The sequence below is a fragment of the Arvicanthis niloticus genome, chromosome 15, assembly GCF_011762505.2.
Source record: "Arvicanthis niloticus isolate mArvNil1 chromosome 15, mArvNil1.pat.X, whole genome shotgun sequence".
Taxonomy (NCBI): domain Eukaryota; kingdom Metazoa; phylum Chordata; class Mammalia; order Rodentia; family Muridae; genus Arvicanthis; species Arvicanthis niloticus.
Genome location: NC_047672.1, coordinates 37,023,204 through 37,095,292, shown reverse-complemented (window position 1 = coordinate 37,095,292; position 72,089 = coordinate 37,023,204). Strand labels below are relative to the sequence as shown.

The following is a 72,089-nucleotide window of genomic DNA, read 5'->3' as shown; positions in this document are numbered from 1 at the left end:
GACCAAGGGGGGAGGACCCATTGTGAGTGTTGCCATCCCTGGGCTGGTACTCTTCGGTTCTATAAAAAAGGAAGCTGAACAAGGCAGGGGAAACAAGCCAGTAAAAAAATCCCTCCATGGCCTCTGCATTAGCTCCTATATCCTGACCTGCTTGAGTTCCAGTCCTGACCACCTTTGGTGATGAACAACAATTTGGAAGTATAAGCTGAGTAAACCCTTTCCTCCCCAATTTGCTTCTTGGTCATGATGTTTCTTGCAGGAATAGAAACCTTGACTAAGACAATTCCTACATAAATTTAAATTTTGTATGTTTATTTTTTTTAACTGTAAGTAGCAAGATTACTTGCTTTTTAGTAAATACATTGCTGTGCTACACACTGTAGAGATGACAGTAATACATATTAAACCGTGAGACAGGTTGAGAAACCATTGTAATGATTCAGGTCTGTCATTATCCAGGTGACATTGACCAAAGTTACAGTAGTAGATGTGATATAAAATGACAAGCTTTAGATACAATGTTAAGGCAGATCCTTGTTGATTTAACAGTGAGGCCATTGATGTTCTTAGTAAGAGGACTGTTAGTGTATGAGAGGAGAAAAAGCCTATTCACATGGAGTTTAAGAGACTGGGGGAAATGGAATTAGATGCGAACTGTAGGCATCAAGGTCTCAAAAGTTTTGTTTTAAAGGGATAGTAAGTAGTTGGATACAGGCAAATTGAAGTCATTGCATTGGAATAACAATTTTTTACAATGATGAGAATGATAAAGCAGAGAATAAGTATCAATATATGAGTATTCATTAACTAACTTAAGTACGTGAGAAAAGAAGAGATTCAGTGCATTCTAGGAATAGTAAGTACCATGGGCAATATCTTAGGGTTTTACTGCTATGAACAGACATCATGACCAAGGCAACTCTTATAAGGGCAACATTTTATTGGAGCCGCCTTACAAGTTCAGAGGTTCAGTTCATTATCATCATGGCAGAAAGCATGGTAACATCTAGGCATTCATGGCATAGGAGGAGCTGAGTGTTCAAGATATTGTTCCAAAGACAAACAGGAGACAACTGTCTTCCAGGCAACCAGAACAAAGGTCTTAAAGCCCAGGCCCATAGTGATACATTTACTCCAACAAGGCCATACCTCCTAATAGTGCCACTCCCTGAGCCAAGCATGTTCAAACCACCAAAGGCAATGTGTTCCTCTAGTAAAAGGAGGAAGGGACAGAAGGGAGAATCTGTAGATAGAGGATCCTCTCTTTTCTTTTTTGAACTGTATTCCTATTTTATTATACTCAGTCATGAAATAAGAAGCAAGATTTTCAGTGGAGCATAAAAAAAGATAATAAAAAAGGGTCACCTTGTGAAGAAAAAGATGATTGTAGGACACAGATGATAAGCTGTTAGGAGAAGAGTGGGGATTAGAGAGAGTAAAAGAGAAGGAAACAGTGAACAGGAGAGGGAGAAGAGAAATTATTATTTAGATATAAATTCAGAGCCAATAACTAGAATGTATTAAGGGAATTATTTAAGGGAATGTATTAAGAAGTCAAGGAAAACACAGAATATTATATTCTTAAAAGTTGAAATCAGTGATCAAAAGTTATAATAAGAAAAATACTGCAGAGTCTGGAGAGAAGACTCAGCTATTGATGGAGGACTCTTCCAGGATTCAGAGGTTCTCTGTCAGCACGTACACCATGCAGTTCACAGCAACCTATAACTAAGCTCCCTCCTGGAAGTCAAGCACCATGTACTGGACTTCATGAACACAGCATTAATATGCAAAAATTCACATGAAGATAAGTGCACATAATTAAAAAAAATAAATTGTTGAAAATGAATAAATACCTAAATACTAAAAGAAAGCCATTTTGAAGAATATTGGAATTATAGAACTGGTAGCTAAAATTTTCAAGTTCCACTCAATCATTTTGTCTGAGTTTGACATTTTTTTTATTTAACATTTGATCAGATTTCAAAAATGTTTTGTTTTCTTTCACCTTCCTTTAACAAATTTAGAATCAAAATATCATTATCCTTTGGCTGATGTGTTATATAATAATTTTCAAGTTACAATAATTGTACCATACTCAATATAAGCCTGAAATAGTTACTAAATGAGTTGTGCCTACAAAAGAATAATTTACTTTAGTAGAAAGAAAAATATTCATTTCGTTTTACCATCAGTTCTAGAAAAAAATGTTTTGAAAATTATGCTTAGTAAATTCACATGAATTGAAAGGTAGCTTGTATTAATTTAATGACTTTAGCCAGTTATCATCAAGACAGCAAAGAATATTAAACAGAATAGTCAAGAAATGGTCTTAAGTAAAATCCATCACAACCCATCCCTTCATATGTGCCATTAATCATCAGCAAGATGCCAACTGTGAGTCACATGAATATTTGAGTGTAAAAGGGCATCATCAATAACACCCAGTGTTAATAGAAACCATCAGACCCAGGCTCAGTTGCCCACTACTGACAAGCATTGATCTGCTTGTATGGCAGGACAAAGACTTATGAGTTCTAGACATGATTTTACAGCAGGTCTACACAATGCCCTTTAAAATACCTTAAAGATATTAATCAAACTTCAGACATTTTTAGTTTGAGGTACTTCAATCTTTTCCACATAGTATTCTGGGAAAGATTAATGCAGGACCTAAGTTGGTACTGAATTGTTGAAAACCCATCAGTGCAACAAGAACCAAGTTCACATGAGCCTTTTCACAGGTTGCAAATGCAATTCCTAAAGTGAGAAACAAGAAGTCTAAGATAGTTATCATTTTAAACAGCTGAGGACCATAATAACAAACAGAGTTCAAATATTTTTCTCTGTTTTGGCTTCAGTTTAGCGCATAGGAATAGGAACCTGCATGTACCTTAAAATGTACAGAGTTGTGTTTACATAACACAATGACACTTGTAGGCATAAGCATTTGCTACTTCATTTAAGAAGAAGAAAATCTAATCTGTGAAAATGCCTGAAGGGTTTTTCAGGATAAGTATACACAAAAAATAAAACAAAATTATTTATTCAATTAAATAAAACTGTAAGGAATGTGGGGAGGAGCCAGATTGATAAAGGTATAAGTATACCTGATTGTGATGGGTGTGGCCTCGGGACATCACGAACACATAGGCCATCATCTCCATGAACAGCATAGGGAAACTGACAAAAATAAATCTGGTTCTCTAATACTCTTAATAAAATTGCTTTGCTAAAGGAACAAGAGCATTTATGAATGGTACACTTTCCCAGCTGAACATCAGGAGTTTGAATTTCTCTAAGTATATTAGGCCATATATTTGTGATGAAGTAACCATTGATTTGACAGAGGAATAGGGACAAAGATTCATTAAAATTAGAAAACATAGGCCAGAGTGAGAAGCTTGTCAATCAGAGAAGATAGAGCTAATATGGACATGTTGCCCAGTCACCAAGAGCTCTTGTTTTCTTCCAAAATAATTGACAGCTAATGGAAATAGCATAATGAGAGAATAAAGAAATATATGATGATTGTAAGTTCAGCTATCTAGCTGATATTTGCAAGCTATATTTTGCCTGTCTGTGTGTAATTTGAATGTCTGTTTTTCTACTTGATCTCTCTCTCTAGTGAAGCTCAGTACATAGTCTTCTCAAGATGCAACTGAGGAAGTTGAGGAAAGGGTACAGAAAACTCCAAGATGTCCTTTTGTCCATGTGCTCTTTACTGCTGCTTAAATTGCTTTACACTCTTTATTCTGGAATTTAGATATATTACAGTAAATGCATTTTCTATTCTCTTTGAGGTTAAGAATGGTCACGTGACATTCTTGAGAAAACAGAAGATGAGCAGAGGTCATTTTGTCACCTCTGAGTTTAGGCAGTGAACTCTAATCTTGAGATAGTTCAGAACTGTCTTCCCTTGCTGGTGTAATTGAGGAGATGGGCTCATATGGATACATTAGGCTGAGGCATTACTGAAAGGACCACAGACTCAATGCAATGTGCCTGAAGAAAGTCTAAATGGTTGTGTTTAGTTCTGTGGTATTTGGGTTATTACTATGCTACAATATGTGCTATTCAAACTAATATGATGCTCAGTATCTACAAAGACTAAGAATAAAAAAACATTCCGTAACTCTTTCATAGAAAATCTGGTTGGAAATTTTTATGTTAGAGGATTCATGTGCAATTTATCACCAACCATTTTATAAGACCACATTTTATTATTTTATAATAATAAAATAACACATACCATCCAATACAGCTATTTTAGTAAAACTACACATCAAATAAAATTAGGTTAAATTAAAGCAAAATAACAGAAAACACGATTGTAGTGACTTCAGGATTTTATATCCCCATTAGATCTCCCTACCAGACTTTCTTTAAATCAAAAGTTCTGAAAGAAATATTAACTTAGCTAAAAACACTAAAAATATTTATCCCTTCTTTGATTAGGATGTCAAATAGGTTTAGAAGTTTCAATTTTCTCTCTGTATTTACTTTATAAGACCCCATTCTCAATAATCTTTTGGGTCATGGAAATAAGGTCAGGAATAATGCTGACATGCCAATAAGCATTTTCAGCTTTGCGGGCTATACATAACTTGTAAGCTGTCACTGGAATGTGAAGGTTTTGTGGACACACATGCAAACAAAACAACATGTTCACTTATAAGCAGAAAGTTAGTGTGTGTCCACAGCCCATATTTTGCCAAATCTAACTTTGGATGTCTGTTCCAATTTACTCCTCTTCTTCACTATCTTATCTATAGCAAATTTTGGAAATACAATAACTAGATCACAGTTCCATCTATTTGACAACATGTGTTCTTCACAAGAATAAAATAAAATACATACTGTGTTCAGGGAACCCTAGCATATTCATTTTTTTAAAGTAATTTCTTGAAATACTAGTTTCAAAAAAGAGCTTTAATTTCTTAAATGAAAATACTAAAACATATTTTATACCATTGCAGGAAATGCTAAAACTCATATTCATTGGCATTATATTTTAAATGGGCCATTTATGGTATTGTATTTAGTTTCTGTTCCTTACACAAAACAAGAGATAAAACCTTAGACAGATTTTTTAAAAAAGCAAAGAGAGGACAGTATCCTAAGTGAAGCAGAGGTGAATCTTTCAAATTATTTTCAGAGAATGAAATGATGATTGATGTGACCTCGAGTCTCTCCATCAGGAAAACAAAATCCCATTTCAAATTGGTTCTGTGTCTATTGGTTCACAGTAAAATAGCTTGGAAACAGCTATATACACAGGATGTCATCAGTAATAACAGGAAAGCACAACCAAAAAGAAAAAATAAAAGTCAGATAGACTTGAATTTCCTAGGTGGGAAGGACCATAATTGTATTCTTTTTACCTTCAGCTTCACATGAGTTAATTTTAATGCACTATATTTTAAATTGATGAGACAAAGCAACTAACAAGGAAGCTAGCTGTGGCAGATGAGCTTAAGCACACAGCTATTTGAAGAGTTAAGGCTATTTTTGGTTTTTACTTCAAATATCATGTTTGTGTATAAAAAAGATATGTGTATCATACAGTAGTTTAGTGTCTCAACAAGTACATCTAGGATACAAATTAACACCAGAATCCATCCATAACTTATAAAATGTCCATATGAACTTTGTTTCTGAAGGTATCAGATTAGTTTCTATTCATTTGTTTTAATTTTATATGATGTGTCTTTCTTATTTTAATTTATTTATTTAGATCAATTAATGACTGATGAGTTAAAGAAATATCACTAAATAAATATGAATTGCCTTATAGAAGTTTTACCTGGTATATATACAGCACTCTTGCTGTAGTGGTTTTGAATGAGAATGGTTTCTTTAGTCTAATTTATTTTAAAACTTGGTCTGCAGCTGGTGGAACTATTTAAGATGGCTTAGCAGGTGTGGCCTTGTTAGAGGAGGTGTGACACCATGAATGAGCTATGAGGTTTTACAACTCTACACCATTCCCAGTGCATGTAGATAATAAATGCAAGCTCTCAGTTACTGCTTGAGTGTAATGCCTCTCTTTCTGCTGTCATGTTCCCACTGTGATGGTCATAGACGTATTCTCTGAACTGTAAGCCCCACATAAACTTTTCTCCTATAAGTTACCTTGGGCCTGGTGCTTCATCAAAGCAGTAGAAAAGTAACTAAGACAGTTGAGATCCAAAAACTGTCTTTATTGGCAATAGAGTATTTGGTAAGTATCCCAACACCATATTAGAACTGTTTTTTAATATTATCTTAGTACATATGTTCAGTACCTGCCTTACTCCATGTTAGCTTTCATTTGTAAAGTTTATTGGAAACTGGTCTGAAGTTTCCAGTAGGACTCTCACTTGGGAGCTCCATCTCCATAAATGTGAACACCAGGGTGTAGCCATGAACTTCATTATTAATCAATACGATGATCTTACATATACAGGGACCATAAAGAGATCAGTAGTGCCACTCTTGAATTCTATGAAGATGTTTACTTAAAAAGAATTAACAGCGGAGTACATGTTTTCATTTTGTTCTTTCAAAAACTCTGTTGTGCTAGTACAAAAACTTGAGGATTGGGGTAAATTATCCTTTCGTTTTTTAAAAACTGAATGAGACCAAGATGCATGTTGAGTGGTGCTATGGAGAGAGACTGAAAGCAAGAAAAGAGAAAATCGTCACTGTGTTTCTATGGCTATTGAGAACATACTCTGGGTAGTATAAGGAAATATAAAACAAAACCTAACTCAGAATTAATATTTGACAATTTTCTATATGGTCAATTGGTTCCCTGTGAAATTTGGAACATGCTGTGTGATCCCAATGCAGATTTACACAAGTTTCTCATAATGTTTTCTAGATTACTAAAACTTAGTACACTTTAGAGAAAAGTTTAAAATCAGTCTTCTGCCCTTCTCCTTTTTCATAGAAAGTGAATTCTGTGGGAGAGGCCAGCAACACGAGCAGATTCGATCATATATGGCAAGCTAGGGGATATTAAATATGCACTGCTCGCGCATGCTCTTCTGTTGCACAGGTCTCAAGTGTTCTCGCTAAATGTAACCTGAGATTTGATTAATGTCTGAAGCTGCCAGTCCATTTGGAAACTACACTGAGCTTGACAAAGTTTCTTTTTAAATTCTTCTCTCATATATTATATCCAGGCTAAGGTTTCCTCACCCTCCCCTCTCCCCAGTTTCTTCCCTGACCTCTCTTCTTCCTCAGACCTATCCCAGCTTCACTAAGAAAAGAGCTGGCATCCCAGGGACATCGAGCAAACACTGCATCAGAAACTTCAATAAGATCAGGCACATACTATCACATCAAGGCTGGAAAACACAACCCTACGGAAGGAAAGGGGTGGTACCAAAAGCAGACAAAAGAGACAGGAGATCCCCCCTGCTCCCACTGTTAATAATCCTAAAACCAAACCAAGCTACTTAACCATAACACATACCCAGAAGACCTAGGTTAGACTCTTAAAGACTCCTTTATTTCTTCAAGCACTTATAAGTTCTGGTCAGTTGATTCTGTGAGGCATGTTCTTGTGGTGTCTATGACCCCTCTAGTTCTTCTGATTCTTCCTCCCACTGCTCCACAGGGTTCTCTGAGCTCTGCCCAATGTTTAGCTGTGGGACTCTTTATCTTCTCCCATCAGTTTCTGGATAAAATCTCTCTGGTCTCATTGATGACAATTATGTTAGGCTTCTATCCCAGAACACTCTGAAGACAAGACAATCCACAGACTGAAGATTCTGTGTCTAAGTTGGTGTCCCAGTTGGTGTACTTGAGGCCTTGTCTAGTTACAGAAGATGAGACAGTTCAGGCCCTCTGTCCCCCAAATACTATGAGTCCTTGCTAGGGTTACTCTCACAGATTTCATGGAGTTTCCATTGCACTAGCTATCTACCTCACCCACAAAATGCCCCCCCCCATTCCAGTCAATTCTTCCAGTATTTTCTCTCTCCCCTCCCACCTGACCCCACCTGTTCCTACCTCTCTACCCCAGCCCACTAGCAAAATCTATTTTATTTTACTTTCCTATAGAGATCCTTCTGTCCCTCTTTAATCCCACCTTGTTACTTGACCTATCTGGCAGTGTGGATTGTAGCATGAGTATCTTTTACTTTACAGATAATATTTATTTACTTGTAAGTACATATCAGGTTTTTCTTGGTGTGGGTTACCTCCAGATGATTGTTTTGTAGTTCCATTCATTAGCCTGCAAATTTCATGATATCATTCTTTTCAACATTTGAATAATACTCTATTGTGTTAGTTTTCCACATTTTTAATCAGTTCTTCAGTTGAAGGGCATCTAGGTTGTTGGCTATTATTATAAATAAAGCTGCTATGAGTATAGTTGATCAAGTAGCCTTGTGATAGGATAAAGCATCTTTTGGGGATACTTTCAGGAGAAGTATAGTGAGATCTTGTCTAACTGGATGTTGGTATGGAGAAGGATGCAAATAGATTCATATTTGTACATAGTTCATACATGCCTGAACAAAATTCAAGTCCATGTATATCCAAGTAATCAACATGAAGCTAGATATACTAATAGAAGAGAAAGTAGAGAATAGCCTTGAGTGCATTGGCATAAGAGACAACTTCCTGAACAGAATACCAATAGCACAGGCACTAAGGTCAGCAATTAACATATGGGACCTTATGAAAATAAAAAGCTTCTGTAAGGCAAAGGACAATGTCAATTGGACAAAATGGAAGCCCACAGAGTGGGAAAATATTTTCACCATCCTCACATCTAGTAGTGTGCTAATATTCAAAATATATAAAGAACTTACGAAAATAAATGTAAACAAACCAAATAATCCAATTTTCATGACAAGATTTTGTTCTGTTTTGTTTTATTTTGTTTTGTTTTGTTTTGTTTTGTTTGTAGGGAGGTTGCAAAGGTAGAGGGCAGATATAAAGAGACAGAGAAATGAATGGTATTTTGGTGCATAATGTGAAATTCACAAAGAATAAATAAAAAGTTTAAAAATAGGGTACAGATCTAAACAGTTCTCAACAGAGGAATCTCAAATGGCTGAGAAACACTTAACACATGTTTAACGTCCTTAGTCATCAGGGAAATGCAAATCAAAACAACTTTGAGATTCTATCTTACACCTGTCAGAATGGCTAGGATCAAGAACACAAATGACAGCTCATGTTGGCAAAAATGCAGAATGAGGGGAACACTCCTCCAGTACTGGTGGAAGCACAAAATTCTACAACCACTTTGGAAATCAATATGACAATATCTCAGAAAATTGGAAATCTGTCTAGCTTGACCAAATTTTTCTTCAGCTAGTGTTCTAGCCATGTCACATCTCCTATTCAATTTCCTAAACAATCTTTACAGATAGCAAGCATATATATATATATATATATATATATATATATGCTGTGTTTAGCTACTTACATCCTGGCTGCATTCTCCTGTCAATAATATCCTTATTTCCTTCAAGAGAATCCACTACCACCTCTCATGTTCTATGATGGGAATCTTTGAAGAACTATCAATCATAGTTTTTTATTCCCATAAGGCACAGGATGGTCATTGAATTTGACACAGCTAAGTAAATTCTACAAGTATTTGAATTTGGGGGCAGAATGGAGCTAGTACAGAAGAAGAATTGGCTGGGTTTATCTCCACAATGCTGCACTGGGACCCTTAGATTAGGTCCTCATCTGGATCTCATAACTGCCATCATTCCTTTTTCAGATGTAAGCTAAATCCCACCATGTCAATATATTTATTTTGCTTTATAAATTAGTTAACATGAGCATCTATTTCTATGATCTACTGTGCTATTATGAGTTCTTCAACTGCAGAAATCAATTGTAATCTTTGGCAGGGCAAATCCATGGGAAAAGCTTGCGATATGCTAATCAGAACCCATGACAGGAGAATCAACAGGGGTACTTCCTTTGTCCCTGAATCAGTAACTTCATTTCCCTAAAGCTGCTTTGTTAAGTATAAAATGAGAATAATGGTACGATGATGCAGACCCTTGAAGGTTTTTGTGACAAATTATCCATAAAATTACAGTGTTAAAATGGCTATAATATTGATTACAATTGCTTTTATTTTTATTTTTTTATTACTCAAAACATTTATTCAAATAGGACAACATCTATCAAGCAATTCAAAAGATCTCAAATACCTTTATGCTATTTGAGACAAGCTATCACACAAATTTAGCTAATTTTGCCATATGTTCAAAAAATGCCTCCTGAATACTAATTATCACTCATTGTGTACCTTTCCACCTTGAATGACAGAAAACCATTTCTCTTAAATGTTCTCATTTTTATATTCACTGACATGGTAAGAGGATGCTTGCCGTCTTGCATTGATATGGGACTAAACCTGCAGCAATCTGAACTTAGAGAAAGATAAAGGATTTTTTTTTATTATAAAATGTAAGTGTTCTAAATTTTCTCTATGTTTGACATAAAGGACACTCAGAATAGGAAAATAATGCTTATTAAAACTTTGAACTTAGCAAAGTAGATATTGTGCACATTGATATTTTATAAAGTACACACCTAAAATATTGCACTTGATGCTTTCCTTTAAACTAAACTTTGTGACTTCTTTACTTCTTGTCTCTATAGTGCTGATTTACCAGAGGACAGAGATACCATACAAATTTTGATATATAAATAAAAGGATGAATATATGAATATAGGTTGGCTTCTGTAGCTAGTTTGGGAGATACATGCTACAGCAGTGGGTGCCTGATTCTAAAGGCTTCACCAGTATTTTAAACAGTGTTAGGGAAATTCAAAGAAGTGGTTATAGATCTGCTAATGCATGAATTAACAAAAGAGCTCTCTCTAAACTTTTACTAAGTGGCAAGATGTTTCTCTTCTCTGTAAGTTGATCCATCAGCTTATTGTGAAGCTCCAGCCATTTTAATTAAGAACTTAAATTTGAACTGCCTTGTTCTACCCAATTGGGATCTAAAGATATCTTATACATGCTGGGGAGAAATTGGCAAAAATCACAAAATTATATGTGAATGTCTGTAAAGTACTTAGAACAAAGAAAAGAAAAAAGCAAAGTATATAAAAGGAAATAAGGTGAAAGATACAGTACAAGACAAGGAGAAAATAATTTAAATATTAGTCATTTAAACATGAACATTCAGAGTAAGACGAAGGAAATATCACTTATCTATGAAGCCTATTTAAGAGTATAGTGTGGGTTCTTTTCTCAGTTCACTGGCCCCTGTTTCGTATTTGTAAATGTTGTATTGTTGTTTTTGTTTGTTGGTTGGTTTCTTAATAAACTGATTTTTTTTATCCAAAAGATAATAGTATAGTATTAGAAAATAAAGCTATAGCTACTTCAGACTACATCATTTAAAGTAAAATTCCTGATCAAGGAGGCATGCACTTTGACTCTTTTACTGTGGTTCTAGCTGAATGGTTTTGAATACTGTGTTTACCTTGAATCATTTAAGGACTGTTGATGTCTCACACCAAAATTTTCATCTTAAATAGAATGAGAAATAGTTTATTCTAGAGCCACTTTGAGTGACCTTAGCGAAGGACACAGATTTATGTTACCTCAAATTCCATGTCAAAACATAGAATCAGTTTTATAGGATTTTTTATAGTTTTACAGAACAAAGAAAGTCATAAATCAAAACAAGTTTAAAATACATTGGTGGGTACACTAGAGAGGCAGATAATATCAAAATGGGGGAAGCTTTTTTAACGGAACTAAGATGCTAACAGATGACAACGGTAGCTTTTGGGTTGGCAGATGCTAGTGTCCTGCTAAGTTAATTATTTCTAATAGGTTTTAATTATCACAAGTTGTTAGTTCAGATACACTGTGGGGCAAGGAATGGCTGTTCCAGAAGGCTAAATCTAGCCCAAGATAAAGTAATTAGCTTCTGAACCTATACCATTCTGGTCTCTCCACAGCACTCAATTTCCAATAGGATCCTCTGTTTCTGAAGACACAGAATTCCTCCCAGGAGTTATTTGTTCACAGACAGATGCATCTTCCTTTGAGAAATGTTTTATTCATGGACTTTGATGAATAAGAACATATCCATAGGGAGTTTTAAGAAAAGTGAGATACCTAAATGAGAACAAATTTTTGGAGACAGGATTTGAGTATTTAAAGAGCTCCCACTTAATATACAGGTCATACTATTTTACTTTGCCTAGATAATACAGCTCGAATAATGATTTAGTGATTGGATATACTCTATTCTAGGAAATAAAAAGTGGTATTTGCCAGAATAACCAACAAACCATTTTTCACTCACTATACTCCTCAAACCCTTGCCACTTACCTTCAGAAGTAGTCTATTCCTCTGATTCTTAGGAGATGTTACAAGCATGAATGTAAAATGTCTCCTATAGGTTTCTATAGTTGAACATTTGGCGCCCAGGTACTGCTATTTTGGAATCTTGTAGAACCTTTACAAACTGAGATTCATTAAGGCAGTGGGTTACTGGAGGATGGGGCTTGAAGGTTTAAAGCCCTGCTCCACTTTTTGTTCTCTTTCTATACCTGAATATAGATATAATGTGAGCAGCTAGCCTCCTGTTCATATCACCATGCCTTCTCTATCTGCTGGCATATCTTTCCCATGATGCTGGACCCATGTGGAACCATAAGCCAAAATAAATCCTTTCTCCTTTTGGGATGGTGTTTTTATCACAGTCACAGAATAGTAACTAAGTCAGGACTGCTTCAGCCAACTGGGTGAAAGCTACACCATGTGAGTTCAGAGATGAGGTCATAAAGAAGATACAGAATAAGACTTTCTTATTCTAACTTATAGACTGTCATCCTCCACTATGTGGGAAATACCAAATTACACGAAATTACTAATGAATTTCTAATTTTGTCTCTGCTTATACTCACTTTTAATCACAAGATGTGTGAGTAATATTTTGATTGATTTGAACACCCTGTAGTCTTTGACATCATCCAATGGAAACTCCAGAGTCCTGCAGCACTGACATATAAAAAAGAATACAGAGAAATGAATTTAACCATTGATACTGAAACTAACCCTTTCTAAGTATCCCATGGTTCCACTTCATCACATTTCTTAGTTTTTCTGACACAAATTTGAAGCAAACCTTCTCACTGGCTTTATTGTAGCAGACTATAGGAAGAGTTAGGGTGTGGAAGGGGAGCTTAGAAACTAGACACACAAGCTCTTTGCCTGTGGAAGCTCTACATGGAATTCAGAATGAATAGATCTTTATCTTACAGTTGTTACTTAAAGAACCAAGCAAAACTTTAGCATGCCTAGAAAAGTAAGAGTCTCCTGCATTGCCCACTGTATTTTACAGCAGTCTTGGTTTGAAACTAGAGTTTTCAAATCATGCAAGCCAGATAAAACTTTACATAGAGATTGCCCTTATATAGCTGTAACGTTTTAAAGGAATCTGTTACAACAGAATGAAAACATTTTTATTTCTTGGGGTGGTTAATAATGATCATCAACTTTAATAAAATCTGCAATCACCTGAGACATAATGCTCTGGGCATGCTTCTGACAAACAATCTTGATCAGATTAGCTTGAAAATTAAGTGCTGTCATGATTAGATTACGTGAGGTGTGAAGACTGCTCTAAAAGTGGGTAGTTTCCTGAGCTAACTCCATGAGTAATCTGAGAGCTAAAGTCACAGACTGAATAAAACAAGAAGAAGCTAGCTGAGAAGCAGCACTCATTTCTTTGTTTCCTCTCTAGCCTCCAATCTCACAAGCTCCTGGCACCTGGGCTTCTCTGCCCTGAGAGACTGTGAGCAAGATAAACTTTCTCTCCTTTACATTTCTGTGGTCAGAGTATTTTAGCACAACAAGAAAGATGATTCATATATCCCATTTGTGATCATAGGCTGTTCTCTACATATTTAATATTGAGTATATATTAAGGCTTATTTTATTACCAATAACTCATTTTCTCTAGTATTTAACCAACCACGACTGATATTTTTCTATAAGAACACTGCAACTGTACCTTTTTAGACAATAAATGTTTGACATTGCAATCCTAATTTTCATATATTAATTATAAATTATCCCATGTTTATGTTGCTTATTTTTTGTCATTTAAAAAATTGGATATTTTATTTACATTTCAGATGTGATACCCTTTCCCCATCCCTCCACCCAGGAACCCCCTATCTCATCCCCTCTCCTCCTGCTTCTATGAAGATATGCTCCCACCCGCGAATTCCCCCACACTGGGGCGTCCAGCCCTCACTGGACCAAGGACCTCCTCTTCCACCTATGCCCAACAAGGCCATCCTCCCCTACATACACAGCTGGAGCCATGGGTCCCTCCCTATGTGCTCCTAGGCTGGTATTTAGACCCTGGGACCTCTGGTTGGTTGGTATTGTTGCTCTCCCCATGGGGCTGCAAACCCTTTCAGCTCCTTCAGTCTTCTAACTCCTCCATTGGGAACCCCATGATCGGTTCGATGGTTAGCTGTGAGCATCCACCTCTGTATATGTCAGACTCTGGAAGACCTCTAAGGAGACAGCTATATCAGGCTCCTGTCAGCATGCACTTCCTGACATCCACATCAGTGTCTACCTTTGGTGACTGCACATGGGATGGATAAAGCAAATATGACAGAGCTCTAAAGAATTTGTTTGAATGAAATGGTGAAATTTCTTTTAGCAGAACTTTTAAAAATGTATTAATCTTTAGCTCACATAGAAAAATATTTCGTAAGCTATGACAATGTCTTAATGTGAAACAGAATTAGGGACAATAGAAAAAATTAAGAATTTTTAAATGAGAAAACATTAGACATACTAGCAGAAAACATTATAGAATCTGAGTAGGTTAGAGGCTAATATTTAACTAATGTGCTTATGAAGAAGCATGTTGAAGATAGTTTTGTACTTTTGTAATTAAAGACATTAAAATCCTGTTGCGCACACCTCTTTTGTGTCCCCTTCACCCGCGAAGAAGGACACAGAGGCAGTAATCGGGTATCACTACAGACGAGGCTTTACTTCTTGTAACAGCAAAAGCGGAAAAGACCCCAAGCCCGGGAATGGCACTGCTATATATACCCTAGAGTGGCGTGTTCACTTCTGATTGGCTGTTCACTCATCACCCCATATTACGCCCCGGGATGGGCAGTGACTTTGGCACGCCTTTTGCCTTTTGCACCTGCGCAGTCAGTTGTTTACAAGTGGGAGGACAGGATGTCCGTGCCATCTTGGCACTGCGGCTCCCAACATCTCCCCCTATCTATATATTTAAGATGGAACAGCCTATTGCCTATCAAGCTCGGCACCAACTCAGTGAGGGAAAGCAGAGGCCTGATCCCCTGTGCAAAATGAGATATTGTAATGGGTTTACTTCCCATACCCATCTCGATGCCTTTTGACGGGGAAAGGGAGCCTCCACCCTGGGGCGCCACCAGGGGAGGTTTCTTGGCATCAAACCTTTGTGCAATCAGGCATACTTTCGGGAAATCTATCCACACTCATGGAACATTCCCTGTCGAGTACCCACTCGCAAACACCTCTAACTGTTCAGGTACCAGTTATTCAGGCAAGGGCTGGCTGGACTTAGACCTCTCATCGACCCAGTGCAATGGGCTGAACCCTTGGGGTGCATCGACTGAGGGTCTCAGTCATCAGCTACTTTCTTGGGCTAGATAGCCAAATTTCAGGGGGAGATGCTTGCTCCAAGACTACTAGTGCTTGGGCGATAGCGACCTTGTCACGTTTTTGTTGGGCTCTGAGCTTACAGACCAACCATCATGAACACTAATCCACAACATAGGGTTGTATCAAAACAGGCCTATTCCCGCTCTTTAGAAAGAAAGAAAGAAAAGGCAGAAGAAATTTAAGAAGTAAAATCTCCACGGGAAACAGGTTCCACTCGTGTTCCAACAAGGCTCGAAATCCGGATCTGCAATTGGTGTTGTACCTGGTTCAACTTCCCATTCCACTTTCCTTTTAAATAAGCAGAAAGATTATGGCTTTGAGTAAATGCATCATTCACAAATCTCAGAGGTGTAATACCTGGATGTGGGGCTGCTGACACACAGCTTATTTGAACCACATCCGTGAGCTGCTTCACATGGGCTTGGAACCAATCAACTCTCTGAATGACCAAAGTCTCTTTTAAGTCTCCATAATGATGTACTGAGATGGGCACAAAGGTAGGCACATGCACAACCAAGGCTAGGTCTAGTGATCCATTCTAGCCTTGTGCTAAAAAGCATGTAACATTTTTACAATCCAAGATATAAGAATTATTCTGAAAGTTGGATAACATAAAGAAAAATGAAGGGTCTACACACACCAACATGGGTTGTGCAGATGCATTCCCAAACACCTTATTAATTTTAATGTTATTTAAATGGCTAGGGATATTAAATCTTGTAGCCGAAACATTTTGCACTTTATGAAACATATTTAACAAGACAAAGGCAGATACACCCTTTTTAACATTTAAAACAGTGGCTACAACACATAATTTAATTTTGTTGAAGCAGGTTAAACTCAAGAAAATACACATATGATTTAATTTAGGACTTGCATCCCTTTGAAAATATTAAACAGAGGTTTTAAATCCTCCTATGTTAAGCTTAAAATGAGGTTTTAGCCAAATAATATCTCTTAACAACTTTTAAAAATCACTAAGAGCAAATCAAGATTAAACGTAAACCATTTTCTTTTGCATGTACACTCACAAACCAGAAGATGGTGTTAGATCCCCACCACAAATGGTTGTGAGCTACCATGTGGTTGCTGGGAGTTCAGCCTTTATTTTTTAAAAATCTAGCCTTTAATGGCTGAGCCATTTCTCTAGCTCCAACTGATTAGAATATAATTGAGGTCTCAAATATTGAAAGACACTGTCTTTGAATCCTTTTTTGGAGTAACAAGTACTCTAAAATTTTTTTTTTTAAGGCTCATTATATTGAAGCAATGGCTTGCAGAAAAATTTTCTTTAGAGAAATCCACTAATAAAGTATCACACAATGAACAATACCTACTAAAAGATTTAACCTCTTAATTTTTGTATTAAAGCAACAACAATATTTGTATATATATAAAATGTAAAACATTTAACCATTTTTTGAAGCAATTATTTTTAACAAATATCGCTTTATGGGCTCTTAGGCATTATGAATAAATTTACTATCTGTAAACCTTTCTCCTTTACCAGAAATGTAAAGGGATGGTATAAAAACATTTTTATATCTATAAAATTCTATAAGCATTTATTAAAATGGCAGCTGGAATAGACAAGTTAGGCTGTATAAATCTTAAATTTGAACTTTATTTTGGATTAATTTAATAACCAATCTTTTTTGTCCCATGAGAATATCGGATAAAAGCCAATCTTATTCTCTAATAATTGTTATACACATTAAAGGAGTCCAAAGCATCTCATCCTCAACAATTCCAAATACAGAGGAATTAAAACAACCTGAGCCATATTCTATCAGCAGACACAGCTATACTCATGGAGGGAAGCAGGCATAATTAATTTAAATAAATTAATTTAATTAAATAAATAAATTATAAATTATAAATGCATAAATTAAATAATTTAATTTCTGCAGTACAATCATAACCTTTAGCCCACAGACTGTTGTAAAATCTTTGGGTCTTAGGTTTACCCCTCCTCTCACAAGAAACAATGAGAACAAAAGACAAATTCCCTTAAGCACATTTCTAGGGCCTGGTCTGAAGACCCAGAGCAAAAGGAGCTTTTAACACCTGAGCTTCTGCAGCTCAGTCCATATTGTCTTAATTCAAATGTAAATGTAACCTCCCTCAGGCCTGTTCTCTGAGGCTTGGCTAAGCCGAATTGTGCATTTTGGCTTTAGCTTTGAACCTTAAATTTAAACTGTAAACCTTAAAAGACACATATTGTATCTTTTCTCTATAAACATAGGCAAATCAAAAAACCAATCTTTAACGATGTAAGCAATCTATTTTCTCTCAAATCAACACCAAGTGGATTACCTTTATGTTATAAAGTTTGCTGCCACAAAACAAAGTGTAAAGTCTAATGGAAAACTTGTAGCATTTATGACCCAGGCTTTTGGCGGATGCGCCTGAGGCCAGGGCAACCAAGTAACTCTCAATAACTTTGAACTAGGCAGTACTTCAGCATTTGAATATACTGGCAAGAGAACAGTTTAAGATCTGACTATGGCCCACAGTGGTATACTTATCACCAACTCGAACCGCAGTGTCAGGAGACTCAGAACCGTAATCTTGCAACCTAGCTTCATTCTTCACAATCTGCACCAGCCGCGTAGGGACCCAAATTGAATTGTTTTCACCTGTGGAATAAGCACAAACAGCTTCCCTCCCTGGGCCGCAGCAAGCCCTTAGCCAATCCCGCAGCTTCCCGTTGGCTGCACGACCTTCAGCCGCGGCATCCTCAGAAATCATACGTTTCATCACTGGCCTTGCCTGCTCTAAGCCCGCGGGACACTTCCCGTGTGCCCGCCGCCCGCACCCTTGCTCTGGCTCTGCCTTGTTGCAAGCCTCTGCCGGTAGCAGAGCACAGACGCTTCTACAACCAGTCTGACCCAGGCCCCATCGCAGGGACTCTGTTCCCACAGCCCAAGGCAAGAAGCACGGCAGGGGACCCTCGAGCCAAAGCGAGCCGCTGGCGCAGGCCGAGGTCAGTGGGGCTGGGCTGAGTGACTTAAGATCTTTCTTAGTCTTATCTCAGAACGGCTATCCTTTGCACAAGCGGCTACTTCCTCCTCTATGCTCTCTTCCTCGGAGCTGCCCAGTTCTATGTATTCAGGCTCCTTAATGAAGTACATGGGGGTCCTTTTGACCTCCGTTCTCTCTCCACCATCCGGTGGAGGGTCCTCAAGCTTAATGGACTCTGCAGTAGCCCTTGTTCCTTTTGAGTACTCTATCTCTCCAGGCTCTTTGGCCTGACCTCCAGGCTCCTTGGCCTGACCTCCAGGCTCCTTGGCCTGATGCCGGCTAACACTAACACACTCTGGTTCTGATAGCCTGGAGCTGACCTCTCTTGAAACCTCTTGACTTGCCCTAATAGCTGAAACCAATGCAAACAAGAGGCTAGCTATTGTTGTGGTGGCAATGGGTGAATATCCACCCGCAACGAAGGTTTCTACCCCAAGCATACCTTCCAAAGGTGTACCTCGTATCCTGTAGTTTTTTAACCCGCCCCAAAACTTGGGTGGTCTTCCGCAGCGCCTTGAAATTCCAGGGTTTCGGCTCCAGTTGTTGCGCGCACCTCTTTTGTGTCCCCTTCGCCCGCGAAGAAGGACACGGAGGCAGTAATCGGGTATCACTACAGACGAGGCTTTACTTCTTGTAACAGCAAAAGCGGAAAAGACCCCAAGCCCGGGAAAGGCACTGCTATATATACCCTAGAGTGGCGTGTTCACTTCTGATTGGCTGTTCACTCATCACCCCATATTACGCCCCGGAATGGGCAGTGACTTTGGCGCGCCTTTTGCCTTTTGCACCTGCGCAGTCAGTTGTTTACAAGTGGGAGGACAGGATGTCCGTGCCATCTTGGCACTGCGGCTCCCAACAAAATCCTCACTTCTGTTCTTAAATATATGAGTGTATTTATAGTTCTGCCCTCATATGAAATGATGAGAAGCAACTACATGTCAATAACCCATAGAATCAATAATCACACTTCTTACTCCTAAGCAATACCTTGCTTTTATTATATCCTTACATAAACCTGTGGATTACATGCTTTTAACAGCAAAGAAGATTTTGCCTTAAGAAAAATAGAATGAGAAAAATTTCAGCTTAGAAATGTAGTCTGGCCTTCCTGTCTGGGCCTGAGCACTGAACAGATCTTGGGTGGCAGCTCTGCCCCCCAACCTTCAAGAACCCAGAGGAAGCAGGGATCCCAGGCGCTCTAACTCGGGCAGTATCTTAGAATTGTATATTGCAGTATACACAGCCTTGGTGTACCTACTCATCAAGCATACTGAGCAGACCTGCCCAAACCTCCGATGTCCTGGAATTCCATCTGGATTCAGTGAAGACACAGCATCAGAGGATTATCAACTTACTCTTCCCCCCACCCCTCTTCTAATATCTCAACGCCCGTAATCAGCCTGAAGAAGTTACAGAAGAGTCAGCGCCCCTATTCCCTGGGCTTGGGGACTAATGTGGTTAATAATGGTCTGTCTTTCTAAGGAAAAGTAGTGGTTTTGTTGGAACAGGGACGATTAGCTAGGACTTATTGCACAGCCATAACCTATTGGTAGAAATCTGTATAATTATTATCAAGATGAAGTTATAATTTCTTAAATGGTACAAAATTTACTTTGATTTCAAATTTAAGGTTTTCATTGGTACGAGCTCCTTATTAATATAAAAGTGAGATGAATATTGATACTCTCATGGGCAATGTGCTTGTATAACACATTTAGGAATACAAGGCCTAGACCCAGTCCTTCCTTAACTTTTAACTGATTTGGGATGGTTAACCTATGAGTTAAGGGACTATAGCAAATTTATGGCTTTGAGTTAATTGTTAGGAGGTTTCCCATATTTTAATTAGAAATAGCCAAGAGTAGTGAACAGACAACAGTCCAGGTGACCTTACATGGATAGTCGGTTTTCAACACGTCAGAAGTCCATAGAATTGATGCTACAAAAATTTATATAAATGTCCATTCTGATTAGAGACCTGTCTGCTCCTGACAGCTTCCTGTTGTGGATTCTAAGAAGAAATTGAGAATCCTTGGAGTTATGCCAGTTGTGTGGTGACAGCCACTAGGCAAGAATTGCCTCTTTCCATCTACAGACTAATTACTGTCCAGAAGAGGACACACATGCAGAATAGTCGACTGATTATATCTGCCCAGACAGAGTAATCAGCCCTTAATAATCCTGCATCACTAAGGTCTGTCAGATAACTCTGGGCCAGAAGGCTGAAGATTTGATGCTCGAACATTCCGTAGTATAGGGGCTTCTCAGGTGTTCAGAGGTCTCTATAAATTGGCTAAGTTTTAGAAGCTATGTTTAGTGCTTCCCATAACTTCAGTTAACTCAGTCATTCTGGATTTCTGACGGGGTTGAAGACCCATAGTCTCATAGCCAATCCTGGCTATTTACTTTGAGAGAAAAGATCTGAGTAGATAGTTTTTTCAGCTGACATTCATTATAAAGCCAAAAAAAAAAAAAGCCAGGATCAAAAGTAAGTGTTTTAGTTAGAAGAGATGACAGAGGTTCTGGTTAGTCAACAAAATGATAGACTGGGTATTAGAACTATCTTGTACCTCACTGGTACAATTAGGAATAAGTATGCTCTAACTGTATTTTGAGAGAAAAGTTTTACTTTAACAGGAAGAGTGATATGTAGGAGGAGCTAAGTGGGAAGGAGTACTGAGAGGAAGAGATGGAGTAAGGAGAGAAGATGAAGGAGAGGAGAAGCTAGGTGATGAGAGAGAGAAAGAGAGAGGGGGCATGGAGCAGATGTTCACAGGTCTCCACCAGTCAAAGACAGTCTTTATATCTAGGTTGGGTATTGGATTACCCTTCTGATTGAGCATTACCAAACTTATAAATCCTTTGATTAACATTTAAAAAAATTGTATAAAAGCAAAAAGGAAAGGGGGGGCATGGGACAGGGGTTTTCTAGGGAGGGGAAATGGGGAAAGGGGATGGCATCTTAAATGTAAATAAAATAAAATGAAAAAAAAACATAAAAAAATAAAGAGTTCAGATGCTCCCTTCAAAAAAAAAAAAAAAAAAGAAATGTAGTTTGTCATTTTTCTCTTTTCCATACAATACTGACCTAGTTTTATAAAATTCACTCTGCAAAGTGAAACAATGCCCGATTTCTTAGTTACCTAAAAGAACAGAAAGAAGTATACTGACACCACTAGATCCACAAAGCGTCGATCATCTATTTTATCCACATGTACAATCTGTATGTTTTACTTAAATTTACTAATGGTGTGAGAAAGACGTCATTGCCATTCTTAGCAAAACTTTCTAACCTTTTAATATTTGTTTGCTGTTCACTTATTTCTTCTCTGAACCTGATGATGCTCTCTTTGGAGCTTCTTTCATTTTTCTGATGAAAGAAATGAACAAAAGACTCCCTGGTCTTTCACGAAGTCCATTCAAACACTACTGATACTGTTTTATTATCTCTTTATATATTTGGGCATAAACATCATATATATATATATATATATATATATATATATATATATATATATATATATGAGAAGGATAGATACTAGAGATAAATAGTGATGGAGGGGTAGAGATAGTGACAAGATACTATTAGGTAATACAAAAAATCAGCTGGCGTAAAGGAATATGTCCTTTTAATGTTCTGTAGCAAAGTGGGGTACCTACAATTGACAATTTGGTATATATTTCATAGTAGCTACTAGGGAGTTGAATGTTCTCAACTCAAAGAAATTATAAATATTTGAATTGATGGATGTCCAATTATTCTAATCTAAGTGCTTATCATATATATATATATATATATATATACTGAAACAGTACAATTTAAACATATACAATAGTATATACTAATAAAGAAAAACATTGGTATAACTTACGTTAAATAAACCATTTAATCAGTCAAGATGCCTTAGTGGATAAAAGCTCCTGCCATGCAAACCTTAGTTTATTCCCTCATAACTTAAGAGGAAAGAGGAGAACTGACTTCCAAAGTTATTTCTTTGATCATTTCATGTATATACCTTCATACACACCACACACACACACACAGAGAGAGAGAGAGAGAGAGAGAGAGAGAGAGACAGAGACAGAGACAGAGACAGAGACAGAGACAGACAGAGAGACAGACAGAGAGAAACAGACAGATAGACAGAGAGGTAGATAACAAATATTAAATTAACAAATGTAAAACACTTTTTAAAAGGCCTCTAAAGTAGTTACCATTGTATCCCATAACAGACGGTTGTGAGCCACCATGTGGTTGCTGGAAATTGAACTCACAACCTCTGGAAGAGCAGTCTGTGCTGTTAATCAATGAGCCATCTCTCCAGCCCATGCATTATTTTTTTTTTATTTAAATCAATGACCATATAGAAGGGTCAAAGTTGTAAAATGTCTGCCTCACAAGACTGACAAACTGATCTCGGTTGCCAGCACTTATATCTGGAAGGCTGCATGCGGTGATATATAGCTGAAATTACAGCACTCCTAAGATGAGATGGGAGTCAAAGGAAAGAAAATGGTCCAGAAGCTCGTGGGCTAGCCAGCCTCCAATATGCCACATGGAAGAAACAAGAAATATTTTGTTGTCAGAGAATGAGCAAACCTCATTTCAGAGGTTTCTGAAGGTTTCTGCTGAAGGTGATCCTCTAACCCAAACACATATGTGCAGACACACACTCATACACATGCACACAGTATCTAATATACATGAATACATACATTTTTGTGCCCAAGAAAAAATAACAAATAAATAAATAAATAAACAAATAAATAAACCATCAGAAAATAAGAAAGATGGATATAGGCAGACAGACAAATAGATAATTCTTCAGTTGAAAATAACAAATGTAACTAAATGTATCTAAAAGCTAAGAGAAATGTATTTGGTATCTTCAATCTTTGTCACTTATTTTTTCTTCCTCCTTTTCCTCATCTTTCTCATTTTTTTCTCTTCCTCCTTCTCCTTCTCTCTCTTCCTCCTCTCCATCCTTCACCTGCTATTTCTTCTTTGCTCGGTACTGATGCTGTTCTATAGAGTTTTACACTTCTGTAAAACAATGATTTAAGCATACCTACATCTCATATTCTATAGCAAAATTATCTGGAACGGAGATTTTCCTGTCAGTGATTCCCAAAGACGATCCTTTTGTCTGAGATCCTTCAGACTGCAGTAAAAATATCATAGTCAATGTGGTTGAAATAAATTTTTTCCAACTCTTATAGAATGATGTAAGGCTAAGTTCATGTTGCTGGGAGATGTGATATCTGGTGAGTGTCTATGTAGCTATGTATTCATTCATAGATAGTTATCTTTTCACTGTGTCCTTCTATAGTCAAAAAAGGGAAGGAAGTATTTTGTCTTCTAAGCAGAATACTGTTTTAATTGAGGAGTGTTCTTGTCTGGCTATGACTTGATCAATTTCCAGAGACCCTGACTCCTAATACTGTCATCTGGTGGGTTAAATTTTCAGATACATATTTTAGCCATTAGAAACTATGTTTTCCTTTCTTATCATAGAGGCTTGATATATGTAATTAAATTAAGAACACTGAAATGGAGTGGTTACCTTAGGTGATTCAAATAGGATTAATCTTTTAATTCTAGTTTTAAAAAAGCAAAACCTCATTCTCAGGTGTGGACATAGAAAATATAACCACAAGGAAAATAGTAAGGAAGAACCAGTATTTCCAACTTACAGCACTGACAATGAGATTAATGAACCAAGAAAGAAGTTTCTTCTACTTTGATCTCCAAAGGCAAAGGGAGAGATGTACCCCAGAGCACCACAAGCCCATCTATGATAACACCATGCTATGACCTCAGACTCCTGCATGTAAGACTTTTGACTTGCAAGGACTGTAATAAGTTCAAAGGGCTCAGCTTATAAGTTGTAGTAAGTTATTATACCCACTATAGAAACCTAACACACCAAATTTCAAATGGATTGGGAAAATTTAGACTTTCAACTGAGTACATCAGTGGCAAAGTAAATACCATGAACATTTAAGTCTGAGTTAAGAAAACAGGCTATGGTTTAGACATAAAGTGCCTCCTTCCCCTACAACAGATTATCATATGTTACAACTTGATTTCCAGGTGCTGGCTTTAATCATTGAGAGGTGGTGATGGATCATGAGAATTTAACATGATTGATAAATCTATGTACTAAAGAGTTTACAATTTTTAATCAAAAATTTAAAATACACTATATTTTGTTCATATCTTTCCCTCTATCACCTCCCAGATCCTTTCCTAATTTTATGTTCTCTCTTTTAAAACAAAACAAAGAAAGAAGAAATAAAACTGAAAACAAAAGGAAAAAGCATACACACACACACACACACACAAATCAAAACAGACAAAAAAAAAAAAAAACCTCAATAAGACAAAACAAAGCAAAACAAACCAAAAACTGCATAAAATACCACTGAATTTCTTTTCCATTTGAACTACTCCTGGACATGGGGCCTTGTTATGAAATGGGGAGGGGGTTTTATGTACTAGAGAGAGTTGATTTTTGTTTCCTTTGCTAGTGACTATCAGTTACAGAAGCTTCTTGGTTAGGTGTAGAACATTATGTACACTTCCCCCTGTCAGTACTGGAAAGTGGTCTGGCTTGAATCTGTGCAGATTTTGTAGGTGCTATTACTGTCTTCATGCATTCATATGAGCATTAAGCCTATTGTGCCTGAAGGATGCTGTGACCTTACAACCTCTGACTCTCACAACATCTTCCTCTTCTGCATGAATTACTGAGACTTGAGAAGAGGGATTTGAGAAAGACCACCATTTAGGCTCTAAGGGCCATTTGAGAAACCAATTGAAATCTACTATTGTAGAAGAGTCATAAATATATCTATCCATATAGGAAAGGATCTAAGAGGATTCAGGAAATAATAGAGTGGAGACTAGACATCTTCAGCCACCAAGTAAAGCCTCCAGTGCTAGAATGGGTTACAACTTGTTGGGTCATTGGCTGAAAGGATCCCATGGAACCTTTATATAACAGGCTCTCTGATGGTAAGGGTCGGATTGCTGAAGACAACAATTACTTATGGCATCGAACCATTGAGAAGTTGAGCTGGTCCTTAATAGAAGTGTCACCCTTACTGACTAGTGTTCATGGTACTAGAAGATTGAGGTATAAAAACCATTGGAATAACCAATCTCTTTTGATTGGATTTATGGATGAAGTGGAACCCACACCTGACATAAGACTACATAAATTGTAGGCTTAGGAGAAAACTTATTACTGTTATTTTGCTAAACAAACATAGCAATAAAAGGGTAACTAATGACATACTTCTATGCCTACAGATCAGGATTTATACTGCAAAAGCATCATTGAGAGGTAATAAAAATAAGTTTTGAATGTGGTACCTTATTGGAAGATGGAGGCAAATAGGGACATGTCTTGGGTTATTTCATATGCTGGCATGTCACTTCCCTGTTTTCTTGTCAGCTGGTTGTCTGTCTCGCAGTGAAAGGCTCTGCTCATTGGGATGCATCAGGAAACCAGTAACCATGGGCAGCAAATCTCAGAAACAGGAAAAAAAAACTTTCCTCTTTAAACTGTATCTCTCAGCTCTTTATCCAAAGATAAGACTGTCTAATATATGGCAAATTATTCTGGAAAGAAAGACAGAATGAGAATAAATGAGGCTCGTTTCTGAAATGGAAGAAGCCATCAATTCGAATTCCATGGCTGCCTCACTTGGAGAATATAATGAGCTAGTAGCCTGAAATATGTGATACAATACATTTACTCCAAAAGAGGCATGACTCAAGACTCTTGAGTCTACACAACTCAAAGCTTTCCCAGAAAAAGGGTCTCCTCTTCCTTTTAGGAGACTACAGGTTAACTTTTTCTCTTGTTTTACAGTTTCTCCTGAATTGTGAGTTTTTCCGTTTGTAGAGGCTATGCTTTGTGACAGGACCTCTCTGAAAAAGTGTGGAGAACGTTTGATACTTGACAACTACTTGCTCATCGCATCATATAGGAAAGGAAATGAGTCTGTAGAAGAAACGTGAAGACACTGAAAGCATAATCAAATGTTTGTGGAAGTAAAATGCTTTTGTTACCTAGACAAAATAATTTAGAATCAAGAACTCAGAGAAAATATCCGCAAACCTGTTTCAATGTGTTCCATTGTCCTCAACACACTGAGAGCTTTCAAAATCTCTCCAAATATATGGATATGTTAAAGACCTACATTCTTTATTTCTATATTTCTATATTATATTCTATATTTGCTATATAATATATTATATTAGATATAGATAGATAGATAATATATATGATATATATAGAATATATATGCTATATTATATTCTATATTTCTATGTAAATATATATTCTATATTTGCTCCCATTTTGATATACAATAAATGGCAGGAAATACTTGTTCTCTTAATACTGCTTAACTACTAATATGTAGTGGGCACAAGCAGAATAAAAAGTGACTAAGTTTCTTTCAGAGTAACTCTGAGAAAGGATGAGTATTAATTTCCTCTAAACTTAACATTGATCCATTTCAAAGGCAGCAAGTCACTCCTGGACACGTGATGCGAAACTACATGTAGAAATAGCAATGAATTTCATCAGCAAAATTAACACAGATAGGTAGAAGTAAATTCTTTCAGCTTATTCATTTGCAGTGATTTGAATATGCTCGGGCCAGGGAGTGACACTACTAGGAGGTTGTGGGTTGTGGCCTTGTTGGAGTAGGTGTGAATTTGTTGGAGGAAGTGTGTCACTATAAGGGTTGGCTTTGAGACCTTCTTCCTAGCTGCTTAGAAGTCTTCTGTTTGGCTTCAGAACATGAAGTAGAACTCTCATTTCCTCTAGCTCCATGTATACCTGGATGCTGCCATGCCTCCCACCATGATAATAATGGACTGAAGTTCAGAACCTGTAAGCCACCCTAGTTAAATGTTGTCTTTTGAAAGAGTTGCCTTGGACATGGTGTGTCTTTACAGCAATGAAAAATCTGTGACACCTTTCTTATCCAAATGACAGAACTCAGAAGTGGAGGAATATGGTACTTCCATCATGAAGAAGGCACTAGCCAGGATACCACTGTAGCTCAGAGGATGTATTGTCCAGTTCCAACTAGCCACAGAACCATGCATTTTTAATTCGAATCCTCACTGTTTTATGATATCCGTACATAACATCTTAGACAGAGGACACGAGTCAAGGCTTGTGTACACAAAGTCTATGCATGATTGCAATACCTATCACACCTCAGTCAGTGAGGTTGCCCACTCAAATAGCACATCTCTTAACTATATAGAAAAAGTCCTAAGCTATAAAACAGAGTTGAGGTTTTGCAAAGCCAGTTGTCTAGGACCTCTTTCCCAGAAGGTATTTCTACACATTATGATTATTCTCTAAAGAAAGAAAGAAAAAGAGGAGAGAGAGAAAGAAAGAAAGAAAGAAAGAAAGAAAGAAAGAAAGGAAGGAAGGAAGGAAGGAAGGAAGGAAGGAAGGAAAAGAAACAACAACAAAATAAACTCTATAATTGCTTAAATGATTCTGACCAACTTCACTTTCTGTGCAAAGTGTATGGATTTTGTATGGATTTATAGCAAATAGATTGAGATTTAATATTATTGACAGGTTTCAAACAATTGAAGGCTGATTATTTATTTTGTATTGCAGTCTCTCAACAAATTATAGTGCTCAGACTGCCAGGCTTGTCTACGTATTTCACAGGCTACACTGCTCTGTATGTAATAGTTTTGAACCTGCTTGATCTGACACCACCTCACAGGTGACCAATAAAATCTGGAAACATGAGCTGTCAGAGAGAAAATGAGGTGCTATGTATTACCACAAAAGAGAAGTTTGTCACTAGCGTCTAACTTGTGTGCTACAGCAATGAGAAAGTCACACAAAAAGTAACAAAGGACTCTCTGGCCCAAAATGCCAATCATACTTCTGATAAACATTGTCCTTAGTCTCTTAAGAAATGAGGATAACTTGCAGCTTCCTGGGTTGATTATTTATTTATTTGTTTGCTTATTTTTTTACAGAAATGACTAAATATATTTATTTTATTTTTAGTTTGCTTTTTCATCATTTAAAGCAAATTTTAAGTTGAAATATATTTAGAACATATCTTCTCCTCCCCCAAGTCCTTTCATATCATCTCCTCTTCCCTTCCTACGAAACTTTAAGTTCTTTCTCAAACAAACAAACAAACAAATAAAGTAAAAACCCAATATAACAACAATAAAAAAATCACAAAGAAAAGTAAAACACAATCAAAAAAGAAAAGAAAAACACCAAACTATAATCGAATAAAAGTAAAAGAAAAAATTAGTCCATTATATGTTGGTCAACTAGTACTGATTGTGAGCCTGGAGTAGTTGATATTCCCAGTGTCACTTCATTGGGGAAAACTGATTTTTCCTCTCCCAGCAGATATTAATGGTAAGTAGCTATATTATTAACTTTTAATTTAGTGAGTACACTTTCATTCATTGGTTCATTCATTCATTCCTCAACATATAGCAAAATAAAATAGAATAAGATAAAATGAAAACTATCACATTGAAGTTAGACAAGACCAACAGAAGAAAACGAGCCCAAGAGAAGGCACAGGAATCATAGGCATTCTTGTTCATACACTCGGGATCCTCATTAAAAAAAAAAATCACTAAACTGGAATCCATAAAATAAGCTCAAGAGGACCCTGTGCATGTGGCTTCAGTCTCTGTATGAGCTTTGCTCGTGTTCATTTAGAGGGCCTTGTTTTCTTAGTATCCTTCATCCCTATGTCTCTTACTTACTCTTTCTGGCTTCTTTTTTCTGACATTCCCTGATCTCTAAGGGGCGAGAACTGTTGTATGCATCCCATTTATGACTGAGTGTTCAAAGGTCTCTCAATTTCTGCCTAATGTCCGGCAGTAGGTCTCTGTATTTGTTCTCATCTAATCGGAAGCTTCTTTGATGATGGCTGAACAAGGCACTGATCTATGAGTATAGAAGAATATTAACAGAGTCATTTTATTACTACATTTTCCTCTTTTAGACCAGTATTATTTGATTTTACCCTAAGTAGCTGGTCCACCTAGTGTCACACTCTTGGTCACCTGTATTAGGTATGGGCTCCGTCTCATTAAGTAGGCTTCAAGTCAAATCAGTTAGTGGTGGCTTCCTCCCACAACAGTGCCAATGTTATACCAGCATCGCTTGTAGGTAATACTCCATTGTAGATAAAATATTTGTGGCTGGGTTAGTGTTTACGTTTCTGCTTTGATAGCTTGCAGAGTACCTTTCTGAACCAAAGTGACTGGAACCTGTGTGAAAGCTTTTCACAAATGGATTGCAATACCCCACTGTGGAAGACAACATCTACACAGCTCATTGGACATGAGGATGCTTGGGCTGATGATTGACAGTGGAGATTTAAATGAGTACGATGTTAAAACATGAGTAAGTGGAATGACCCGCTTAATTTTGTAGCATGTATAGCATTATATTATGTGTATGTGGAACGTGGGTATTTGGCTTTGTAGCTTAATTTGCATATCATTACCTTTTTCAAAGTGTTTTTACCTTCTTCCCTCCTCTTTGTCTCTCAAATTTCAGTGGATAAAACCAGTCAAGCCCTAGGAATTAAAAAATAATTTGCAATTTTTCTAACTCATCAATCAAAGCAGAAAAGCCAGTTGGTTCACCTAGGCAACAGGGAATTAGAGTGCTGTAAACAACCCCAGAAGCCCTGCTGCTAGGTGTAGATCAGTCCTTCTGTGCTGTTGGTTGAATACATAGATCTTCTTTCCACTATCCCTGTCATGTCTGGGTGACCACGTATAGGGAAACCTCTAAATATCTCGGTTTGTTTGATTTCGTTGTTTTTGTTGTTGTTTTGCTTTGTTTTGCTTTTTGTCCTGAACCAAATTACAAAGCCTAACACTACATACACACTTTACTGATAGAAACAGTTTGGGACACAAACAAGAGCTGATCAAATATCCAAGCAGGGTTGACCATTTACACAAAGGCTCTCAATTCTTGGTGCAGATGCAGCTGGGACTCCCAGGCCTGCCTTAGACAAAGACTCTTCAGCTGAAATCCTGAGGGAGGTTTAAACAATCACACCATCAACTGGCATTACACCATCTACTCTTGGAAAACTCAGCAGCCCAACTATCAGGCCCAGTGTAACTGTTGCAAATACTTTGTAAATGGCTAGCTTGTCCTACCCAACGCTTTTAGGCTTTTATGGAGATAAAAGTTAATTCAGAAACAAAGTTTTTTAAGAGTCAATGAAACCTTTTGAAGAACTTTGCTGAGATGTTTTAATCTCCTGCCAATGTGAAAGCAGAAAAAGTAAAACTTCTGTCCAACAATCTCAAAATCAGTAAGACAAAGAAAAATAATCCAACTCCCCACCCCCGAGCTAACAAAAGGGCCATTTTTCTATGTGCCACCCCGGGTGGACTTGTAAGCCACGCTTCTCTAACAATCACCACATTATTCCCACAGAATAATGCTAACCTATCAATGTGAGGTTTGTTCAATCAATTTGGAATTCAAATCTGAATATGTCAGGAGAGAATGATGCTTCAATCCCAGCTCTCTAAGGTTAAGTCAAACACCGAAAGCAAAACACAAACAAAAGCAAAATGACCTTTCTCCAACACAGTGATTCAAGACTAAAGCATAGTGCATCAAATTCACATTCTATCTACATTCAGGAGACCAGGGTACCTTTTCCATCATGAAAGGATGTGTGAATAGTGTAACTTGGGAATTTAAACATGGTTCACACCCTTATTCCTATCTATGGGCTGGTAATTCACACACACACACACACACACACACACACACAAATCATTTTTCTTTACACAATGTTCGTAAGACTCCTTAGATTTTTAATTTGAAATGACAGTGTGATCCAAACAAGCTATAAACAGCCTTTAAACAGAAAACATGGAAGAGTTTAAAGAATGACTAAGCCAAACAATTGTATATTCCCTGGTAACTTCCCATTACTAATGCATTTCAAGATTCCAATCACTATAAACCTCTGTCAAACAACTGTGATCGCAGCCCTTCTTGGTAAACAAGACTACGAAAAATAAATTACTCAGAACTAAAAGCCATTAGTGGAGGGAGGACTGAAAGTGTGGCTGCACTATTTTATAAGCACTCAAAACTTCCCTTCACTGATATCTTTACTTCCTCTGCTCACCATAACTGTGACTTTTTTGTGGTTTGTGCTGTGTGTGTGTGTGTGTGTGTGTGTGTCTGTGTGTGTGTGTGTGTGTGTGTGAATGTACATGCAGGTATACACACATGTATGAGTGAGCCGTGCATATGCATACATATGTAAGGGTGTCCCTGTGTGTAGGTGTGTGCATGCTCATGTGTGTACATGTACAATATACATGTTTCAGTGTGAGTGTGTATTCTCTCTCTCTCTCTGGAAAATAATTGTTTCTTTAAATTTCAAAATTCAATCTGACTGTAATTTTCCATTCCTTTCAAGTTCAAAATACTCAACATTTTAAAATATTTTATTAGGGGGAAAGGATAAACTCAAACTAAAGCTCTAAATCCATTCGGATACTAATATAGATGGTATGAACACAAAACTCATGGCCATGAAACTAAAAGGCCATGTGACCAATAAAAGTATTATTAGTTCAAGAGAATCATCACTATGATATTAATTAAACTCCACTTTAAAAAGCAGTTTTAGAATTCTTTGCATTTGAGCCACAAAAACTTTTCATTCTCTCTCTACAAATCTATAGAATACAGGAAAGAACTCAACTTTAGCCTCAGGGCTCAAAATCAGTGATTCCATGACTCTGATAGTAATTAATAATAATTATTTCTTCTTAAGCAATGCAATCTCTTCCATGAATTTTTTTCTATAGAGTACAGAGTTTTGGTACACTGCAGAAAGTTTAAGTGATTGAATTTTTAAGACTGAGTGTTGTGAGGCTGAGATTGAACATTTAAGAAGTCTGTTTTCTAACAGTGATGAATGGTTTCCACTGAACTAGAGAAGCCAGTATAACATCAATAAGTAAATGCTATTTTACCTGCATAAAACAGAAACCCATGAAAGGGCTTTGTTCTACGGAAACCCTAGTATCCTGCTACCTCTCTTAGCTTGTCTACAAGAGCGAACTCCTTCCCAGACTCTCCCATTGCTTGACAATGCTCTGTTTGGTTTCCTTTCAGAGCTTTAATGTAATACTTTTTATTTCTTGTGCTCCTTCCCTTTCCATCTCCCAGGGTTTCCTAGCACCTCCTCCAGAAAACATCTGTGACACTTTAATTAAATCAGGATCCTCTGTAATATACTCCTAGAATATGTTTCTCTTCATACTAACCATGTTTTCACTAAATAGTTGATTGGGTAAAGAGTGTTAACTACCTGTATCTTAGGCAGTAAACTTCAAGAGGGACACTTTATGGAGAGAGAGAGAGAGAGAGAGAGAGAGAGAGAGAGAGAGAGAGAGAGAGAGAGTCTGTGTGTCTGTGTAATTTTCTCCCTAAGACTTAGAATAAGTTAGGTATTTGACTGAGTATATTGAATGGAAAAAAGACAGAAAGGACAAGGTCTAAAATCACATTTAAATCCTGGAACTTAATGACTCTGGACAGAGACCTGCCAAGATTGAGCAAGAGCTCCCAGATGTCAGGTAGGCTAGAAAATGTGTCGTGTGTAAGTCATAAATGTGTGCATCATTTGATTAACACGTAATAGCTAAATATAAGGTCAGATAATTCAGATAATTGTTACAAGAAAATGTCAACTCACAGTGATGATTTGCCAACTCTTAATTTAGACTAGGCTGTGTTTTCTGCATGTCTTTTACTTTATGGACTTGTTTATTTTTGCATTGAATAAATATTTACTGAATATGTACTATGTGTTATCAGAATCAAGATGGTTTAAGTATAAAGAGTTTAAATCTACAAAATACAATCTATTCTTATCATCTTTATGTTAAATCATTATTTCCCTCTGGTTAAATTGTCTGACTTTTAATAAATCAGTTGATGTTTCAGATAATCAATTATTTGTCTTACTCTGCTTAAAGGGTTGCCAATATATTAAATTTTTCAAATAAGCATCATTGATTTCATTGTTTTCTGTTATCTTCATGTTTTAGAATTCATTGATTTTTTTTTTTACTCTATTCATTATATTTCTTAGCCTTGTTTTGGGTCTATTTTGCTTATAACTTTCAGTTTCTTGAAGAATAAATTTTATTAATAATTTCATAATATTTTCAGATACTGGTGTTTAATAACAAATGCTGATTAATTGGTAATATATTTTCTTGACACAAACTCACAAACATGTCTGTGATGTCTAGTATCTGTTTATCCAATCAAGTTGACACTCAAAGCCAATACTATGTTAGGGAATGTTATTGATAAATTTATTTCAACAAATTAGATAATTTAGATAAAATGGAGAAATTCCTAAAGGAAATGGTTACTAAAACCAACTCCAGCAGATTTATAAAACCTGAATATAACTGTAAGAACTGGTTAAATTGAATTAGTAACATGAGTTTCTCACATTCTCTACTCAGAGGAGAAGGATTGTGGGTGGGGGTGACCATGAGGGTGTCAGTGATTGGGATGTAAAGTGAATAATTAAAAATAAATACTAATTCTTCACAAGTTATTTCAGAAAATCAAGAATCAATCATTTCCCAGCTCACTCTGTAAGAACAATATAAGTCTGATACAAAAGCTAGAGAAAGAAGTAATATTTAAAAAAAAAAAGAAAAGTGATTATCAAAGTCCTGAAAACAGACAGACAGAAAGGAGCATAAAAGACGTGCGGTCAGATCGTTTCTGTGGAAGTTGCTTTTAAAGGAACCTCTCAGTTGAAAGCATAATGACCTCACATCAAAAATATAGCCTAAGAAATGTCAGGGTGGGAGGATACCCACAGGGCCCCTACCTTCTCAGAGGAGAAGGGGAGAACTGTGAAGAATGATTGTGACAGGGGACAGTGAGCAAAATGTAAACTGAATAATTAAAAGTAAATTAAATTGCACTTAAAAAATGAAGACATAAAATGGTGAAATGACGTGGGTGGGGAGAGCTCTTCTAAACCCAGAACTCACACAAAGGGCTTTGCTGGACATTTGCATAGTAGTACATAATGATAGTAGACATTATATTAGTATATGACTATGCTAATATACTGTAGATAGTACTGCTTTAACGTTAAATTTTCTCATTCTGATAATGATATTAAATCAGAAAAAAAACCCATTTGTTTCTAAACGACAACATATTGACTTGTTTATAAGTTAAGAATCAATAATGTCTGCTTTTTTTCAGATGAGAAAAAAAATAAAACAAGCTTTGAAACTCCGCAAATGGAAGAGTGGTTTTAGATAAACAGTAAATGTCCTTTTATTGGTCTTGTTCTTCAGTGTTCACATTTCTTAATTCTTTAAAAACTACAATTGACTAGAGAGCTGCAACAGAAAAATTAGATACCACACACATACTAGACTAGCAAAACTTAAATCAAAGAGTGATCAGTGCTGAATGCCACTGACAACGTGGAAAAATCGGAGCTCTCATGCAGTGCTCATGGGATAGCCAGATAACAATGCCTTGGACAAACAGCTGGCAATGATTTATAGAGAAGATATATACACACATTATATCATTCCAAATGTTTTCTTCTTGTTATTTACCAGAGATGTTAAAACTTGTTTTTGCATAAAAATTTACACATGTATACTCACTTACTTCATACTTACTTTTTGAAGCAGCACAGAGGCTTCTTGTTATGGCTCAAATGCAGAAAGACCCCTATGGATGAGCATATGTGTGTTATGATATATATGATATACTGCCTTGCCAATGGCCAAGGAGTACAGGGTCAACCAAGAACTAGGATCTTCAAGACAGGAAGCTGAAATAAGCATTTCCTCTTTCTTTTGTTTTAAGATGTATTTATTTGTTTTATGTATGTGAGTGCCCAGTCACTGTGTTCAAACACACCAGCCAAGGGCATCAAATCCCATAACAGATACTCCTGAACCACCATGTGCTTGCTGAGAGTTAAACTCAAGACCTCTGGAAGAACAGTCAGTGCTCTTAGCCACTGAGCCATCTCTCCAGCCCAACATTTTCTCTTTCTAAGTTGGTTTTTTTCTAGTGCTTTGTTGTAGTAGAGGAGAAATTACTAATACATAACTCAAGTCAAAATGAAATAGAGAAAAACATTTTGGTATGTCTATGAAATGCAACAATTTTCAACAATTGAAAGATATACTACTGATGTCAACAACATGAGTACAAATATATTGCACAAGGCAAAAAGCCAGACTGAAGCCACATCCTGCCTTAGTCTCATCTAAATAACCCCTTTAAAAGGAAAAACATTTAAAACAGAAAATAGTTAACTGAGGTAGAATAAGATTGATTCTAAGAAATACAGGGATTTCTTCCATATTGATAGTTGTTCCACACTGCGATAGTGGTCATGAAATCACGCATGCTAAGGGATACATGTTAAATGGCATGATTGTATTCTGTGCAAACTACATTTTTATATGAAAATTAAGTAAAAAGCATCCTATCTGCATGAAAGGTCACTATATTCAAAGGTCTCTTTTTTGGAATAAGAAAATTCCATTAATATAGCTCAGAAGGCCTCTTTGACTCTGTAATCGCCTTCTCAGTTTTTGATCTTCTCCAATAACACTGGCCATTTTGCATCCCTAAAACCTGTTCAATATGTGCCCGCTCCAGAGTCTTTGTACCGCAGTTTCTTCTGCTTCACCACCCCCACTTCTCATAGCTGTATCAGACGCTTGCTTCAGGATGTAACTGCAGTGTCACCTTTGCAATAACATATTATTTGTAACCGACTCTGGCCCTTTTTCCCTTTCTTCATGGTACTTTTCAATCAAACATTAATTTTTTTTTAATTTACTAACTTGTGTTTAGTAGAAGATCCTTTCCATGGAGAGTGGGGATACGGTGTTATAAATTTTGTCACAGCCCCCTTTGCCTGCTTCTAACATAGTACATAAAGCATAACAATACTCACAGGCACTGATTAATAAATGGCCTATGTGTGATGAAATAGCTGCTACTTAGTGATCTTTACTCTATATAACTCATGCTCTTTTATAACATCCTAAAGCTATTTTCACCATAACTTGTAGAGAAGTGGACTTTCTATTTTAGTTCTACTTTTATGAAAGTGGGTGAGTAATGACAAACATAGATAGTTGGGATATATTTTAAAAGAGGCACATGAATAATATATATTTAAGCACGACTCTGACCCTCAGAGAGAAGGATATCACTTTCAACCTTAAGGTCGCCCCATCATTTTCTACACAATCTGTATTGCACTGACCACATTCAATTTCATTTAATGCAAATATAAAAGTTTCTTTTTCTCTTAATGAGTAAGGTATGCCACTGGATAGAATTTAGATTCCAGAAAAATTTAATGAAAAGGGTTAACAACAAAATATATGTTATAGAAATCTTTTTTGTTAAAAATGTGTTGGTGAGAAAACAAACAAATCAGATTCTATTTTGGACACCCCAGTTTTAACAATAAAGCGGCAAGGGTAGGATTTGATAAAGGTCTACGTATCAACTACTGAATATCAAAAGGCAAACATAAAAGAAAAAATTAATTTTAGTTTCAATGCTTACACTGAAGTTCAATAACATGTTACGGCTGTCTAATCGATTTTTCATGTTCAAACATTCCCCACCAATGTTTTCAAATATCTTCCTGTTGTAGAGTTCTGACATTTATCCACAACAACAGCACTGTTAGTAGATGATTTCAGTGAATACTCATCATGACTTCACACAAGTCTTCTGTATAGTTTTGTTGTTTCTGCAATAAAATATTAGGGCTAAATGCTAAAAAAGTAAAGAGGCTTATTAAGGTTACAGGTTTAGAGGTAAAAGTCTAAGTTCAGGATCATTCATCCATCTGTCTAGTCTCTAGCCAGGCTTCTATGCTGCTACACCACATGGTAGAAACGTCAAAAAGAAAGAAAGAAAGAAAGAAAGAAAGAGAGAGAGAGAGAGAGAGAGAGAGAGAGAGAGAGAGAGAAAGGAAAAAAGAAAAAAAACTCTGAGCAAAAAAAACCACTGAGCAGAGGATGTCAAATATATCACGTGGTTTTCTTTGTAAAAATACATTCATCATTTTCATTACTACTTTGAGCTTGTGGAAAACAAGACATTCCATGAACATCATAAGTCACGACAGTATTTCCTTTGTGGTCTTTTCACTTCCCCCTGGGCATTACTTCCTGATTAGGATCAGCTTCTAATCCATGAATATTTGAGAGAGACCTTTAAACCAAATCCAAATCAAAGCACTTTGTATGTACACACAGTGCAATAGTCAAACTAGACTATTCACTCACAGTTTAAGCGCATCCAGTGGTTTCTTGTTCTAGTCTTTATAAAAATCATCTCTCTCTGCTTGGACTGTCTACTCACCCAGTCTTCCACCAACACTTTATGCAGGCATACCCATCAATTATCACATTAAGACTTTCTTGTTCTATTCCAGTATGATTTCTGTCTTTCCTGTGAATGTTTACAGGACTCTACCTATTCTGCCTAACAGTCCTGAGTTTTTATCATAGTTACTGGGGTTTTGTCTTGGCTCTTCCCACACATCCACCTCTCCTTGATTTTTGACCAGTCTGGAAATGAGTTCTAGTCACAAGTCCTGTAATCTGTAGCACGGAAGCTTCTACAGAATCAGGTATATATCAGTTTTTTAGTTATAAAGCCACCTATGTGTTGAGAGAGATTCTGTGGAGTCAGAGTTGTCAACCTGCTCTTCAATCAAAGCCCAGCTGTCCTTGGATATCTCCTTAAAGAATCTCCCGAAGCCTTCTACAACTGTCAGAAGACAATCATCCCTTGTTTTAATCCTCCCTTAAATCCCTGCAGAGTGGGAGGAATGTTCTTATCTCAAGAATTGAGCTGGAAAGAAGAGAATGCAAGAGAAAGCCATTTTTGCTGACCTGGGTTTTTCATGGACATAAATTAGTTGAATTGACTCTGGTAAGTGTTCTATCACTGCATTTAAATGGTGTGAATAACCTCAAGCTATCATTTTGGAGATGGGGACTGATTCAGACATGCTAAACAGCACAGAAGCTGACAGGTAGAAGACATTTGCAAACAGATAATTGGGCTTCTAATCCTGTTGAATTGCTAAAAGCACAGGCATTCAACCACCTACCTTTTCTTGAAGCTTAATAGAAATTGCTTTGTCTCCAGGCCAGATTCTGCCATCTCATCTAGATATGTAACCCACATGCCAAGCACCATGTGACTCAACAAACTGAATGGGCAGGGTTAGATTTGGGAGTGGGAGAATTTTATTAGATATCCATTTAAATGTAGTATTTGAATATTCACATACTCTAATCAAAATACGTATGTATCTTACTGTTTATTATATAGCTATACTTTCATTCCACATAAAAAACTCGTCTTAGAGATTTAATTAGGTTCATTTTTTAAGTATTAATTTGAGGGGGTTATAAGGTGGAAAAAAGTGGTGGAAACTGTTTGAATGGAGTGCTCCTAAGAAATTCTCAAATATTTTTTTTTTTTTAAAATCAAGGACTATTAGAATTCAGAGAACTGCATATATGAGCCACAAAACATCGGAGGCTATTGTTCTGTGGACAGAATCAGATGACAAGTACACTGTTTCTCAGCTTTCACTCTGCCTATAATTCCTCCTGGGAAAACTTGTGCCTTCACGTGCCAGTTCAAAGGTGGATTTAAGATAGAAAGAAAGAGAATTCTGCACCCACTCTTCTGTCTATTCATATTTGTAAAATATGCAGAAGTGATTTCACAACTATGTGTAAATACTAAAAAATACAGCCTCATTTTAATGTACAATATACTTTTATGAGTTATGCACTTAAATAGTATTATTTTAAAATATTTCTTTATAACATAGTGATTAGCTCCTTTAAAGTAAGATGTAACTATAAAACAATAAGGACAGTTTTAAATTGTGCATAAGACCAGCAATTGTGTATTTAAGGCAATTAAAAAATTTATTGAGTCTTAGTTAAAAGTAGATTGACAGTCATGTTAAAGGAGGATGGGAAGTTTATTTGGTTCTAAATTGCATGGCTGGAAAAAAACAAATCATTTTGGGATACAATATATTTCCATTCACAACTCAAACACAAAATAACTAGCAAAACCCCAGGCCTATCTTCAATATACAACCATTATGTTTTTAAAAGAAAGAAAGTAATAGAACAATTAATATCGTTAAGGTGCAATAACTTTTGAATAAAATATTAGCACCATAGCAGGAAAAATGATCTGAGACTGTTGGCTGCCTTCTTCTTACATAACTAAATAGAAACATTTTATTTCCCAGAGCACAAATATTAATTTGCAAAAATCAGTCCTAGAGTAGTTAATACGTCTTCCCCTACTTGCTTTTCAAAATGTTTGCATTGTTCCCCTGTAAGGAAAAATATGGAGTAAAAATCTTCACAGAATATGAAAAACCAAAGAAATCTGAGCTAACCAAGTCGTTCCTTTAGCAGTGAGTCCCCACAGAAGCAAAGGTGGACATCTCCCGGCGGATAGTACTGAAGGGCGACAGCTCCAGTTCTGTGGTGTACTCGTTGTCATTGTCGTCACTGGTCACAGTGGAAGACTTCTGGATACACTCCTCGCAGCAGCAGCAACAACACTCCATGAAGGCCCTGCTGAAGGGTCTGCAGAGGCAGAAGAGGAGCACAGGGGTGACACAGGACTTGAAGAACAAAAGGAACTGGCTGATGATGTTCAGGAGGTCCATGGTCTGCTGGGAGACGCCCGTGGCCATATAGGCAGTGACGATGTTGCAGATATTCTCAGGGATGATGCAAAACCCATATAAAATGGTCAGAGCCACCACTGTGCAGTTCATCTGGCTTTCCAGATGGATCTGCCGCTTGTTCCCGCGGGTACTGGCCTTCTCTGCTTTGCGGATCTTCCGAGCGGTCACTAGAGAGCAGGTGATGGTGAAAAGTGTAGGCAAACAAAAGTAGCAGCCAAAATACCACCAGAGCCTTGCACCATCATAGGTAAGAGCCAAAACGTAGATGGTGTCCGGTAAATCAGGAGAGATCTTTATGACACACCGTTCTGCAGGAGCCTGGCCACTAAAGCCCAAATCCTCCTTGCTCAGCTGGCGGAGGACAACTTCCGGAAGTGCCAAGAGCAGAGCGCCAACCCAAATCACTGCAAGTTTGGCAGTGGTGGAAGAACAGTTTTCAATCATTTCATAGTACATCTGGACATTGGTGGCAGCTCGGAAGCGGTCTATGCACAGTGCACATAAGGTGAATGTAGTGACACCCAAAGAAGCCACCTGTGGGAACACAGAAAGCAGAACTTCTGAGAGATCATAGCACCGAAATTGAAAGCAGGAGGAGGAGACAGCAGGAGAGGTGAGAGAAGGGCAAAGTAGAAGAGGGCAGGGAGGAGGAGAAGAGGGAAGGAACAGGCCATGCGAATACTGAGAACTCAAGGAGAGCAGAAACCAGGGGAAACACGCGTGAGCATACATACACACACACACACACACACACACACACACACACACACATGCACACTCGCGCTCGCACAGGTACACACGAAAGAAGGTCAAAGATGGAAAGGCCAACTTGACTAGTCACTTTAATTAATCATTTGAGCCTAATGGAAAGAAAAACTGTAGTATTTGCTGGTACACACACACACACACACACACACACACACACACACACCCCAAGGAATGGTAGTAGGGAGAGTAAGGCAGTTCTATAAAGGTCAGCAAGTCCCGTGTGATTTTTCTGTCACAGATAAGAACTTCTAGAGGCTGTAAGAATTTCAGTCACTGTGAAAATGCCAGCCATCAGGACATCTAGATAAGCAGCAGAGACTGGCTTGTGTCTCGTTTTTATTACTTCAAATGGTCATGTTTTCCCAGATGGGACTCAGGACTGCCTTACACAGCCAGTGTTTCTGAGCTGATTTTTTTCTCACAAGCTCCTTGATTGGAGATATTTCCCTAGTGTTTTCTAAACACAAAATAAAGGACCCTTTCTGCTCCTCTTAAAGCATACACTTCTGAAAAACAAGAAAGAAAAATTCACTAGGGGCCAAAATCATTGAGAAAATAAATTTCAAGTTAATTTCTTATACTCTTTTTCCTTCATAAGGTTCCAAGACAGATTTGGTACTGCATGCTAAATTTTCATGTACGAGATAGAAGACGAACTTAGGACCAATGTTAAGTAACAGAGCTGAGAATATGGCACAGTGGGTGTCAAACCTGATGACCTGAGGTTGATTCCCAGAATTCACTTTCTGTAAGGAGACACTTAATATTTGCAACTAGTACTCTGATGTCTACTCATATGTGCGCGCGCGCACACACACACACACACACACACACACACACACATAAATAAATATAACTTAATTTTGAGAAACAAAAGCGAATAAGGATTGGAGCAAAGACTCCTTTATGAGTTAAGAATTCACTCGAAACTTAAACCTTTAAGGGTCTAAAAGGGGCCAGGGAAACAACAGGGATTGGAGAAATTTAACTACATGATAACATGGGTGTCTTGGGAGTCAGTGTAAATTGGGGCAGGGGTGTGGAATTGAAACTAGGAGAACAACTTAGATGACATGAAGGCTAGAATCTCCACCAACTATGTAAGATGGAAAAATCCAAAATGGAATTTTAAATCATTAATGATGCCTGGGAGAGACAGATGTAAATCCTCTCTAAAAGGACTCGGAGACATCTCAAAAATAAGGGAAGCATGAGTTAACAAGATCAGAATCGCAATATATAAAACAAAGCCACCACTAGGTGCTCATGTGCTCAATGAAAACATGCTACAGAACAAACCATCAAATTATTATACTCGTCATAAAAAGTATGCACTAAGCACAAACATCCATTAAATGTAAAAAAATAAGATGCTTAAAATAAGGCAAAAATATTAACCGTGAAAAATACATAAAAGAGCCAAGATAGTGTCTAGTTCCAACTATAGAAAATACTCATATTGGAAAAACAGTTTGATAGGTAAAAGCTATACTAAAAAAAAAAAAAAATCACTGCTCTTGTGTGCTTATTATTAGATATCCTAGTTAGTCAATAGTTCAGGCTCAGTCAGAAATATATTCCTGTCATTCACAGCAAGGCTTTTTTCCAAGACTATATTCCTAATCAAAATGTACTATGATAGTTAAATGTATCAATTTGGCTTCGTAAGAAACACCTACAGAACGCAGGAAAAACGTAGAGTTCTGTCTGTGTTCAGAGGTTGAATCATGGGGATTCTAACCTAATGAATGGATTGAATCATAGATGGGCTCATGAAGTGGTGGCTTTGTTGACAGATGGTAAATGATGAGACGAAGGACCTAGTTAGGGAGGTAAATCATTGGGGGAAAGGCCTTAGATGTTTGTCTCCTCTACCTTCTTCCCTTAACCCCTCTCTCTTTGCTTCAGTCTGTCAAGAGCTGAAATTACAATGCTCTCCCAAAGCCTACACCATAGGCTCCCACACCATGATGTTCTGCTTAAGCATCCACTGTGGTGCTTTGGCCACGTACCTAGGGAAAACTTTTGAAAGCATGAATTAGTTCTTCTTTCTAAGTTGTTGAAGTCAAATGTTTTGGTTGCAGTGATGCAAACAGTACCAATACACAAACTATCACCAGTCTGCATAATATTCCTTAAGCATCAGGCATATTCTAGTGAGGCACAGAGATACACACCCAATGTATATATGTATTTTTTGACACCAACACTAAGCCAAGCACTGTGCTTGAACTGAAATTTTAGATGAGAACAAAAGCAGTCCTTCTGGATCACAGTCGACCAAGAGTGGAAGAGTAATCTTATCGTCACAACTCAACACTGCAGTCACCTGAACAAAATTCACCCCATTTGGTGCGATATATAAGAAACTTGGTGTTTAATAAATATGGCTATTTCTTACAGATTTAAACAAGGACAATAAGTATAAATTAAAGTGTTAATGGTTCTACATAAAGAAAAGTCTGCGGGTAGATGAAATGCTTTGGACTTTGGCCCAGAAATCAGGTTAAGTGTATTTGTTCTTATGACTGTTAATGAGAATGTTTTAAAACATAGTTAGATATTGTGTTTTGAAAGAAAGAGCCAGAAAATTAAAAGTGTGTTAGTATCAGTTATTTTAGAACCAATGGAATCACTATAGCAAAAAGAAAATGATAATATTCAGACATGTGTTGTTTATCTGCTGTGTTCAAGCTGCCACTGTCCCCAGAGTTATGCCAATGTGCTTTGTGAGTTCTGTCCAATATGCTTTCTTCTTCCTACACATGACACATCACAGAGTGTCCCTGCACTCTAATATGAAATATAGTCATAGCCCTTGTCATGATTTTTATTATTATTGATGAAAATTATCTGAAAATGGGATATAAAAACATTTTTAACTGCATGAAAAGCAAAAGGCAAGAAAAATTTACAGCAAAGCTCTAAACCGGTCAGATAAAGAGCTTATAGTTGAGCTTACAGCAATAATTCTGCAAGTTCTTTACCAAAATCCCCCCAAATACCCATATAAGAAACATCAATATTTTATAGCTGGGAAAATGAAAAGCCATCTGTACATTCACATTGAAAACATTAATTTTCAAACACAAGGAAGAGTTGGAGAAATATAAGGGGTCAGGAGTGATGTGAGGTAGGTGTTCATTTATAAGATTCTTAAACAATTCAGAAATAAATAATGTTAATATTAACTTTTACAAAGATGAGTCATTCCTCATGATGGATATTTCCTTGTCATTTCTTCTTGAGATGCAAAACAATTCTACAACTGAGGTCTACCTGGCTCTCATTGGTTTCTAATGAGGCTTTTTAAAAATGTCTGCACCCACACTTGGAAGGAAATTTTAAAAGAGACCGTCATTATTTAAAGGTCCTCATGTAAAATGTACAGGTTTTTTTTTAGAGGTTTTTCAAAATTTGTGTTTGCATTTAAGGTTTTGAATTGTTTTTTGTTTTGTTTTGTTTTTACTTCTGTTAAGAATGTAAAATCCTCAGATGCTTAGGTATCAGCAAATCTTCCCAAGTCTCTGTGTAGCCTCACTAAGGAATTATTTTTGTGCATGGTTCCCTGGCATCACTGTCACTATCTGTTCAGAGTCTGTGCACAAATATGAAGCCCCTGAGGTTTGCGATGCATGTCTTTTTAAGATGATGAATAGTGCTTATGGTAAAAGGAAGTCTCCACAAAGCAGAATAACAGACACTCTGAAATGATGCAGTCTCTTAGAGGCTCAGCACACATATTTGTTGGTTGTTTTCTTTCCTGATTTACAAAGAACACACAATATACAATAGGTAACTTTTTTCCTCTTATTCTTTCTAATTATTAGTTTAGGAATTTCTAATCTCTGAACCACACATTACAAGTGCTAGTATTTGCATCTCCAAGTCTGGGTCAGTTACAGAGCATTTCATGAGAAGAACAAGCACACAGATGTGAGTAGTAAATGGGAATAATAGATTGCCAGCTACGGAGACTGTGGAAGCTGTCTCTTAATGAGAGCATGCTCCTGGTCTAGAAAAAAAAAAAAAAAAGATAAAACTTCCCAGGTTCCATACACTTCATCTCTTAACAAACATCAGGACAAATTTTAAGCAAGATTTATACAATCTCCAACTCTTTGTTCATTAATACTGTTACTGATTTTTGACTGGAAGGTAGACATATTCCCAAGGTTTCTGCTTCAGCATAGGATATCAACTGCATCTCTCTTGTTCTGTAGTTGTATTGAGAGGTCATTCCAGGTTTATGTGCAAAATTCACATAGTACCTGTATCTAGCTCCTTGTTTACAAATTATGCTTCTCTCTGACAGCTTGCACTGCATTTAAGGCCCCACAGGAACACCTTGAACTTAGAAAGGTGACACCATTATCAGAAAGGTACTGAAGGAGACAGTAAGGAAAGCTGGTCTATCCTAAATGCTGATAGCCCTTGAAATGTAGTTGCCAACAGCAACCGCAATCCAAATGTCAATCTTAGACCTTGTTGCTCTCCTGCTGTCCCACCTGCAGCCCCTTTGCCTCGGATATTCTTTAAAAATCTGCCCATGCACCAAATTTGATGACGTGAAAGAAATTGAAATGTGGAAAAGGCTCAGCTAAGTAATTCCCCCAAACTATTTATAGAAGATTTTAGCACATGTAAAGATTTAGCTGTTTATCTCAGAGACAAATTGATAAAAATCATCAGAATAAGGAGCATTGGCCTAGATTCTGCATACTCAAATATGAAATCTACCATGTAATTAAAATGCCTATATGTTAAGATAATATGAAAAGATTCCTATCACAACTTTAAATGTGCTTGTTTACCTGAAGCTTATTAAGATTCTATGAAGATGAATAGTGCAATTATATGCAATTATAAAACTGTATTATGAACTCTTGATCTTCTTCATATAATGACCGTATCTGATGGCGAAAATTCAGTATCACTGTGAAGCATTCTCCTGGGAGGAAAGCTTCTGGGTGAAGGCTTAGATAGACAGTTCTCTGGTACAACACCTGAGCTGGGATGATTGGGAACTAAATGGCAATGGGGGAAATCATTAACAGCAGAAGCGGTAAAAAACTTTTGATAGACAAGACTATTCATTTTGAAAATTTTGAGGCTAGAAGAATGCCCGAAGCAGAGAATTTTAAATACTGGAAAGGCAAGTTATTAAGCGATCAGTATCAAAATGTAGAAAAGGCAGCAGAATAAAAATAAAAATCTCAAATATCTCTTTTTGAAACAATGTGCTGTTCTTTGTATCCCAGAGGAGAAACAATAAAGCTCCTATGGCTCCTGCCCTGTCATCATCTAGTGCAGGGAGGCATCAGAGAGCTACAGCATGGCTCCTAGGGACAAGATGGACTCAGCAATAGTCCACATCGGAGAAAGGACCCAGGAAAGCTGTAGAGAAAGTACAAGCTTAAGTACAGTATGTGCTGAAGAGTCATTCTCCTGAATCAAACTTGAAGAGTGATTATCACAATTTCAGCAACACTATGGATAGATTGAATTCTATGTTTAGTAACAAAGAGAGTGTTACATCAGCCTAATGCTATAAACATGGATGTTTATTCATACACACATACACACATGTACATGCATATATAAAATGTTTGTATGCACACATACCTATAGAAATATACATATATCATATTATGCTTCATAATAAGAACCATAGTGAAAAAAGCATATGTTTTTTTTTCCTCAACTGGCATCAGATCAAAAGTAGAACTGCATCACCTCCTGCCTGCTGCAAGGAGACATCTCTACAAGTATCTAATTAGCTTCCTCAGATGACCAAATGATAAAACTTTCCAGATTATACATTTCTATAGGTTATGATCTGAATCTTGGAAAATAGCACCAATTACTGCTTAAGCGATCATATTGGCATAAACAATTTGGCCTTTTCAATTACATACTAACAATCAATATAGTCATGAATTATACCTTAAGGAATGCATTCAAATCTGTAGGCTGAAAGGGTGAAGTACACAAGCAAGAGACCTGAAGACCACCCAGAATTTGGCTCTCAATATGCTTTTTGTTGGTCCTGACATGTACAGTGACCCTCATAAAGTTGAAAAGATTTTCTCTTCTTTAGGAAAATAATAGCCCAGAACAAAGGTCATTCATTTTATCTGTCCCTTTCATCATTCACAGAATCATTTAGTGTCTGAATCTGCTGATACATTTGAGAGATGGAGCTGGTACACTGGTAAATATGAAGACTTATGAAGTGTTTCAGAATGAATATTTCAGATTGAAGTCACTCATTACAAAAGTTACATGGAATTTTGTGTTTTAAATCTTTTACTCACCCAAATTGGACTCCATTTTTAATTCCTTTGGGGAAAAAAGTTTTATTTCTAACTGTAGTTAGAGTAGAATTCACATGATAATGACCCAGATATTTCAGTTCACATCTAATCCCATGAGAGACAAGTTATCATCCTCCCCTTGACTGACTTTCCTTCATAAAAAAGAGGGTACTGTAGACTCCTCCCTTTATTGTAGACTCTATAAGTTACAACACTGGAATAAAAGAAGTGTAAGTAAACAATATAGAGAATTTTAAAACTATAATGGAAATTTAAAGAATAGCTTCCAGAGCTTGCACATAAATTTTGTTATAGAAGATAATCAAATAAATACAAATACTTTATAGTTGAAAAAAACACTAATATAGTCCTCTGCCTAGAAACTTCAATGTTTTACAAGAAACCCATTATTTCTGGCAAGGCTGAACTAAAGAAACTCAGTTGAGAAACTGAGACTCCTACTATCAAATGCCATGTTCTGATTGAACATTCTTTTGGTTTTTTTGTTTGGTTTTGTTGTTGGGTTTTGGGTTTTTTTTTTTTTTTTTTTTAGAGACAGGGTTTCTCTGTGTAGCCTTGGCTGTCCTGGAACTCATTCTGTAGTCCAGGCTGGCCTCGAACTCAGAAATCCGCCTGCCTCTGCCTCCCAAGTGCTGGGATTAAAGGATTGAATATTCTTATGATGCAGTGTCCCAAATTTTTGCTTAGACTTGTTAATGACAAATTTAAGACAGCTATGTTATACCACTGAGGAGAAATTACACCAGCAAGTTATGGATGACAATGTCTTTAGAAACAGAGTCTGTGTGAAGCTCTCTTGTTGCATGAGAATGAAATCAGATATTTCTTTCAAGCACAAGTGATTTTAAAGGTCAATGGTTTCCTAGGTTCTTTTAGGAAATACTACAAAATAAGTAATCACACTGTGATAATGGTAGGAGGCGAACTTTATAATTCAAGATACAATGAGATAGAGTGTTCTCATTGCTCAAGAATTTAATTCAGTGAACTACTAAGCCCTGGAAAAAGTTTCTCTAATACCATGTGGAAAGGACTTCAAAACCATAGGAAACAATCTTCAAAATTTACATATGAAGTTTCATAACATAAAAAAAAAATTTTCTACAGAGGTTGAAATAAAATCAGCAGAAAAGATACAGCCTACAAAATAGGAAAAGGTATTTCGCCAAACACACATTAGACAGTGGAATAATATTCAGAATACAGAAAGACTCTAAAACATTAAACTTTGAAATAGATATTTAAGCAATAAATTCACTAATTAACTGAATAGACAGTTCTTGAAGAAATAACAAATGATCAACAGGTATTTGAAAAAGTGAAAACACGCTCAGCCATTGAAAAAATAAAATTATAACCTCCTTAAGATTCCTTGGACCCAAGTCAGAATAGTTATAATGGCAGGCAACACATATGGCAAGGATATGAAAGGAAAGAAAACTTTATTCACTACTGGTGAAAAGTTAAAACTTGGGAAGGTACTGTGTAATACAGCATGAAGATTACTCAAAAATAAAAACTGAAAAAAATTTACTATAATACTCAGCTATAGAACTTTTGGACATACAGTTATGATCCAACTCAACTTTCTCAAAGATACTTGTGTATTTATGTTTAGTGTTACATTACAATAGCCAAGAATCAGAGAATAAATACTTTTTAAAAAAAAAAATCATACACAGTGGAGCTTTATGCGACCATAAAGAAAACTTCAAACAAAAATAAATGGAATTTGAAATTATAATGTTAAGCCAGATAAGTTATATTCAAAAAGATGAGTACCACATGCTTTCTCTCATATGCTAGACATGGTTTTAAAATTCTCTGTCTATGTGAATACATGCACATATGTATGTTTTTGTGTGTTATGTAATCTGTCTAGGTTATGAAACTAGAAAATGATCATACTATGGAAGGAAGTGATCTTAGGGGAGTTTGGAAAGAGAGTAACAGAATAAATGGGTTAGAAAAGCACAAGTTGGTACCACTAGGGGAAGAAAGGCAGTCAACTGGAATAGGAGGTAATGAATGAGGACAAAGTATACAGACACATATGTAGAAAGCCGCCTTGTTGGGACTCCCTTCATTGTATAGTGATTTGCAAAATCAGTCTCTAGAAAACATAAAAAGGACATGGTGGGCTGGAGAATTTGGTCTGTGATTAAGAGCATGTGATGTAGAACATTGGATTTTAGTTCCTAACATCCATATGGAAATGCACAAACATCAAAAATTCCACGTCCAGGGTTTCTCATACCCTCATTTGGCTTCTGCGGGTACGAGAGATACACATAAGCAGCACAGGCAAGCACTCACAGAGAATAAAAATGAAAAGACGAAGAACATGTCAGGCTTTCACAAAACAGTGATCTGTGGAGATCCTGTCTGAGCTATTGGTCCTTTCTGCAAAAGCTAGAGAAAGAATTAAGTTTGAGAGCAAGTTGTGAAACACCCAAGAGTACACATAAAGTAAAGCAAAACTCTTAGGACATAAAAGGCATCCTTTACTAAATCTTCCCTTGGAATCAGGAGACACTACAAAGAAAGATCAGGGTAGTTCTAAGCAGTTTTATTTTTCCACATGAAATTGAATCTACTTGCTTAAATAACATCTATAAAATAGGGAAATTTCTAACCAAGGTCGTGAAAACTGTACTCTAACTTTGCTTTTATATCCAAAATGTTTAATACATCTATTTATATAGCGTCTTTTGTTTACAAGTAACCCTAGGGAACAATGAGATTATTATTGAGAGAATCCATTCATTTGGGCCATGAATGGCAATCTATTATGCCAGTGGTTGTGAGACTAACACTCAGTCAGGAAGGGACAGGATGAGCACAGGGTACTTTCCTTTCAAACCCTAAATGGTTTGAACTTGTATGCCTTGGGATTTTTTTTTTCTTGCGTTTTCCATAATCTTCATCCTTGCAACACTTCAGGGCAAGTTCACCAGCAGAAGAACACTGCAGACCATGAGAGAGCACACTCAAAAGAACTGTTGTTAACCAGACCACTGTAAATAAGATGACCTTTATCAAAAAGGTCTTCACTTTAGAGTGAGTATGGTTGATAACTATGGCAGGAACATGCTTTGATTAGTGTTTCCAAAACCAAAGACAGTACAAATAGAGAAGTAAGCCTTGTTCCTTATGTGTGCATAAGCTCTAAATCAAAGGCTTCTTCACAACCATAGTCCATTGCCCTTTGAACATAAAGAAAATGTGATTTAGCATGTCCACATCTAGCACAAACCAATACTAGTCTGTTATATGAAGCCTATCTCATTTATTTATCTCATTTATTTCTCAGTGACTTCTAATGAACATTAACTTCTGACTGTCATTTTATCCTCCTTTTGCATATTTTGCTGTTGTTTCACCTTAATAACAAGTTGACCCTTATCTAAAAATCAAATAAGACTGTTTTAAAACCAACATATTGCTTCAGAACTTGACTCTGTACTTTTTTCTTTCAAGTTCTAGCTTGAATTAAGGTTCCCTTTCAACTACAACTTCTATAGCACAGTATATTCCTTCCATATTTTAAAAAAGTCATTTAAATTCACCTGAGCTAGCATTATTTAGCTAAGCATCTGTCAAATGTTCATTAATTTTAATTGGAGAAAGTAAAGCAATATTTGCACCATTTGCCTTAAAATCTATTACCGTCTTGTATGAACCAATCTAAAGATATTTTCTAACCAATATTTTTCCCAGTAATTAGAAATTTGTTTCATAATGTCATGTTTTCCAAAGTTCACAGTACAGTTTACAATTCTTGGTATAATTACAATGATTTTTCACCCATCTTAAAGAGCCTGGGATTCACAGCTATTCAACTGGATGCTTGGGTAAATATTAAAGAATAATCAACACATTTTCAACTTATTTCTGTTGCCATTACTCAAATTGATCTGCATGATCATAAATATAAAATAAAATATATACTTGTAGTTGAAATTTTCTGCCATTCTTGAAGGGCATTGAAAAAATATTTTAACATGAAATTTCTTAGCTTTTAACTAAAATTCTACTGTTGGATATCTGATAAAGAAATAGCCTTTATTCAGTCCTCTTTCAAAAGGCAAATATTTGCAACTCTGACATCTTGATGTGAATTGATTTATCAGACCATCTTTCTTATAAGAAAGATATTTGAACAAGGGACAAGATACAAGGCAGAGAAAGTAAGAAGACAGGGAAGGTGGGGCATGGTAATACAGGGCTTTTTTGCAACAAAGTAGCAGCTGTTAATAGATTCATAGACCTAATGACAGCAAGCCATTCTAGGTAAGGATAAAATCAGTGATCTTGTCCTCATTAATGCTATGAATCATCAAAGTACATGCAGAAATATAGCATTGAAAACAGTCATAAACTCAAAAGCAGAAAGTATCTGCCCTTTATAGTAAATTTGATACTAAGATTATAACCTGTGCTTTATGGACATGATTTAAATAATCAATATCTACTTTGCAAAAGGGAAGACCCCAGAGTACGAAGCTGTAGTAATTTCATTCTCTACCATAGAAATTTAGATTAGATCACCATTTTTGGCACAAAGAATAATATTCTAATGAGGATACTTAAGAGTTAGTCTTGGCAACATGGTTGAGTTAATTAGGGGAACTTGGCAGGTAAGTTCTTGAGAGATAAAATGAGGAAGTACCCTGGTGGATAGGCACATGACTTCTACAATAGAGACAAATCTTGGTGTCTAGATGCCTATCCATCTCTCTCCTTCCATAGTCCACATTTCAGACATAGGTCTATAAGCTTCCAAAGTAACACAATTAAATATGGTTGTAACGTATTAAGAAAAGGGAAAATACCATCAAATGTCCAAAACAGCAGCATAAGGAGCTAGTTAGATCCTCACCTGCCCTACCTTGGCTATGTTTATAAGATCAAATAAGGTTATTTGATGGTGTCTGTCTTTATATTTTTGTTTTGTAGCCATAATTGGTTCCTTTTTCTTGTTCAAAGGTATTTTGCTGACAGGACCAGGATACCTTGGAACCCTCCAAGAACTGGAAGTCCTCAAAGCGTGCACTAGAGAAAGTAACTTAGTTCTTGAGGAACTTTAGTCTTTATTCTTCCTTTCTCCTGTTTTGTAATAATGCAAAAAGTATCCCCTTTGTCAGTCTCCCTTCTTAGTTTCTCTAAGATTATGTTAAATGCCATGCATAGCTTTGAGATTATTTAAAAAATTACTCAATGTATTACTGCATTGTTAAACAAAATTCTAACCTAGTTAATATTTGTATAGGTCAGTGTTTCTCGACCTGTGAGTGATGACCCCCATGGGGTCAAATGATAATTTCACAAGAATCACTTAAGACCATCAAAAAAACACATATACTTATATCATGATTCATAACAGTAGCAAAATGTTATGAAGTAGCAACAAAAATAATATGGCTGGATAACCAAAACATGAAGAGCCGTGTTAAAGGACCACAGCATTGGGAAGGCTGAAAATCCCTGGTACCAATTAAGAGGACCAATATTCACTAATCATTATTAAGTACAGTTCTTTTGTCAGTTATATAAATTTTAAAACTTCTAGCTCTTCTTCTTCTCTCTCTTCTTCTTCTTCCCCATCTTCTTGCCCCCACCTTTGCTCTATCTCCTGAATAAACCTCACTTTAAACAGTTTTAAAAAAAGCTTCTAGACCCCTTCTCTCTGATGCCTTCTGTTTTCAAATTTAATCATTTTCCAAATCAAGAAGCTAATGAGCTTATAAAAACAAGAATTAAAATATTTTCATACTTGTGAGTCTTTAATATGGATCTGAGCAGTAGAATCCTTTAAATTAGTGGCAAGAGTATAATTGAGAAGAACATTATATGGAGCAGAGTTTTCAATTGAATTTCTCTATCTTTGGTCATAACTCATTACGATTGTGAACTATACCATCTGAGACCATTCTGGAACTTCCCCCAATGTTTCCTTAAAGCCAGTCATGCTGTAGAATATTATTATTCTTTCAAACCTTTAATAACCACAGCTTGTCTGGGATATTTATCTTGGGAAAGTTTTATTTTGGGAAAGTATTATCTTTCTGCCACCTGTCCAAATGCATTGTCTTTCATTGAAAAAATCTCTAATAAATGTATAATGAATGGATAGGTGGTGGATCAATGGAAACCTGATGACATATATAAAAAAAGGCTCATAGACACTCATGAATTATTCAGGCTGTTCTTAGTCAGTTACCAGGTGCTATTGTTTTATACATAACTCTTAAGAGCTTAATGTCAGATAAAAACTCTTAGAAGAGTAACAATGAAAAAAATCATTTCCCTATCCATGCTTCACTGCTGAGCCTGTGAAACAGTCTCATTTTGACAACAACCACATTAGCTATTTGAAGCTGAAATTTAATTATTATAGTTTTTGTGTATTAAGCTCGAATTTCAGTTAACGTCACCACATGTACTGTACCAGGATAGAAGTGCCAAGGAAAGCACAGTCTGGGAAACTGATTCTGTGTCTTGCTGGAATCTCTAGCTAAATGTTTGCCCATGCTTGGAAAAGTAGAAAATGATTACCACAGGATTAATTGGGAGTCATAAAATATTTGTTAAGTACCATTCTCACAGGCTGAGTCCATTTTCCCTGAGAAAATTATTAGTAGCTTCCAAATTGCTCATAAAACTGCATGTTTCCACTTAAAAGTCCATCAGAATACCTAATAGCTAACCCACCACTAAAGCAGATTTAGCATCTGCTGTGATAAATGTGCTATTACCTGAATGTGGGGTTTTAGGGAATTTTGCATAAAACTGCATAGTTACTGGCCAGGCCATCTTTAATGCCCAATTGCCCTTCCTTTCTTCACTTGTTGGTGCTGAGAACAAGCCACAGAAGTGAAAGAATCACTTGTTTTACACAGTTTAAAAGCAACATTCCCAGAGCCACTGGAAATGCCACTTCTTTTTATGGTACAATATTCTGGATTTTTCGCAAACTACTTCTGGTCAGAATTCCTGGTGAGATGTGTTCCATAGACCTCTAAATGGGGATCTGGTATCCCAATAAAATAAAATGCAGTTAAATCAGTGATGATCTGAGACTTACTGGAAGCCTTTTGCCATTGCATGAAGGTGCGGGTCCTTTAAACTACAGGGGAACGTATATCATTTGAAACCCATAATTAACATCTAAATATAAATAATTGTTTGGCAATGAGTTAGGATCATCTGATAACACTGCTCTGACTGGTTTCCATCCATCAACTAATGAGCAAAAAGCTGTTTTGCTGATCATATTCAGTGTCTGAATCATTTGGCTTTAAACTCATGTTCCATCCTTAGGCAACCAAGCCTGCATAGCACATTGACACTACGTATCTGTTTTTCTGAGTATTAGTTTCACTGCCGTCACTGTGATAGGCTAACTTAACTGTAATGTGCCTATGATGGTAGCTCTCAAATATAAGTTCTTTTCCATACCTTCTCTCCCATCGCCATTTTCCAACCATTCTATTGCCTGTCATCTTCATTAGATTTAAGCATGGCCATGATGGTCATGATTTTAAAAACATAAATCAGATACAAACCATGAGATTCTTGCAGAAGCAGGATGAAACTTATGAATAGGAAAATGTATGGTGGTCATGTACCAAATGGTGCCAACTGGCTTATGGTGTTATCTAGTCTAATAGAGCCAGGGATTCTTTTTCAGAAGGTGCAAAGAAGTAGAAGCAAAAACAGAAACTGCTCTTTGCATACAGCTTTGCTTTATAAATTGTTTTTCTGATCAGCAAATAGCAACCTATACTGTTGAGTCTGTGGTCTTGCTGTCTTCACCTAGGTTCATTTGCAGAATCATTTCTTTTCTTTTTTTTATTGGATATTTTATTTACATTTCAGATGCCATCCCTTTTCCCCAATTCCCCTCCCTAGAAAACCCCTATCCCATGCCCTCTTTTCCTTTTTGCTTTTATACAATTTTTTAATTTTATACAATCTTTAAATGTTAATCAAATGCTTTATAAGTTTGGTAATGCTCAATCAGAAGTGTAACCCAATACCCAACCTAGGTATATCAACTATCTTTGATTGGTGGAGACACATGAACATCTGCCTCCATGTCCACTCCTCTCTTTCTCTCTCTTTCTCTCTCTCATCACCTAGCTTCTCCTCTCCTTCTTCTCCTCCTCTCCTTACTCCTTCTCTTCCTCTCACATAGCTCCTGCTACATATCACCCTTCCTGTTAAAATTAAACTTTTCTCTCAAAATACAATTAGAGCATAATTATACCAATTTGTACCAGTGAGGTACAAGATAGTCCTAATACCCAGTCCATCATTTTATTGACTAACCAGAACCTCTGTCATCTCTCCTAACTAAAACACTTAGTTCTGAACCTGGCTTTTTTCTTGGCTTTAGAATGAATGTCAGCTGATAACCATTCACTCAAATCTTTTCTCTCAAAGTAAATAGCCAGGATTGGCTATGAGACTATAAGTTTTCAACCCCGTCAGAAATCCAGAATGACTGAGTCACCTAAAATTATGGGAAGCACAAAGCATAGCTTCTAAAACATAGCCAATTTATAGAGACCACTGAACACCTGGACAGTCCCTATACTACAAAAAGTTGGAGCATCTGATCCTCAGCCTTCTGGCCCAGGATCATCTGACAGACCTTAGTGATGCAGAATTATTAAGGGCTGATTACTCTGTCTAGGCAGATATAATAAGTTGACTATTCTGCAAGTGTGTCCTTTTCTGGACAGTGATTTGTCTGTGGATGGAAAGAGGCAATTCTTGCCTAGTGGCTGTCTCACCACAACTGGAGTAACTCCAAAGATGCTCAAATTCTTCTTAGAATCCAAGACAAGAAGCTGTCAGGAGCAGACAGGTCTCTAATCAAAATGAGCATTACTACAGAAATTTTTGTAGCATCAATTCTGTGGACTTCTGACATCAGAATCATTTCTTATCATTGAAATGAGAATAGAAGCTATGGTGTAATGTCCTTCTGATTTAATTTAGAAAGTGTAGAGCCAGTGTAGTAAATGCCCTGGCTCTCTACTCAGGCTACTTCTGACTCATCTTTCAAGGATAAAGCATTGCCTCCTCCCAGAAAATGGAGTATAGGGTATAGGAGTTAGATGGCTGTTGGTTGCATCCCTCCCTAGAAACTGTTCTTCACTAAAGAGATTCACTGGGCTCAAAGTTATGCCCTACATCTGAAGGAAGTTTCTATCCAGTGACAGGATCATTAAAGACTACAGAGGTCCGCTTAATCAATTCTGGATGTTCCTTCATGGTCACCCTAACCCTAGAGATTCCATAGTGTCAAGTGAGGTCTTTGTGGCAACTTCATAAATAGTTCAAATTCTCCCTCTGCTCATTTGCTCTTCAATGTCAAACAAGGGTTGAAGCTGATCATGTCCCAACAAACTTCACCCTCTCCTCATCCCCAAACCATACACACAAAAGCTCTATCTTAGGGTCTGTATATTCTGACTTGGAACAGCAGAAACAGTGTTTTTGAGATTTGGACTATTGCTCTTGTTCTTAGAAATTGGAAATTGGGAAACTGACATTATGGTTCAATAATTATTTTATAAAACATGCTAAAGTATTATAAAATTTTATTCAGAGGAATGAAATGTGGTTATAGGTATATTGTAACTAAAAGTACTATATTAAAATACAAAAATGTGTAATATGAATCATGTTTTTAAATTAATATTTTCAAGCAAGCATTTTCTTCTCTAGAAAAAAATAAAATCAAATGTCAATAATGGAAAACAGAAAAGATTATAAAAATTGTAGATAGCTAAGGAAAACTACAGAGAATGAAAGAGTTTTACTAACAAGAAAAATTGTTTTTAGCAAGAGTATTTATGAAAAACTTACTTAAAAAGATAAGGTGTCATTATAAGTTAGTAAACTCTCAGCTTTGATACAGTAGATACACACAAACTGTAATCACCATACTCTAGAAGTGGAGGCAGGAAGATCAGGAGTTCAAGGTCACCCTCAGCTACATAGATAGTGAGTCTGAGGTCAGCTTCCATTACATTTCAACCTGGTTTCAAAAAAACTAAAAGCAAAATAAAATCTTCAGAGTTAAAAAAAATTTAAATGCATAATAGACACCATTACTTAGAAAAGATAGGTCTCATTAAACTAACCTAAGTTTTAATATTCTTTCTTCTGCCTGATACAATTCTTTTTACTTGTAGTTTTCATCAATAGCTTTGGCCATTTGTTTCTTTCTCCTGTCTCTTTTTCTGCCTTCTTTCATTGCCTTCCCACATAATGTGTAATGCAACTTCTACCCCAACCTGTAGCTCCCAGTGAGGTAAGCCAACACAATTCCTGCTTGTGGGTTACCTCTCCTGTTTGAACTTTACACTTTATTTTCTAAATCTCCTTCTGGCCCAAGACTTCTGAATTGCTACAAAAATCAGAGAAAACTTCATCTAACATTGCCTTTGAAGAGACAAATGTGACATGACACACATTCTCTTATACAATTCAGCTATGTCCTCTCCATTTAAAAAAACAAACTGTCTCCCCAGTAAATGGCAGAGTTTCAGAGTCTCTCCGTGCTTGGCAACAGTGAGGCCCTGGATCCTGGTAAGTAGCAACAGCTGATTTAGTAGCCATGGATGGTCCTACATCTGAGCCCAGACTGAATAACAGAGGGTCTTATTGACTCTCTGGCTCTGGACCATCTCAGTAGGCACTGTTTTCTATTTACTTATCTTGGAGTTTTAAGCCTGAGACAATGTTGAACACAGTGTCAACTGGCCCTGGTGCCAGACAGGATCAGAGGCTCTGGAATATTTACAGTTTCCCTTCTTGTGTTTCTATAAATGAAATGGACAGCCTGAATGGGGAAAAATCAAGGCCCAGCTGGCTAAAACCACAACTGGCAGCCAAACACTTGGGCAGGTTCCAAGAGCTGGGGTTTAAAGAGAGGCCAATTTACAGAGCAAATCCCAACTACTAGAGCAACGACTGGTACAGTAGCTCTAGCACGAAGCAGGGAAACCTTGTCTTGCTCAAACAAATTTCATTTTGAAGTTTGGAAGCTAACTTTTTTTCCTTCAGAAATATCCTTATGTTACCAGTAAATCCCTTTAAAATTGTCTATTCTTTAGTCATCGTAGTGGCAAATTTGTGTCCTGTGCTCTATAAATGTTAGAGTACAGGGGACTAGACTAAGTCTTATTTTTGTTTAAGTTCATTCAGAAAACTGAACTGTTTCTGAAAGTTAAGAAGAAGGATCCAGAAAGGAAAACCTAACAATTTGGAGGAAACAACAGGGACAGACAGCTTAACCAATGAAAACTAATTTGGGAGGATCCTAATATATCAAGAGGCCAATGGTAAAACTAAGACTGATGTTCTTTTATACATAAAATATAACCTCAGCTTTGGTAGCTGAAAAAAAAAAAACTCAATCATCTCTCTGGGCAGCGTGGAGTCACAATGAAATACTGGAACTTTACTAAATACATGCTAATGACCCCTCTACCCCCACCCTCAGTTCGAAGTTCCAATAAAGACAACCATGGGCTGACCATTAATTAGTTAACCCTGAGTGCCAAGTCAAAAATATCACTGTATCCATAGAATAGCTGTACATGTAGAACTAACACAAACACATAAACACACACACACACACACACACACACACACACACACACACACACACATCCCAGGCTAGGAGCAAAGGAGTTTGAAGATGTTTTAGCAAAGCTGCTTTCTTTCATACACACACATGCATGCGTAAGTACTGGGGGGAAAGAAAAGGGATTCAGAGAAAGAAGCAAAAAGTCCCACAGGTAGGAGCACACAGCAGTTATTCTCCGGAAACTGATAAAGGCAGTAGCTAGAGGTCATTACCTCGATATAGGGCACAATCTTGCAGGAGAAATCTTCCAAAAGCCACTTCTTGGTCAACTCATGGAAGATGACCAAGGGGAGGCAGAAGAAGATGATGAGAAAGTCCCAAAAAGCCAGGTTGGCCAAGAGAGAATTGGAGATGCTCCTCATGTAGTAATTGTGACACACAATGCACATCACTGCCAAGTTACCAATGATGCCGGTCCCAAAGATCACCACAGATAAGCACATGACCGCATAGGCTCCATAGGATTCCTGGGTCAATGGGTAGAAGGGGTTCTTCAGTCTCACTCGCCTGCTAGTGCTGTTTCCACGACGTGGACCCCCTTGGTCAGGGACCCAGTCATCTGCAGACCCATTTTGCGGTAGTGCCCTGCCTGGGGGAGCAAGGGTCCTCCCTTCGTGTACCGCTGAAGGCCTGTGGTGGGAACCCTGGTGTTGTCCAGTTCGTCGTGGCCAGTAAAAAAGATCTCTGGGTTCAGATTCTGTTTTCTCACTGTGTTCCTGGCTGCTCCCGGGAATCCCATCGCGCTTGGAATTCACCTCTCCCCCCTCAGAGGTCTGAAGGAAGAGCTGGGGGTCCGTAGGGTCCCTTCTCCCCAAATGTCCGGATGGTTCTTTACCCTGGGCACCTTTCCATCTCCAAGCACCTGGTGGCTTGGTTGGAGGTCCCAAGGGCCCAGCAGCCGCTGCCTCTTCAATCACACCTGTGTCACCGCCCCTAGGTGGTGGGAGGTCCCAGGAGATCGCCCCTTTCACCTCCGCTTCCAGTTTCTCTCTGGGCACATGGACTCGAAGAGAGTCTCTTGCCGAATTCCCAGGTCCCCGGGCATCCCTGCTGCGGCGTTGGATCAGTGGGGAACAGCTCTCCCCCAGACAAGTTCCATTCCTAGGCTCAGGGACAAAGCTCAGGGCAGCAGAGACAGAAACCTTGAACAGCAGAAGGAGCAGCAGCCGCGATGTGCGCGAGAGAGGCGCGCCCCGGGCTGGCATGGCTCGGCAAGGGCGCACCTAGTAGCCTGACTCTCTCGCTTAGCACCGACACCTGCTGCCAAACTTGGTGCAGAGAGTTAGGCACATGTCACATACTCACCGCTGGGTAGTAGAGGGGAGCAGAAGATTGCTGGGATGGCAAGGAGCAGGACTCTCGGGGAAGGACGGTGTCATCAACACATCGCTACAATCCTTCCACGTTTCGTGTCCTGAGCATTTCCCAGCCAAATGTAATCCAAGCTCTGTACACCCGAAGATTCAAGGGAAATCACAGATCCAAGAGGCTGACCTTGAAAAGTTGCGAACACCACCTGATTGTTCCCTAATGTTGCGACTGGGCGCAGCCTGTTGGAAGCCCCGCGCTCCTCCCAGCGTTTGGGTGGTGGCTGTCTTCTTAGTAACAGTTGCTCTGCTATTTACATCCTTTCGGTACTGCTTTATCCAGTCGCTAGTAGAGGTCTCTAGAGAAAAAGAAAAACAAGTCCCCTCCACTAGGGGACTGGCTGTCACAATCCCACTCTCGGCTGCTGGGGGACCCTTTGCAAACAAGGCAACGCTGGTGCTCAGAGGAAACTCTTGCTTCTTTTAACTCCTGCGACTTTCGAAGGGACTGTTGTTTACGAGGAGAAGCCAGATTCGAAACCCCCGGCCACTGTCAAAGTTGCTGCTCCTTCAGCTCAAAGTTGACAAGCGGATGGCGCTGGCGGCTGCGCGTAGTGCACGAGCTGAGAAGGCGTGGAGTGGAGCGAGAGGGAGGAGAGGGCGCTGCTGTTTTGTGCACAGTGCTGTGGGATGCAGGAGCTTGTCACTGCCACCACCATCGCAACCCGGGTGGAGAGCGTGGTGCCTGGAACCGCTGCAGGCGGGCGGAGCGGTGCGTGGTCGACCGACAGGGGAGGTGGCCCGGCCTCTCCCAGCCCTCAGCCACTGCGCGGGCTTCGCTCCAGGCCGCCTCCCTCTCGTCCTCCTTCTAGCAGAGCATCTGGTTTGTGGAGAGACGGGATCCCCTGGTGGTTTTTACCACACACTAAACCCACACACGTTTCATTCAAGCCCTTCGCAGCAGCTTTCAATAGGAAGCTGGGAGCTACCAGAAAACAAGGGCGGAGGCGTCGAGTCTGCGCGGCTAAAGGAGAGGGAAACTTATTGCCCTAGATAATCCAACAGCCCGACCTAACCCATCACCACTCAGGAGAGGGTTGGACCTCAGGATCGCCGGTGCAGGCGGAGATCCCTGAAGGAGAACGTAGAAAGGGCAAGACTCTTGCGATCTGCAACAATTGGTATTAACTTGTGCGCATGCTCAGGCCTCAGACTCCCCAGGGAATAGCGACACATTCACAGTCTTAGATTCCCTAGAGCATAGTCAGAAAGGAAAGAGTTCATAGGTTTCATTCACTCGGTGAGAGAGTAGGTTGTAACGTTAGAAGGCTCCAGGTGCCCCATCACTTTTATCGTTGACTTTGAAAGCATCATACCAGGAGGTGGAGTTAGAGCTAATCACAGGGAGCAGAAGGAAAGCAGCATCACTGATGTGTTGAGAACTGGGAACTGAGGGGGACTGAACACCCATCACGCTGTCCATGCCTTTCCAACTTTTATATACACACAGCCCTATATAATCCTGGTATAGCTAAGAAAACAGACAAATATCGGACCAAATTTTTAAAAAAGGGAAGAAATAAGCACGTTGTGAAATAGTGACAAAGGCAACAACAGAAGAATTATCTAAGGGCACAAGAGAAAATACAGTAAAAATATAGTTTCAGCAAAGAGCCTCAAACTGTCTGCATCCTAAACACTGGCATTTGTGAATATGTGTTTGCAGAGCAAAAGGAATTCTATAGTGAGATTTACTTAAATATCTGGAGATGGAAAGAGTGTCACGGGTTATAAAGTCGTGCATTATAACACAAGGGGCCCAAGAAGAGAAAGGTTAAAAGAATGGAGATGAAAAGTTGGTAGACTATGAAGATCTTTATAATTTTTTTTCTTGTGTTGAGGCTCAAAAGGGCAGACTCACAGCCACCAGACATAACAAACAAAACTGACAAGGGGAAAAATTATTTTGGAAAAAAAATGGACAAAAAATAAAATACGGGATTTCACCAAAGGTTAAGTCTCAAATGACACGTCACAGGGGAGGAAACTGCTTCAGCACCAGCCTGCTGGATGGCTGTAAATAGAAACACAGATAAAAATTACATTTCTTTTAAAGTGGAAAAAAATGAAAAAGAAAGAAAATCCCATTTGCAAAGCTATTTGTCAGTACCTCAAAAGACTGCAGGTTTATATGCGTTCAAAACACAAGAATAAACCCTTGTGGAGCCCTTGTGTCTTACAAGGAATCTTTGCACTTATTTCTAAGAGCAACAACAACCAGAATCACATGGAAATAATATAAATGACATCGAAGATAGGAATGAAAATATTCATTATGGCATATGCAATAAAGAGAACGAACTAGATATATGTGTGTCATAGCAACCAGACAGATCCTGAAAGCGTGAAAGTAAGAGAAAACAATGAACATTCAATGGGTTCATTATACTGTGTTACCATTTGAGCTGTGTAGATATGTGGATAGAAAGGACACATCCTGTTTGGATTATTAGTTTATTCAAAAGTTGGTGAATGGAAGTGTGATGTGAGGCATCTTCTATCATAATTATATTGTTATATATAATTTTATTATGTATTTATATATTATATATTTATATATACTTAATTATATATAATAATTATAATTTATTAGTCTGTTTCTATAAAAGGATTTCAAAACAAGAGCTGGGTTAACCATGAAACAGAAAAACAAGATGTCAAAATAAAGTCTGTGATACTGTTTTTCCCTCTCAAATTACCTTAAACACTGGGCTACACATGTAAACAATTTTTATTCTTCTTACTCAGGATCACTTAAATGAGCCAGTAATTTTTATGGTACTCAGCAAGGAAAAGAGGCTGAACTATGGGGAGAAAAATCCCTTTATGTCCTCCCTAGAAGCCCCAGTTGGCATCTTTAAAGTGGCAGAACACAGCTCCCAAGTAGACAGCTTACGCTTATGTGGCTTATGAAAACACTGAAGGGCTGCTGGTGTGCATCTGAGTGCTGCCTTCATTTTCCTGAGTATCCCCTCCTCCACCTGGATAATGATGCCTTCCTGTTTGGATGGATGCCATGTCCTAGCTCCTTAAATTTCACAATGACCATGAAAAAAAAAAAAAAAAAAAAACCCACAGGAGCTCTGTTTGAGCCAGGCATGATATCAGTTATTTAACTTTCAGAAAACTATAATTTTTCTTCTGAAATACAAGGATACAAATGGCTGCTTTCAGATCTGCTCACACAATTTAATATGTTGATTAAATGAGTAAGAACGAACTATATGAAACTAAAAATTCAATGCCATTCCTAGTCCAACTATTTGTAATTCTTAGCAAATTTTAAGCACCATTAAGAATATATAAGCCTTAATGGATAGTGCGGATGATAAATAAAAATCTGAATTAATGAGTTTATTTTCTAAGAAAGTTTAGAATACATTTAAGAAGAAGTAAAACAAATGCCTTTCAAATGCTTTCCCAAAGCTTCTCTCAGCTGTTGCTATAATTTTAAAAATAGGAACAGTCACAGCTCTTCTATTTCTGTGGTTTCTACTTTAGAAATAAGTATCAAGAAGTTAGCTGCTTAGTGTCTGAATTCAGTCTGAGGTCATTTATGTGTACATGAAGGGCTGGTGTGGTCACACGGCTATCTTCTATGTCAGTATTCCACAAGCTTTATATTACACAGCATTGACATTTATTTTTAAAATGATTATATGTAAATTATTACATGTCTTGGTATTTCTATAAAAATCTATTACACTCCACTTAGTGTTCTGTGTGCTGAAATGAGACATATTAAAAATATATTACTACTACAAGTTTTAAGATATATCATTTAACAGGAGAAAAATTGTGCAGTGGGCAATTCACTTCTCAGATAATTTTTCTGTCTTTTTCTTCAAATATTTAAGAATGCACCCTATTCACAAGAGTGATTTTGATCATTTATAATTCTAAATTTTCTCTGTCCTTAGTTAACAATCATTACTTGGAAAGGCTTCATTCGTGCAACTATTAGTCTATTTATTCTACCATTCTGTTACTTTTACATAAGAAAGTTTAATTAGAATTAATAAGAATATAATTTGTTAGAGCTATAACACCAAAACAATTATATCTATATTTTATAAATAAAAATTAAAGTATATATATTTGGGGGAATCCTAAGGTGCACAAAACCCTTTATCAAACAGAAAACAAAACAAAGTAAAACATTGTCCCTTATGCTGGAAACCAAAAAAAAAAAAAAAAAAAAAAAAAACTGTAGCTCTTGGACTACATAAATGATTGTCCCACTAGACTACACAATGGGAAAATCCTGAAAGGCAAAGGGATGCGAAAATGAAGATGAATTAACACATTTATGACCAAATGCTTCCAAGTTCTCTGGTGATGTAAAGGCTCAAAAGACACAGCTTCTTTGCTGCAAAACCAAAAATAATAATTTGATATTTACTCGCTCTTGAACCAATCCTGGCGGGGCCCAGAGCATGATTGCACAAATGATGGGTTGTCTCTAGCAATTGTATTACTTCAGTTTTAGTCCTTACGGATATTGTGAACATGAATTTCCAAGAATTATCCAAAGTTGAAATGTCATAAAAGACATTTACTTCTTTCTCCTTCTATTTGGGTCCAGGTGTCAGTTCTATCAGGAATATATATATATATATATATATATATATATATATATATATATATATAGTCTTACAGTTCTTTATTTTTTACACTCCAGATTTTATTTGCCTCTCCCCGTCCACCTTCTGACTGTTCCACATTCCATAGCTCCTCCCCTGCCCGTGTCTCCAGGAAGATGTCCTTACCTCCTAATGCCCACCCAATCAGACCTCTAAACTCCCTGAGACCTCCAGTCTCTTGAGGGTTAGGTGCATCTTGTCTGACTGAACCCAGACCCAGAAGTCCTCTGCTGTATATGTGTTGGGGGCCTCATATCAGCTGGTGTCTACTGCCTGGTTGATGGTCCAGTGTTTGAGAGATCTCGAAGTCCAGGTTAATTGAGACTGCTGGCCCTCCTGCAGGGTCGCCTTCCTCCTCAGCTTTCTTCAGCCTTTCCCTAATTCAGTCACAGGGGTCAGCAGCTTCTGTCCATTGGTTGGGTGTAAATATCTGCAGCTGACTCTTTCAGATGCTTGTTGGGTCTTCTGGAGAGCGGTCATGCTAGGTCCCTTTTTGTGAGCTTCCATAGCCTCCCCTTGAGCTGGATCCCACATTGGTCATGTCACTGGGCCTTCTTTTCCTCAGGCTTCTCTCCATTTCCATCCCTGCAATTCTTTCAGACAGGAAAAAATATAGGTCAGAGTTTTGACTGTGGCATTGCAACTCTTGATCCCCTGTCTTCCTCCTGGAGATGGGCTCTATAAGTTCTCCATTCCTACTGTCAGGCATTTCATCTAAGGTCCCTCTCATTGAGTCCTGAGAGTCTCTCACCTCCCAGGTCTCGATGCAGTCTGGAGGGTCCCCCCAAACTCCTACCTTCCTAGATTGCCTGTTTCCATTCTTTCTGATGGCCCTCAGGGCTTCAGTCCTTTTTCCTCACCCAATGCCAGATCAGCTCTCCCTCTTCCCCCATCCACTTTCCCTCCCAGATCCTTCCTTCCCTCTCCTCTTGTGATTCTCTCTCCCAGGTAGGACTGAGAAGTCCTCACTTGAGCCCTTCATCTTGTTGACCTTTTTTAGTTCTGTAAACTGTATCTTGGGTATTCTGTAGTTTTCTTTCTTTCTTTCTTTCTTTCTTTCTTTCTTTCTTTCTTCTTTCTTCTTTCTTTCTTTCTTTCTTTCTTTCTTTCTTTCTTTCTTTCTCCCTTTTCTTTTTTGTGGCTAATATCCACTTATTAGTGAGTACATACCATGCATGTCCTTTAGGTCTGAGTTACCTCACTCAGGATGATATTTTCTAGTTCAATCCATTTGCCTGTAAAATTCAGGATGTCCTTGTTCTTAATATGTAAATGAACCACATTTTCTGTATCCATTCTGCTGTTGTGGGACATCTGGGTTGTTTCAAGCTTCTGGCTATCACAAACAAGGCTGCTATGAACACAGTGGAACACATGCCCTTGTGGCATGTTGGGGAATCTTTTGGGTATTTTCCCAAGAGTGGTATCGCTGGGTCTTCAGGTAGATCTATTTCCAATTAGCAGAGGAACCTCCAGATTGATATCCAGAGTGGTTGTACCAATTTGCAATCCCACCAACAATAGAGGAGTCTTCCTGTTTCTCCACATTCTGGCCAAGATGTGTTGTCACCTGAGGTTTTGATCTTAGCCATTCTGATTGGTGTAAGGTGGAATCTCAGGGTCATTTTGATTTGCATTTCTCTGATCACTAAGGACTTTGAACAATTTTTTTTTAGGTGCTCTTTAGCCATTCGAGATTCCACTGTTGTGAATTATTGGTTTAGTTCTATACCCCATTTTTTGATTGGGTTGTTTGGTTTTTTGGTGGTAAGCTTCTTGAGTTCCTTATATATTTTGGATATTTGCCCTCTATCGGATGGATGTGGGGTTAGTGATGATTTTTTTCCCAATCTGTAGGTTGCTGATTTGTCTTATTGACTATGTCCTTTTATTCTTAAGATTTTCTAAAACAAATCATTCTATTCTTCTTTTGCTCTGTCTCTGACCTAGCAGCCAGGTTAAATAAGTTGCTAATACAAAAACAAGGTAAACCAAACTACAAAAGCAGGAAGTATCACTGACAACAACCAACTTGCTTGCTACTTTGAAACTTGAGAGACATGACTAGAATGCAATCTTTATATACTGAGCTAGTAAGGAAGGGCATGCATTTGTATATGAAAAGCCAAAGAGTGAGGTAAGTTGGCTCAGAATTGTAATGAGAATACACCAATGATTGGATGTCTTGGCAACCTACTACAGTTTAGCTCCAGCGGAGAAATCAATTCAATGAACACATCTAAACTTTGCATCTTGACACTTTCAGCAATTATTTTTTGATTCATTGTTGGAATATAACTGGTACTAGAATGAGTTTGATTCTGAGGGTTACAAAACTTTATCCTAAAGATAGATAAACAAAAATAAAATGCTGCCAGGACAATTCACCTGATTTGCTTTCAAGTTTGTTAGGCTTTCTATTCAGAATATGTTCTCTGCTGAACTTAAGATCCAAAAGATGGGGTTCATTGTAAGTGCTCATGGTGGATATAAGATTTGCTTCATACTAGACAACAAATTGATCTAACAGAAATTTGGAATATGAAATTTAAATTTTTTGAAATTTGGTCAAGCGTGACCTAAGTAACACAGTTAAGATAGCTTTTCATTTTCATGTCGATACTTATGGTTACTATTTTCATTTTTAGATTTCTCTGTACATAGACTTTTAAGATGATTCTTGGGGTACTTTTGTCATGTATCCCCTTCAGGAACTCTACCCTTCCTAAGAAGCCTTTCCTACAGCAAAGAAATGGCATTGTCATGTGTCAGAAAGACCACACAACTGTGGCAGATGTCCATAAAGAAGTGCACATGGTAATGGGAAGGAGAAGGTTGTGGAACTGGATACACAGATGACAGGATAAAGCTAACAAACTGTCAAGGGTGTAGTGAGACTTGGAAGAGAGGCAAAGGCATGTCAGAAAGTCGTAAAGGGCCATAATGAATAAATTTACAAGCAGCTGGTTTTCAACCAAGAAGAACAGTGCCTCATAGGAGGTCCTACAGAGCTCTATGCAGCAAAAGAGCACAGCAGGGTATAGGAAAATTATGCCCCAAGCTATCCTTTGTTTTCTGATACACCTATATATTTTTTTTCTTCCTGAATCTGATTTTACTATATGCATGTGATAAAATACACCTGCTGACAGGTCTTTACTTAAGCTATGTGAAGCCAATCATAAAAGAGAGTGACCCAATTATTTCGTTCTAATTTTTCAGGAAGGGGCTAACTGTGGTCACATGACCATCCTTGGACTTTTCATGTGTAGTCAAAAAAGATGTGCAAGCTGAAGCTACACCTGGCTTCCATGGCTCCATCACAGCCATGCTATCCAGAGAAACTCATTCACAGACAAAGCAATTGGAGGGCACTTCCCAGAAGAAGGAACTCAGAGAAGGAGAAAGCATGCCTATTCTTCCTTCACTCCAAATGCTGTCCTGATGACTAAAAAGGTAACACATGTAAAATAAACAGGGATGTATACACCAGTTGTGGCCTTAAGTAGTAGTAAGGTTTGTACAAACTTATTAGCTTATCTTGATCCTGGATTTGTAAGGCTGGATAAAAGGGTTTTTCCTTGATTTTTCAACAACAAGCAAAAGTATGTTGTGTCCCAATCCCATACAAAGTTTTATACATAAACAGGTAACTCTAAAGACTCCAGAAAAAGGGACAAAAGACATGATTCTTTCTCATCTGTACCAGCTAAATTATCAAAGGACAGTTACAGGAGTATCCCTTTGTGTAGTTGTCACAGGAAGTGGAGTTATATTTACCCCGGTTCCTATCTTTGCCTTGGAGTACACACAACCAGTGAAGATCTCTGACCTGGGGCTTGTCTATCTGACTGTAGTATAGACCATGGAAGGCAGGTACAGAAAGCATTTCTCCTCTCTGGCCTGGAGATGAAAAGGAATGAAACAAGTATAGTATTTAGGAAAGACTTGGAGATCACAAATCAGAACAGCAAGCAATGATCAGAGACTGTGAACCAAAATATCCTCACTATATCCCATTTGTGTGAGGGTCTGCACTGACACTAGAAGGCAAGCCAAGACAAAGCCATTCACTTTATAATCTATTTTTTCCACTTAATAAATTTTTTATGTACTCGTTTATTTTGGCAGGGTTTCAAACATAGCTTAGGTTGGCATAGAACTTGATGTGTGGCCCAAAGTAGCTTTGAACACTTACTCGATACCCCTGTCTTAATGTTTCAAGTGCTAGAAATGTAGACAGACATCACCATGCCAGGTTAAAATCTGTTCAGACTTAAGAGTTTCTCTATATTTCAATGCTTGTATACAACGTATAGAATTCAAATCTAGGTAAACACCCATCTTTTCCAGTCTTGCAGTAAGTCCTGTGTTCTAGGTATTTTTCCCTTAATTTTCTGTGAATTATCATTGATACTGCCTTGTTGGGGCTGGCATACTGGAACTTCTTATAATAATTTTAACTATGAGTAAGAATTGACTAATTGGGAGCTTGAGAGAAGGCACAGAGGTTAAAAGCCTAGTATTACTTTTGCGTGGGCTTGAGTTTTAGCACCCATCTGATAATGGATCATTGCAGCCAGCTACTCCAGCTTCAAGGAACCAGATGCCCTCTTCTGGCTTCCAAGATCACTGTGCTCACTGCCTCCTCACACATACATAATTTTTTAAACAATAATAAACAATCTATTTAAAGAACTCACTGACCAGTCCTTTCCCATCTGCCATCACCACCATCATACTTTTAATGTCCTTGACATCTGCATTTTTAGGTGACAGGGAAGAGTGAGATCATGTTGGCTTGTCTTTCTGTACCAAGGGAGTTCTTCAATTTCAAAATGCAAAATTTTGGAGACAAAAATAGACAAAAGTATTTTTTTTTAATTTCTAGAAAGTTCTATGAGAGACGTAGGGAATGTGAGTTAAGGGTGAGGGAGTTGGGGGCAATACCCAGTGGAAGACTCCTCCTTCTCAAAGGAGTAGTGAGGAGGAATGAGGGCAGGATCTGTGTGAAGGGGGATTGGGAGGAGAGTGGGAACTGATATTGAGATGTAACATGAATAAATAATTCTTTTAAAATACATCTTTTCATATTTATTCAAAAGAATGACATCTAGATACTCTTCCAATAGATTCTAAATTGATACAAATACTTAACAGTTATAGAAAATAATGTCTTATTATAAATGTCGGGCAGTGGTGGTGCACGCCTTTAATTCCAGCACTTGGGAGGCAGAGGCAGGTGGATTTCTGAGTTCGAGGCCAGCCTGGTCTACAGAGTGAGTTCCAGGACAGCCGGGGCTACACAGAGAAACCCTGTCTTGAAAAATCAAGAAAAAAAATTAAAAAATAAAAAAATAAAAAAATAAATGCACCCTGTCCTATTTTTATATGACATACACAATTAGCTACTAACATGAACTGTGCTTAAAATGATTGGGTTGTATTGGTCCATTCATAAAAAATGTGGTAACTGAACTGTTCACTTACTATTGATTTATTATTTAAATATATAAGTGTGTGTGTGTCTGTGTGTGTGTGTGTGTGAGAGAGAGAGAGAGAGAGAGAGAGAGAGAGAGAGAGAGAGAGAGAGCACATAAGGGAAGATATCTGTAGAGTTCAGAAGATGATGTTGGATTGCTGAAATCTGAACTTACAGGTGGTTCTGAGCTGCCAGGTATTAATGCTGGGAACCAGACTCAGGTCCTCTACAAGAATCACAAGTGTCCTTAAGTGCTAAGACGTCTCTCCAACCCCTAAGAAACTATGGACTTAGAAATATTGTACAAAATTTAAAAATTTTGTGTTAATCTTCTAAGTGGTACATGTGTGTACATTTATATATCGCTATAATAAATATACTATCCTTGTAACAAGAAATGCATAGACGTTTCTAGAGAAAATTGCATAGTCAGAATTAAGCAGTTGGTAGGCTCCCCACTTCACTCCTCCCATAGGATGTGGATGGCCAGGTCACTGGTGGGATCTTCAGCAATAGACTGAGACCCTTTAGTTGAAGTTGTCTACTGGAAATTTGTTGGTTCATAGGTCAATCATCTCTTATTCCCACCATACCATTTTCCATTCATTATCATTGGAGTATGTTAATCGTACTAATAATGGCTGCTATTATGTTTGCATGTGTATATATAGATGTACTTAAAGTACATTAGTCCTGTCATTGCTCTACTACTCCCTCGCCTGGCATTCCTGCCTCACTTGCCCCTCCCTCTTTTTAAATAGTCTACTTCATTGTCTTCCTGTTCTTGTTAAATCTAGACTGCACATATGAAAGAAAGCATGCTCTATTTTTCTTTCTAACACTGGCTTGGTTTGCCTGAAAATCTGTTCCCTTATCTGTGAAATCCAGTTGTCCTTGTCTCTATAGTTATGTAAGCTATTATTATATAAAGAAATGAGATGTGACTGAGAAAGAAGAGTTATTTGATTTGAACATTTTATAAAGTCAAAATGTTTTAAATTGTATATGAGATGAAGACAAAATATTGTAAGTTCAAACACTGGTGTCTTCACATTCTTTCATCGGTGTTAAGTTCTCATTTTAGTTAGACTTCAACTGGAGATGTAAGTAATGTGTTTTAGTTATCACTTGTGTAAGAAAGGGAATGTGAGGACTGGGGAGATGGTTTATTCAGTAAAATATTTCCTGCATAAGCATGGGGACCTAAGGTTGGCTCTCTAGTAGGAGCCTGTGA

The 72,089-nt window shown here is 37.5% G+C and overlaps 1 protein-coding gene across 1 annotated transcript; it reads right to left on the bottom strand.

The window, feature by feature from the left end:
- Positions 1-39,775: 39,775 nt before the first annotated feature.
- Gpr37 (G protein-coupled receptor 37) lies at positions 39,776-61,428 on the bottom strand. Its single transcript, XM_034519562.2, has 2 exons — positions 59,576-61,428; positions 39,776-41,120 (listed from the first exon to the last, which is right to left on the bottom strand). Exons 1-2 carry the CDS (start codon positions 60,566-60,568, stop codon positions 40,302-40,304), a joined length of 1,812 nt encoding a protein of 603 aa, XP_034375453.1. The 5' UTR covers positions 60,569-61,428; the 3' UTR covers positions 39,776-40,301.
- Between the last annotated feature and the right edge of the window lie 10,661 nt (positions 61,429-72,089).

What these genes read in the sequence shown, in the direction of transcription:
- Gpr37 (XM_034519562.2), bottom strand. Translation starts at nt 60,568, where the DNA reads ATGCCAGCCCGGGGCGCGCCTCTCTCGCGCACATCGCGGCTGCTGCTC. An exon ending in AGATTGTGCCCTATATCGAG is followed by an intron (nt 41,121 to 59,575) that starts GTAATGACCTCT and finishes GTGTTCCCACAG; the next exon opens with GTGGCTTCTTTGGGTGTCAC.